The sequence below is a fragment of the Vombatus ursinus genome, unplaced genomic scaffold (assembly GCF_900497805.2).
Source record: "Vombatus ursinus unplaced genomic scaffold, bare-nosed wombat genome assembly UNPS02003292.1, whole genome shotgun sequence".
Taxonomy (NCBI): Eukaryota; Metazoa; Chordata; class Mammalia; order Diprotodontia; family Vombatidae; genus Vombatus; species Vombatus ursinus.
Window position 1 is genome coordinate 12,259,475 of NW_020943070.1, and position 69,182 is coordinate 12,328,656.

The following is a 69,182-nucleotide window of genomic DNA, read 5'->3' on the forward strand; positions in this document are numbered from 1 at the left end:
CTGTTCACATGAGCCTTTCCAGGTGTTTTTCTGAATCCATCCCCTGGAACATTTCTTATAGCACAACAAAATTCCATCACATTCATCTACAATAACTTATTTATTCCCCCAAATGATGGCTGTCCTCTCAGTTTCTAATTTTTTGCTACCATTGAAAAGAGCTGCTCTAAATATTTTTGTACCTTTTCCTCTTTCTTTGATCTTTTTGGTATCTCTGGGTCAAACAGGTATGTACAGTTCAGTAGCTCTTGGGGCATAATTCCAAATTGCTTTCCAGAACGGCTGGATTAGTTCATAGCTCCACCAATAGTGTATACATCTATCTAGTTTTCCATGTTTGCTCATTGTTGGTAATACACAATATTGCTGATGATTTGTGTGGATTTATTTTATGTTCTAGTGAAATTGTTCATCATTTTGATTAGTTTTATATTTTTAATGAATATCCATCCATTTCATTAAACTTGTCAGTTTTATTGGTATACAGTTGAGGAAAATAGCTCCTACTAATTGCTTTTATTTCTTCATCATGGGTTGTGCATTCATCTTTTTCACCTTTGATGCTGGTAATTTGGCTTTCTTTTCTAATCAAATTAGCTAGTGCTTTATCCACAGACACCCCTCAAAAATTAGCTTTGGGTTTTGGTTTTATTAATTGAGTATTCACTTTCAATTTTGTTCATCTTTCATTAGATTTTTCAGGATTTATATTTCGGTGTTTAATTGGGGATTTTTTTTCAATATTTTTAGTTGCTTTCCAATTTGTGGATCTGCTCTCTCTTCTCTCTCTTTCTCCCTGTCTCTCTCTGTCTCCCTCTCTCTCCCTCTCTCTCTGTCTCACTCTAATCTAACCTTTTAGAAATATAAACTGTCCCCTAAATATTGCCTTCGTAGTACCTCATAAATGTTAGTATGTTGTCTCATTGTTGTCATTATCATTAATGAAATTATTGTTTCTCTGATTTATTCTTTGACCTACCCGTTCTTTAAGACTGAGGCATTTAGTTTACAATTCAGTTTTAATTTTTGCTTCAAATGTCCTCTATTGAATGTGATTTTATTGCATTACACTCACAAAAAGATGCATTTACCATTCTTTTCTGAATTTTTTCTGAGATTTTAATGTCCCAATATAGTCAATTTTTTGACTTTGCCAAACAGAGCCAAGGAGAAGATATACTCATTTTTATTCCCAATATATATATGTATATATATAATATGTATGTATTTAGGTATGTATGTATGTATCTTTTCTAACTTTAATATCTTTTTATTTATTTTATAGAGGTATTTATCTAATTCTGAGAGGGATTAAACTGATATCCCTTATTATTATATTTTTATATCTATTTCTTCCTGTAGGTCATTTAAATTTTCCATAACAAATTTAGATACTGTACCATTCAGTGCATATATGTTCAATATTGATATAAATTCATTACCTATAGCACACTTTAACAAAATGTACTTTCCTGTTTATTTCTTTTGATTTGGTCTATTTTTCCTGTCCCTTTGTCTGAGATCATGATTGCTACTTGTATCTACTTTTGTAAACTTCACTTGAAATGTAATAGATTCTGCTCCAGCCCTGTTCTAACTTTATTTTATCTTTCTGTTTCAAACTATGTTTGTCAGGTATGTTTCTTATCAACGACATATTATTGGATTCTGGTTTCTAATCCAGTCTCCTGTCCTCTTCCATTTTATGGGTTCATTCATACCATTCACACTCACAGTTAAGATTTCTAACTGTTTATTTCCCTCAATGCTATTCTATTGTACTTATTCTTCTCTTTTTTACCCTGTGCCCTCTTTGAGAGTGTATTTTGCTTTTGATCACTACCTCCCTTAATCTCAATCTCTCATTCTCTTACCCCCTTTCTCTTAATCCTTTTCCCTCTTATTTCTCTCTTGGGTAATATGAATTTCAATACACACTTATGTGGCTATGAGTGTTCTTTCCTCTTTGTATCAGTTGAGATTAGAGTAAAGTTTCAGTTTTGCCTGCTCTTCCTCTTCCCTACTATTCCCTATATTGTATAAACTCTTTCTTGCATGTCCCACTTATGGGAGAGAATTTTCCCCATTTTCCCTTTCCCTTTGCCCCTCTCCCCACTCCTTCCATACTTGTTATGAGATTATCAAATCATAATACAACCACACTCAAGTTCCCTGTATAATTAAACTCCCTTTAAGACCCCTGGTGATGATAAAGTTCTGAGGAATTATGTGACTTATCTAACTTAAGATTAAGGTAAATAGTTTACATTTTGCTAGTCCTTTTTGATTTTTCACTCATGCATACCTTTTTATGCTTCTCTTGAGTCCTGCGTTTTCATGTCAAATGTTCAGGAATGTTTTCATCAGGAATGTTTAAAAGTCCTCTATCTTGATAAACAGCCATTTCCTTTCCCCACTCCCATAGGAATATACTATTGTGCAGGGAAGGTTATTCTCAATTGCAATACTCTATCCTTTGTCCCCTAGACTGTCATATTCTAAACCCTCTATTCCTTTAGAGTAGTGATTGTTAAATCTTGCATAAGTGTTGTGGCTTCACATTACTTGAATTCTTTCTTTCTGGATGCTTGCATTTGTTTCCTTGACCTGGGAGTTCTGGAGATTGGCTACAAAATTCCTGGGAGTTTTCACTGTGGGGTTTCTTTCAGGAGGTGACTGGCGAATTCTTTCCATTTGTTCTTTTCTGGGTAATTTAATCATTTTATTAATAATGCCAGCATGTTTATGAATAAAAAAATGGTCATTTTCCCATCTCTCTTAGGCCAAAGATACTTCATGGTGTTGGGCTCACAGTTTATGTGCCCTTGAAAGAGTAGATGTTCCTCAGCATGGCAATCAACTCTGATTGGTTAAAAATGAATGAAAAATGAATATTACATTGAGAGGCTGGGCTATATTACAATGAAGGTCTTTGTGTACGTGACTTGGATCACCTAAATCTTGGTCAAAGAGACATATCAAGTTCCATATCACCTGTCTAACAAAAGGGAGGATTCATATTTTCCCATTCCTGAGTAAACACAATGAGCAAGAATGAATCTATTAGCCTAAACTTAGAAATTCTTTTACTGTCCTTGATTAGATCTCAGTCATGCTGGCTAGGTAAGCCTTTTTATTTTTATTTAGTGTTTTATTTTCCCCCTGTTACATGCAAAAAAAAATTTTTTTATCATTTGTGTTTAAAACTTTGAGTTCTAAATCCTTTCTCTTCCTCCCTCCTGAACCCCTGCATTGAGAAGGCAACTAATTCAATATAGATTATAAATGTGTAGTCAGTTATGCAAAACATTTCCATAAGAGTCATATTGTGAAAGAAAACATAGACAAAAAAATAACCTCAAGAAAATAAAGAAAACATGGTTGAATCTATATTGAGATAACATCAGCTGTTTCTCTGAGGATGGATAGTATTTTTCATCATAAATCCTTCAGTTACTTTGGATTGTTGTATTGCTGAGAATAGCTAAGTCATTTACAGCTGATCATCTTATACTATTGTTGTTACTTTGTACACAGTACATTTCATTTTGCTTCAGATCACACAAGTCTCTCCAGATTTTTCCTAGACCATCTCACTCATCGTTTCCCATAGCACAATAGTATTCTGTCACAATCACATACCACAACTTGTTTAGCCATTCCCCACTTAATGGGCATCCTCTCAATTTCTAAGTCTTTGCCACCAAAAAAAAAAAAAAAACTGCTATAAATACCTTTATACATATAAGCCCTTTTCCTTTTCCTTTTTGGGTTTTTTTTTTGGTATCTTTTTTGGTTACAGACCTAGTAGTGGTATTGTTAGGTTACACAGTATGCATGGTTTTATAGGCCTTTGGGCCTAGTTCCATTTCTCTACAAAATGGTTGAATCAATTCACAACTCCACCATCAGTGCATTAATGCCACATTTTCCCCACATCTCCTCCACCATTTGTCATTTTCCTTTTCTGTCCTATTAGCCAATCTATTAGGTATGAGGTCATACCTCAGAATTATTTTAATTTGCATTTTTCCAATCAATAGTGAGTTCAAGTATTTTTACAAATGGTTATAGATAGTTTTGATTACTTCATCTGAAAACTGTTGATATATTTTGATCATTTATCAGTTGGGGAATGGCTCTTACTCTTAGAAATTTGACTCAGTTCTCTATATGTTTGAGAAATGGAGCCTTTATCAAAGAAATTGGCTTCAGATGTTTTTCAGAGTTACTATTGCTAACTATACTTCCCTCCATCCAATCCCCACCTTGTTTATTCTCTTCTCTCTCTTCTTTCACCCTGTCCCTCCTCAAAATGTGTTTTGCTTCTGTCTACTCCCTCCACCAATCTGCTCTCCTTTCTATCACACCTCTCTCCTCTTATCCCCTTTGCCTTCTACTTTTCTGCAGGGTAAAATAGATTTCTATACACAAATGAGTGTGTATGTTATTCCATCTTTGAAATGAAAAGGTTGGACTGAACCTTGCAGAAATGTTTTCCAGCTCGAATCTATTTTGTGTTGCCTCTACTTTCCCACCACTTTTCTACTCTTTTCCACCTCATACAATCTGCTTTCTGATCCTGGCACTCCCTCTGCTGAAGCTGTTCCTGCAAGGATTATTGGCTTCTTAGACACCAAAACTAGTGACCCAGTGGCTGTTTCTCAGTGTGTGTCCTCACAGAGCTTGCTGGGGCCTCTGACATGGAGAGTGATGTGATGAATGAATTCAAAAAAGATATTCTGACCTTGCCTGCAACCTGACCCTGACTCTTTTTTTCCCTATTAATCTTAGTCCTAGCTAGACATTGAAGGACTGTTTATGGTATTTGCTCCCCGGAAGGGCTGGCCACCCATCCTGGAAACAGACATTCATAAACAGGAATACACCTAAGGATAGTTTTGAGAGCAGCTCCTTTCTTTTTTTCGGCTAGGCAATGGTGTTAAGTGACTTGCCCATGGTCACACAGCTAGTAAGTGTTATCTGTCTGAGGCCAGATTTGAACTCAGGTCTCCCGAATCCAGGGCCAGTGCTCTATCCACTATGCCACCTAGTTGACCTAAGAGAGCAGCTCCTTTCCCCCAGATCCCCCAAATTGTCTTCTTTGATAGAAGGAACTACTAAAAACAGGTTGCCCCAACTTTATCTTTGGAGTCTTCCCCAAGGTGCAGATGTGTAGCAAATGATTTTCCCATTGGGACTCTGGAGGTTGAAAACTGGCACTCCCCAGCCCATGTGATCCAGATGTAGATGGTTGCCCTGATGATGATGGTTGATTGTGACAAGATTTGATACCTGTTGAGACTTAAGTATGTTATTGTTACCTGTTGGGATTTACTAACTCTAATTCTATTCTATTTACTAATCTTAATCTTATTTTACTATCTTAATAATAAATATTTTTACTATATACTTATATGTAAATCAAACTTGAGACTCTGTCATTTCTAAACCAATCTGAACCAAACCTAATTTAAGCTGCAGTAAATAAGGCTGCTTGGCAAAACATTTTTTTGGCATCATGAACAGGATTGGTTTTGAGATGCCCTTTGTTCTCAAGTAAAACAGCCACTGTTGACTGCCAACATTCCAGGGTGGGAGGATATGTTTTATGCCTTCTTAGATAAGGAATGGGCTGTGGGAACAGGCTCTTGTGAATATTGGGAAGACAAATTGAAGAAAGCATAACCTCTGGATGTTTTACACTGTTTAGTGAGTATCCCTTTATAAAAGGGGGCAGGGGAATCATTTGACTGTTTGCCAGAGAGGCTGGGCTCTCCTGGCTGCCCATCAGCTCATGCACTAGCAAAAGGACAAACTGATGGAAGAAAAAAGTTCGAGCAGAAAAAAAAAATGTCTGATCTGTGTAAGGGATTTCTGACAAGTCTCTCTGAGCTTTTGGATTCTTCCTGTCATATATGTGTGTGTGTGTGTTACCCTGTCTGTATTTGTTCTGTGTTTATGTGTCTGTGTGGTGTGAGTGTCTGTGTGTAATCTGATACCCTGTAAGATTTAAAACGCAACTTTCTCTTTTTTTCCCACTCTCCCTCCCTCCCTGATTACAGCAGCCTCAGAGGAGTGGGTGGATGAGAGACAGAGAGAGAGAAAGGGAGAGGGACAGACAGACAGAGAGACAGAGAGACAGAGAGAGAGAGACAGACAGAGACAGAGACAGAGAGGCAGAAATACTTTATTATTTAGGTTATATGATTGGTAAAAGGGGACTTTATTCAAAGTCCACCAGAGGGATAAGTAGATGGAAGGAAAGGGAGAAAAGTTTAAGCATGTAGAAATGAGAGGAGTATGGGTAAAAAGAAAGGCATAATCTATTTTCCCAAACTGTGTGGACAGAAGGTTTGAGAGTAATGGTTTGGAAACTTTTGGAAAACTGTAAAAATTGTAAAGTTGTAAATTGTAAAAAAAAAAATTTTAATTCAATTGTAAATTTAAAAAAAATTCTCTCTCTACCTTTACATTCTAATTCTGGCCAAGTTTTGAATGTGGAGGAAAAGACAAGAAAAAAAGGGGGAGAACCTTTTCCCCTCAGATCAAGGAGAGGCAGGTTGACTAGTACTTAATCTTTCCTGCCTCACATAAAAGAGAAAAGTTCTTGTGTACCAGAACACAACCAAAAGGTAATGAATTCATTCCAGTTGTATTTTAAAAATGAAATGTGTCGCTTCTAATTTGATGCTTAAAATAAGGTAGAATTTATTATACTGTTTGACACTAAGGCAAATTAGGAAAAATGTATGGACCTGAAATTTGCTAACTGGGTGACATTAAGCAAGTTACCTCAGTTTACTTCACATGATTGGAAGGTACCTAACACAATGCCTGGCAGAGGGCAGGTGCTATAAATGTTAATTATTATTATTATTATTATTATCATTAGTTCTTTAATCAGATGTGACCAGTATACTATGCCAATGCTGATGAGATACCCAATTTTCTATGTAAGGTAATTTGGAAATGCATTCAATAGTATTGGAGTCACCTGATTGGTAATGTGCTTCTTTCAAGTTTTAAACATCTAATATTGTTTCAAATTGGTAAGCTTTTGTATCAGTTATGTCAAGCAACTTTTGATAACTTGGTTGTTATTAAAGTATGAACTGAAAGAAACTAAATGATGATTAAAAAATTGTGTAAAACCAAATATGTTATTTTATCAGTCCTGCTAACCCTGTCTTATAATGTTTTATAATTGCTATTTAGCAAACCAGGTATTTTCACCTTTGCCTGTAGTTAAAAGAGAAGGTTATAACTAAAACAATTTAGCCATCACTTATGAAATCCGTAAGATTATTAACAAAGTTATTTGGAGTTACTGTTTTAATGCTAAAACCTAACATTGTTAATTGATTACTGTGTGTGTAAAGGAGGGGATTGAGTGAAAGCCTTATCCGGATTGTTTTTGCCCTTTCACTGGGGAATGGGGATTGGTGGGTAGGGGCCCCAGGATCAGACCATCCCTGGGGTCCGTGTCAATTTCCCTTATTTTGTAAGCTTGCCAAGGACCCTGGAAAGCAACTCTGTAGGCAAGGTCATCAGCCCTGGGAAAATAACTTGTTTGAGTTATGAAGTTCCTAAACAATGAACCTGGCTTGCTGAGAATTTGCAAGTGCATGTACAATAGATAGAAAGGAATTCTAATGATTAGCTTTTACACCAAGACAAGTTTAAATTTGTAAAGGAAAGATGTTAAATGGAATCTTTTATGTATATGAGTCCTGATAAATTTTTATTGCTTATTGCAACTTCATGAGAGTAAAAATAACTATATCTGGCTCTAAGCTATGATTAGTGAAACTTGCTGTTTGAAGTAAAAGGCTCTTGGAACCCTAATTTTGTTTTGAGTTTGAATTGGGGTATAGTTGTGAGCGCTAAATCAGTATCTGAGAGAAATGCCACAAACTACTCAGAGAGAACCTGTACTGTTAACAGGTGGAGGTCTGCATCTGGGAAAAAGCCAGGAGGACAATCTTAGCTTCAATCTAGGATGGGATCCTCCTGGCTCAGATTCCCCATTGTGTTCCTTTGAAAAAGAATGTTTCTCACCTGACTATTCCTGAGTCTGACTATCAGGTGGAATTGATACTGCATGGTTGGAGAACTGTGACTCCTATCTGAACTCAAACAGAGCTAAGGATGTTCTATCCTGTCATATTTGGTATGTCACATATCTCTGCTTTTTTTCTTTTATAGCAAATTTCTATGATCAGAGCAAGTGGTCAGTAAGAGAAATGAGCACAATGTAAGTATGTGAGATCTTGCTCTTTTGATCTGAATTTGTAGTCATTCCATGGCCTAAACAAGAGTTAAAATTAGTATTTAAACTTGTGCTATGTAAAAGATTCCATTTCTAAAGTATCTCTTTCTTTCAGAGTGAATATTACTAGAAAAGGATAAATATGCTTGTGAAACAAAGATGTGTATCTATTTAGTTGTGAGGTTAAAGTTAGGAACCTCTTTTGCTTAAAGCAATGCTGTTATGTTAATGAAGAGTGACAACTTACAAGTTATCTTGTCTTATGGTTGAAACATAAAGGAAAGTTAAGTTGTCTGCATAATGGGTTCAACAGATTTGGAAAGATAAATAAAGGTTTTATTGAAACTATGGAAGGCAGACAAGAAGGTTTGGAGACGAACTGGGAACATCCAAGCCCTTCCTGCCCCTAGAAAGTTGCTTTGCATACCTTTGTGCCAGTTTCAGATGGTTTAAGTATGCTGAGTGTGAGGAAGTTTCACAGGATTTTAAAAAGAAAGGAAAATTATGTAGCTTGATTTGAAAAATAATAGCTCAGTCATGTTTGAGATGGCCCTATCAGGAAGGACTCCAGTCTGTATTTTCCCCGCTTCTGGATATTTTCCTCATACTCCTTTTTGGTCTTTGTTTGCTTAACCTCCTTGCCAGATTTGTGTCCTCTAGGCTCAGTGCCTTCCACTTGCAAATGACCACTCAGGCTGGACATCACCCTCTGTCTGAGACCATGACCCATCACGCTCTGGACTTAAAGTCAGCTAAGTTCTGAACACTGGCTGAAGAACCAACCACATGAACAGGACCTCAAGAGGCAGGGACAGCTCTCCATCCATTCTAGGCAGGAAGCAGTTTCAGAAGCCAAGACCTACATCTCTTACCCTAAAAGATTTTGGGTCCCATTTATTTAAGGGGGGAATGATGGGGTACTGGTGCTCACACCCCAGCCCTAGGATCATGTCTCTCTTCAACCTTTATATGATATTATTATTCTTTATTGTTTTATTATTCTTCAATTGTTATGTATTTTGTCATCTAAAACAAGCATACTCTCACGTTACATTTTGTTCCTCATGAACTTTGGGTAAAATGACACCCTAGTGACAGGCTGCCGAAATTATTGCACAAGGCACCAATAACACTGTTTCCCTTATGTATTACAGCTTCATGTGTGCTACCTTGCCATTATTAGTGGAACTCATATGGGATGCTATCATAGATACCCCTTATTTTCTTTCTGGAGCTTCTTGTTACAATATTACACATAATCTTAGTAAGCATTATCATCCTGTACCTATAAGTATAGATGTGCAAGCAATGGTAGGTCCCTTTACTTATACGTGTGTTACTTTTGATAATCTTACTGCTTTCCCAAAAAGTGTCCCTCATATTGCATGTAACTATTTTACTACTAATAGAGTAGCCTTTAACAAGATGAGTGTTTGTATGTATCTACCTAATAATTGCTCCTATAGGTTTCCCAATGTTACTCTTTTGTATCAAGGAGAAAGTCATAACAATGTTTCTTATATACCAAAGCCATCTAAACCTCTTCCCTCTTAGAAGACTTTAAATCATCTGTTGAAAACACCCCTTCACCCTTATTATATATCCCAAAGTAGCTATAGTACTGCTTGGTCTCAGCATGTGGTCTCTATGCTAAAGAACAGCCTTCATTCACATTATTCGGTTTGTGCCCCTAAAGGATATACTTTTTTGTGTGGACATCATACTACCCCTATCTTTGTGTATGAAACAGCCCAACCCTCAGACTATCAAAGAATTATGCTGTCCTATACTTGTCTTAGTTCCTACGTTAATTATGGAACATACACTCTGGACTTGGTGAATCCAAGGATTGATGTATTTCTACCACTTGTTTACTGTAAACTCAACATGGTTAAGAAAAGTCTTATGTCTGGAATTGAGAAGTAAAGAATAACAGATTTAATTACACAAGATAAATTGTGACATAAATGAGTAATGGAGATGACATTCCATTACAATAAATGACAAGACCACGTGACAAGATTGTCAGCAAATGCCCCACTTATTTCAAGCAATGTTCAATAAAACTGAATTTCTGTAAGAAAATAATTTGTTCTAAGATTTTATCTACACTCCAGACAACAACCTGGAGTGACTGAAAGTTTAAAAACTCAAAACATAGAATGCTTCCATGAAAAATTAATGATTGGTACGCTACAACATAGTTTTTTCTTATCATGTGAATGTCTTGAGGAAGGCATTAAAGTCACTGATGATGAGCATATCTGATCAAATTGAGATATTGGCACATTAGATCAGATCAGAAGGTAGAGGCATTATATACATTAAGGAAGGACCATGTCCTTTCCCATGCTGCCCTTTGGGCAAGACCTATGTTGATGCTGGTTAACAGGAGCTTCACCAGCCAGCAACACATTCAGTTATGGAAGAGCCAACTTCTATACTCTGAAAATTCTACTGAGAGAAGTCTAAAAAGTTGGTGAGAACTACTAGGTAGGGCCTGACCACTTACAGCACACATCCTAAGATAAACATTGTCTTAGTACAGCAAATCCAACCCAATTGGTCACATTATGAAGAAATTGTCCCCAGCTGCAAAAATCCAATTGAAATAATATTAAAAAACAGAAACAAAAAACAGCAAACTAAAACTCTTACAATGAAAAAGGAAGACAAGTAAACAATAGTATACATAATCAAAATGTGCTTTATATTTAATTCCCTAAAAATGCATTAATACTCCATTTATATAGCATGACAAAACTATATTAAAAATACTACAATAAGTTGTTAGTAGGCATTTACGGTAACTGTTTTCTTAAAGTTTTATAAGCCTTTAAAATATTTCTGAAGTAACTTTTAAAAGAAGTGGTAAGCTGTCATTGTTGGCAAAAAGAAAGTGATCTTAAGGGAAGAATCATATCAGTAGAGTTTCCTTCTTCTTCTGACTGTCGTTCTAGTGGGAGAGGAGGTTCCCTAAGGGTCTCCAGGTCCAGGAAGGGAAATTGAGGAGAAGACACTATTATCGGTTCTGCCTACATCTACAAGAGGTAAATTCAGTGAAGTATTGTTGGAATAAAAGGAGGTTCTGCTGCACTCTCCTGTTGTTTGGTAGACAACAGTGGCATCTCCGTCTTTCAATTTGTCAGAGAAATTGCACTCATTAGAATCAAATCTAGACAGACCATTTGTTGCTCCAGGTGGAAGAGGCATATAGCTATGGTGCAGTCCTTTCGGGTGCTCAAGTTTGACCATCTTTAGCTTTAGCGCTTCATCTGTGATCTTCTCTCTCGGGAAGCTCTGTGTTTTCTCTCGTCGAATAGATTCAACCAGAGTGTCAAGTGCTTAGGGATTTCCTGTAAGTAGTCCAACAGCTTACCAGCTCTTTTTTCAATTTCTTCAGCGTCCTCTCTAGTGAGTGTTTTCTTTGCACGTAGGTGATCAACATGTCTCTCAGCTATGATTTTTTTCACATAAATACACCCTCAGATTTTCTAAAGCATCTTTCTTTGCTTCGGCCATGTCCTCCTCGGTCAGCGCTGGCGTGGCGGGTCCCGTGGCGGAGGCTCCAGAACTCAGGCCTCGCCGCCCCCAGACTGAAGGACTCGAGACATCTCCTCCGCCCCACGCTGGTGATCCAAGGGGTGAGCGGAGCCCAGAGAACGGAGGGGCTCGGGGCCCAAGAGCGGAGCTGGAGCTTCCGGTTAAGGACTGATGTATTTCAAACACGAAGCTACTAGCTGTTGAAGGAGGAGTATGTATGCTACTAAACACTTCATGTTGTGTGTATGTAAATCACTCTAGGCAAGTTGATACTGGGATTCACCACGTCCACAAGATTGCTCAATGGATTATATCTTATTCGACTGGTTTAATCCCTATTGGTATATTAATTCTTATATTTTGGATGTTTTGGTCCACGCATTTTTAATTTGTTGTTACTTGGTTCCGAGCAATCTCTTCTTACAAATGAGCTCAGTAGAATGTAGGGCCAAATGTGATGAATGAATTCAGAAAAGACATTCTGACCTCACTCAGTATGCCTGTTGGTCATTTAAAGTCTTTTACAAGCTGGACCAAACCCGCCTTTCCAGTCTTGTTACATCTTACACTCCTATGTACTCTACCATCCAGTGACATGGGTCTCCTAACTGTGCCTTGAACATGACATTCCACTGCTCAGCTGCACACATTTTCTCTGGCTCTCCCCCATGCCGGGAACTCTCTCCCTCCTCATTTTGCCTCCTAGCTTCTTTGACTTCCTTCAAGTCTCAGCTAAATCCCAACTTTCTGAATACATTAAGATAAATTGCATCTAAGATCTAGGTTGCACGAATCTAAACAATTCTTGTTGTATTAGACTATTGACATGAGTCTCATAATGAGTACTTATTGCCTATCAAATACCCATTCAAACTCAGCCTGGCTCAATATCAGGGCATGGAATTTATAGCACAAATGAAGGCCAGCACAGCCAGGAGAGTTCTCCATCAGAGAACAGAGATAGGGATCTGAAGCAATCAGCAGAAATGATCCTATGTTAATGAAACTTGCACTGATCATAAACCCTGTTGTGCTAGTTAGGGAGAATGTAGATTTTTCTTTGGATCATGAGTCTCAGGTGGAGAGGGTATGCCCCTACCCTTGTTCCTTTCCCATGAGTGTGAGTGGGATTCTCCCCAGCTGCACACAAACAAGTGGCAAGGCAATCAATGGGAAAGGATTAGAGATGAATACATTGGGCTAAGTATTGTTTTTGCTTCATTATGTACAAAATAAATTCCATAATCATTTGATTTTAAGTCTCTGAATGAAGGAGTCCAATGGGCAGTGAACTGGATTAACAAAACTCAAAAAGTTTATGGGCTTATGAAGTTGTATAGGCCAAAAACATCATATTTTAATATTTTGAACAATATTTCATTTCAGACCTTGTTTTGAACCCTGCCAGCATGACCTTAACACTAGCTGCTTTGTGCTGTGAACACGGCCAGAGCATGACTGGAGGCTGGCCAGTGTAGCCTCAACATCTTCTCCTTGATCCCTCCCTGGTGACCAGAATGCATATTGCAGCCTCTTAGGAAAGAGCTATCTCCAGTAGAGCCCAGAAAAAGGAATGACAACGTCGCTTGATTGGTGGTTCAAGGACAGAGTCTCTTAGTGGGCAATTCCAACATTGTACTTCCTTGCTCAATAATTATTACAGTGATATATTGTCCTTCTGTAGAAGTAGGAAAACAGCAAGACAAAACCCTAGGATTTTTATTGGGAGAGGTATTGCTATAGAGTATTGTTTAAAAAAAGTGTTAAAAGAATTGGAAATTGAGAGGATGCCCATCAATTGGGAAATGACTGGACAAGTTGTGGTATATGAATGTAATGGAATACTATTGTGCTATAAGAAATGATGAACAGGTTGACTTCAGAAAAACCTGGAAAGATTTGTATGGTCTGATGCTGAGTGATGTGAGCAAAACCAGGTGAACGTTGTACATAATAACAGCCATGTTATGCAATGACTAATATTGATAGACTTAACCCTCCTCAGCAATACAAGGATCTAAGACATCTCCAAAGGTCTCATGATGGAAAATGCTATCCACATTCAAAGAAAGAATGATGGAATTGGAATGCAAATGGGAGCATACTATTTGCTATTTTTTTTTCTTCTGTTGTGTTTTGTTTCCTCTTTCTGGTGGTTCCTCCTATTGGTTATAATTCTTACTTACATTACTAATGTGAAAATGTGTTTAATAGGAAGGTATATGTATAGCCTATATCAGATGCATGCCATCTTGGAGAGGGGGGTGAGGAGGGAGGGGGAGGAAAATGTAAAACTCAAAAGTTTATGGATGTGATTGTTGATAAATCAAAATAAATTAATTTAAAAAATGATCATTAATATGAATACACTCTACCAGCCTAGTTGATGCCATGTAAGACACAAAAGTATTTACTTTATTTTGTCTTTGAACACCTTCTCACACTGAACATTCCCATCACTGAAAGGTATGCATTATTATTTACAGCTAAGGGAAACATGCCATGTCCGAAAATCTTTTTGACTTGCAATCTTTGCTGCACAGTTCATCGCTTTAATGATATTATCTTCCAGAAGTTCTGAAAGAGAAATGTTTCAAGTTCTTATTCTCTAAAAGAACTAATCTGATTTGTTCAAGCAGGAAAAAAATATTGTAAGATTATTGTACTAAATGTCAGATAAATGGAACTGCAGTAGAGAAAGACCTGTTCTCTCATTCGTCTCCTTGCAGACTTAAGTGGAACACAGCACTTCAATCAAACTGACTAAAATTTTTATATCTCATCAAGGCTTAAATAGTGCTTTTCTCTCCATAACCATAGGAAGCAGGCAGTCATTTCCATTTTTAAGATATGAAAAATGAGAGAAGATGTAAATCATCCATAGGCAAACACATAGTCAATGTTAATGTAAGAACTTAAAGCCAAGAGTCTTGACTCCAGGCCCAGGGGGCAGAATCCATGACAGCATGTTGAGGGTCATCCATTAAAAAATCAGAAACAAAGTCAGGCAGGACTGGAAATCCTTTTTCGTTATTTTTTCTTTCAAACTAAAATGGGCCATGAATTATTATTATTGTTATTATTATGTGGTTAAGTCATCCTTGAAACAGGCTAAGAGGAAATAAAGAGTAGGGAATTGTCAGAATGAAGTGACTTGTTCAAGATCACTCAGCTGTAAGCTAGTGACAGATGAAGGATTAAACCCAGGTCTTCCTGCCAGGGATTGGTGAATCCCTGGCTTCTAGCCAGTGCACTGAAATAACCTACCACACAGAACAATAGCTTGGAAAAACATTGCTTGGCTCACTGGTCACAGAAAACAGGGCTAGAAGCAGCATAGCTACATGTCTTAGTCAGAGATTCTGGAGCTGAAAGACCCAAGTTCAAACCTCACATTGGATACTTCCTCCTCCCTGTGTGACCTTGGACAAATCGCTTGGCTTCACTGGACCTCACTTTACCCATCTCTGAAGTATGGGTGATGAAGTAGATGGCTTCTGAGACCTCCTCTACATCCATGATTCTATAATGTGGACTAATGGGATCTGCCTCAATGGATGAAAATTTCCATTACAGGCATTTGCTAGCCTAAGGGCATGTATGGTGGAAACTCCTTTAGGTAGCTACCTAAAATGAAAAGAGAATTTGAAGGATTGTGTCCATTCCTTCTGATTGATTACATTCCAGTCAAAAGGACTAAGGAATGATGCTCTCCTAAGAAAAGATAGCTTATTTTGGCTTGGGAATGATGAGGCAGGGACTGGAAAGTTAATTAGAAACTGGGACTTTCTTATTAGCCTTCTGAAGCTTCTTCCTTTCTGTAAGTTTTTAATATGCATAGCTACTTACTTTTTGAGCCCTGTCATTGTTCCCTAAACCCATAAGGTTGCTCTTATCTGAGCACTTGACTCCACATCTGTTCAATGCATTTGGTGTCTTGCCATCATCGCACCAGTAGCCACTGTTGGTCTGAAATACCCCAAATTAGTGCTTTGATCTTCAGGGTGGTAGTGTGTAGCTGTGGTGTTCAAATTGCTCAATGCTTCTGCCAAGCACGCCCCCGTGAATGATTTATTTTAATAGTGATTATTTCATATCCAATCATATTTGTCTAGTAAAATCCATTCACCTGAATTGATGTAATCCTCTTTATCACTGATATCCTCTCAGCCCCCTACCTTATATTCTTCCATTCCTTGACATTGAAATCTTTGCTCTTCTTTGAACAAGTTGTTCTGTGTCCTGACTGATCATGTTCACTATCTGTTGCTCATGCCAGCAAGGAGATTACAGCAATATATCAGAAAGGTCATACAATATGATCATGTGAGATTCATACCAGAAATGTAAGTCTGGCTCAATATGAGGAAAACTATCTGTATAATTCTGGTGAACAATTTGGAACTTTACCCCAAAAGCTGTTAGACAGAGATGGGAACCATCATCTCCAGCTTTTGTCCCTCAACACTGGAGGGCAGGAGCACTCCTGATGTGTTGTACACAGAGGCAGAAGGATCTTTTTGGCCAGAATATCTGGCTCTTGTTTAAAAAAAAAAAACCTTGAACTCTCTTCTAAGAGATACCACCTTCTCTGAGTGACTACATGAACAACAGGTAAAGCCCTCCAATTCATCAATCTTGTAAGGCTTCAGTGAGTATTGGTGATGCATGTAAGCTAGTGACAGATGAATGATTAAACCCAGGTCTTCCTGCCACCAATCCCTGGCTTCTAGCCAGTGCACTGAAATGACCTACCACACAGAACAATAGCTTGGAAAAACACTACTTGGCTCACTGGTCACAGAAAACAGTCAGGGGTAGAAGTAGCATAGCTACGTGTCTTAGAGATTCTGGAGCTGAAAGACCCAAGTTCAAACCTCACATTGGACACTTCCTCCTCCCTGTAGGACCTTGGACAAATCACTTGACTTCACCGGACCTCACTTTAACCATCTCTGATGGTTAGTGTTTGAAGTGAGTGTTCAGGTATTTAGATGTTCAGGTATTTAGAACATAAAGGCCAGAACTCAGTGGAAAATTCAATATAAAAGATCCAGAAGAAACGTAATAAAAACATTAAAGACTAATTGTAAGGGAATCAATAAGGTCAAACTGTTTATTTTTCATATATATGAATATATTAACAGTGTTCCTAAAGCTGTCATCATTATTAAGGTAGTCTGAACAAAAGGTTGGGGATGAGTTGTGTGTGATTGGGGTGATTCTAAATACAAAATTGGGTGGTAAAATGTAAAAGGGAGCAATTACATTATAAAAATGGGGCTTAAAAGGAAGAACTAACACAGAGGAAGCAGGTGGGGTTGAAGGGCTAGTCATGTTGGAAACTTACTCTCATCTATGTAGAAGAGGAAACAATGTCCACATCTGGAAGGGTGTAGAAGACTTCTGAACATGTAGAGAGATGAGAGAGCCGGGGGACAGTGTTGGGGAGAGACTTTTAGAGTAGTCGATGGATAGTGATTTGGGAGGGTGGGGGGAGAAGATCAGAGAGGGACTTTTGGAGGGCTGTGTACATTGGGACTGGAAGGGTGGGAAGAGAGTGTAGGGGGCACTCTTGAGGTTGTGGGTGGCATAGGGAATGAGAGGATGAGGGGAAAGATGAGGTAACAGGGATAGGGTAAAAAGAGAGAAAGAAAACTGAGTAAAAATAAGAGGGATAGAAATTAATGAATAGTTATTATAATTTTGAATGTGAATGGGATTTTTATAGTATCTCTCTTTCTCGGGGCAAAGAATTGGAAATTGCAAGAATGCAATTTAAAACCATCAGCAAGCATTATCTGTAATGAGGATAAGCTTCAAGCTTTCCCAATAAAATCAGACATGGAGCACATGGCCTAACAGGACCAGATCTCTAACTATATGCTACAATGCAGCAATCATTAAAACTAATTGCTACTGGCTAAGAAATAGAGTGGTGGCTCAGTGAAATAGATGAGATACACAAAACACTGTAGTCAATGGCCATAGTAACCTAGTGTTTGATAAACCCAAAGACCCCAGTTTTGGGGATAAGGACTCACTATTTGATAAAACCTTCTGGAAAAACTGGAAAACAATAAGACACAAACTAGGCTTTCACATTTTTAAAAAGGACATTGGGCTATTGGATGTCAAAAGTTTCTACCAGGATCGAAATTTCCATGATTCTTAGTGTTGAGGCAACTGGTAAATGAATCCATTATTCTATCTTTTGACCAAATGAGACTCTTCAGTATCTCTTGTTCTTTTCCCAATGTCTACCATCTCTTTGCTTTTGCAAATGGTGTCTCCCATGCATAGAACAATCATTCACTTCTGCCCTGTCATTTTCACCACATAAAATACCCCCTCTCCTTCAAAGTTTATCCCCTGTCACCTCTTTCCTGAAGCTCCTCAAGATCTATCCAAGTGAAAGTGATCTCTCTCTCTTCAATTTTCAACTAATATTTTTTCTGCATGTCTCCTTTATATCTGGCACAGTTTGCTTTGTTTCCTAACCATTTAAATACTTGTCTTTTCCTTCCTGTTTGGTTGTGAATTTCTTGGAGGCAGAGTTTATCTCAACATCTTTTCGCCTCTTGTTACTGAAATGAATTTTATAAACTGTATCGACCAAACACAGTACCCAATACTGAAGAGTTCAATTCAAAACATCTTAATGCACTTTAAGGAGCTTTCCTCCACCCTACCCAACACCAGCCCTTATTATTATAGAGGATATCACAATCCTCCCCAAGCTTTCAACCCAAAAGTGATTGCTGACCCCTCACTCCTTCTCATTCCCAAATCAAATCAGGTTCCAAGTCATCTCTTTTTCATCCTTGTAATACCACCTGCATATGTCCTCTTCTTTATTCTGATACTTCCATTATCTGGTTGCAGGTACTTATCACCTCACACCTGGATTATAACAACAACCTTTTGGTTGGTCTCCCTCCCATAAGTGTCTCCCCTTTACAATCCATCCTCTATTCAATTGTCAAAAAGATCTTCCTAAAACACAAGTTTCACAATGTTACCCCCTGTCCAATCAACAATTCCAGTGATTCCAAAATACCTCCAGGATCAAATCCAAAATCCTCTCTTGAGCATTGAAAGCATTTTATAACCTAGACTAAACCCAACTAGCCAATCGTCTTACACCTTGCACTGCTTGCTGTATTCTACCATAGGATGACACCGGCCTCCCAACTGTGCCTTGAACAAGGCACTCCATCTCTAAACAACATAGCATTTTCTCTGGCTCTCTCCCCTGTCAGGAAGTCTCTCCCTCCTCATTTCTGCCTCCTCAATTCTCTGACTTCCTTCAAGTCTCAGTCAAAGCCTTACTTTCTGAATACATTAAGAGAAATTGCATCTAAGCTCTAGATTGTCATGAATCTAAATAATTCTTCTTGTATAGGACTATTGGTGTGAGTCCCATAATGATTACTTATTGCTGACCAAATAACATTCAAATGCAGACTGGCTCTCTATTCCCTCCCAACTGGTACCTCCCAATGCTTTCAGTCTTATCATATCATAGCCAACTTACCTCACATAGTACACTTCAATCCCTAACTTTTTCCTGTATATATCCTGTTGCTGTCCTGCTCACATTCTACTCAGATGATTCCTGATGAGAGAATGGTGCATTTCACACCATTTGATCCCACCTATCCTTTCCTTAAGGTCCAGCTGCACCACCAGTGGCCATCTCCAGTTACTGTGATTTATATCTCACCACTGGATCCAGATGGCTTCAGAAGAGAAAGTGAGGCTGGTGACTTTGCATAAAATCTCCCTCACTTAAATCCAGTTCATTGCAAGTCATGGCATCATCTTCCTGATGCCATGGTCGTCTTCAAGAACAAAGGACAAACAACAACCTGCGAGTAGTAGGTGCTGTCCCACTGGATACCCAACCAGTCAATTCTTGTTTTGCAACACAGCTCCTCCCTTGCTCCCTTCTTTCTTCCTCTTTTTGTTTCCTCTCTGCTCTCCTCTCCTCTCCTCTCCTCTTCTTACTTCTCCTCTCCTCTCCTCTCCTCTCCTCTCCTCTCCTCTCCTCTCCTCTCCTCTCCTGTCCTTTGTTTCCTTTCCTCCTTCCTCTCCATCTGGCCACAAAGGATCTCATACCCTGGCCTGCAGGTGCTGTGCCCAAAGCAAAATAAATTTTGATGACTGAAACCTCACAAGATATCTTGGGGTTTACATGCTAGATTTTTTTAAGGACCATGCCTTAAACCAATTCACTCTGGCTTTCATTGATTGGCCAACAATAGGTCCAAGCCCAAGTCTCACTGCTAGGTCATTGCTGGGGCCCTGATTGGCTCAGAGTAAATGTAAATAGCACTTGTTTCTGTTTTGGCCAGAAACCCTGAGGTTCTTCTCCTCTCAAAATGAATTTTTTGATCAGGTATAAAAGGCTATTCATTGTTTCATTTCTTACCTAACTTTAGTTGATGGAAAGGACATTGCCTGAGTCAAGCTGGGCCTTGGGAAACATCTGAGATTAAAAAGACCAAGCCCCGCCCCCCTGCATCCAGGGCAATCTCCAGTTGTCCTGATCTATACCTTGGTGCTGAACCCAGATGGCTCTGAGGGAGAAAGTGAGGATGGTGACTTTGCACAGCCCTCCCTCACTTAAATCCAATTCACTTGCAAGTCAGGGCATCACTTTCCTGATGCCGTTGTCCTCTTGGAGAAAGAAAGACAAACAGCAACAACAAGAACAACAGCTGAATCATCATTTCTTTTTTTCAGTGAACTCCAGAATCAGCAATGATTTCTCCACTTTGTACTTTGTTTGCATCTCACTTCTGCTCTTTGCTATCATTTTGAATTATACCTAACTGGGTTGATGGCAAATTCACCTCTTAAATCCTAAGCTCCATGAACTCAGAGGGACTGTGCATTATTTAATCTTTTTTCTCTCTCAACCCTTAACACTGTGCTCTGTTCACAGTAGGTATATAATAAGTGCTCTTTTTTTCTAAAAGTTTGAAGACCCATATAGTTATGTTGTAAAATGTTTTGATTAAATTTTTGTGCAATCTGTGCTCCTGTCTGCTATTTCGTCTCTAAGTTAATGATTTCCTTTGGGGCTTGGAGAGATGATTCCTTGCCACAAAAACAGATTGGCATGTGATTTTTCCCCAAGAGGATTTTGAAATATTGCTTTCACGGGGAAAATTGATTGCTCAATAATTCATGGGGTGAGAGGGGGTGGTCACAGAAACCATAAAATAGCATAAATGGTGCTATTCACACACCAAGAAGTCAATTTTTCATTTTCTTTGTTCCTTCTGTTGCCTTGATATTTGGACTTCCAGGAAAGGAGGGAAACAGGAAGGAAGAAGAAGGTGGCAGTCAGATGGACAGGTAGGGAAATCAGGAGCTGCCCTGGAAAAAAGTTGGGGCTCCAAAGGAGACTCTCTGAGCATGGGATTTATGGAGGCAAGCACTGAAAAGAAAGGTCTCCATTGGAGAGCAGAGATAGAGATCTGAAGCAATCAGGAGAAATGATCCTATGTTCATGAGATTTCCATCTATCATAAATGCTGTAGTACTAGTGAGGGAAAAAGTAGACCTCTTTTGATCACGATTGTCAGATGGAGAAGGAATGCCTCTTACCATTGTTCCTTTCTCACGTGTGTGAGTGAGATTCTCCCCAGCTGCACCCGTAAAGGTGGCAGGGATATCAATTGGAATTGATTAGAGAAGAATAAATCAAGTTCAATGTTTTTTGCTTTGTTTTATACAAAATAAACTCCATAATCATTTGATTCTAAATCTCTGAATTAAGGGATGCAGTAGACAGTGAACTGGGAGAACAAAACTCAAAAGGTCTAAGGGAGCATGAAGTGGTATAGGCCACAGACCTCATATTTTAACATTTTGAACAATATCTCATTTCAGGCCACTTTTTGGAACCCTGCCAGCATGAGCTTATTACTAGCTGCTTTGTGCTGAGAACACTCCAGAGCTTGACTGGAGAGAGGGCAGAGTAGCCTCAACATCTTCTGCCTGAGCCCCTTCTGGTGACCAGGATGCATATTACACCCTCTTAGGAAAATGTTATCTCCAGTAGAGCCCAGAAGAAAAGGATTTACAAGATCATGTTTCAAGTACTGAGATTCCTTGTGGGCAATTCCAACTTTGTACTTCATTGCAGGATAATGATTACCAAAATATATTGTCCTTCTGTAGAATTAGGAAAGCAGCAGTACACAATCTTAGGATTCTTATCAGGAGAGCTTAATGAGTAGGTTGTAATGAATGACCTCCAAGGTCTCTTTCAGTTATAGATCTATAACCCTAGGAATATTCTGTACTCTCCAGGGAATTAAGCCAGTGACCAAATTCATACTGCATACTGTCTACCCTCTCTTTGGAGGGAATATTTCTCACCAAGATCAAAGGATTCATTCCTTTTTTTTTTCTTTTTTTTTATATGAAGCAACTGGGGTTAAGTGATTTGCCAGGGTCACACAGCTAATAAGTATCAAGTGTCTGGTCTGAGACTGGATATGAACTCAGGTCCTCTGGACTCCAGGGCCAGTGAGAGATCCACTGTGCCACCTAGCTGCCCTGAAAGGGTTCATTCTTAGCGAGGGGTTTAATGGTCCCCTTAACTTGGTACTGTTTCAGTTTCATGTTAGTTTCAGCCATTAGTCCAAAGGTTCTTTTCTCACATGCTGAAGTTTAAAAATATGGGGGGAAAGGGGATTCCTGAAGTTCACTCTCTATTTATACATAAATACTATGGGTGACCATGCAATGACAGTATTAGACAGGGATGGAGGAAATTACCTCTAGTTTCAACCCTTCTACATTGAAATATAGGAGCATTTTCTGATCAGCTGTAGAAAGTGGCAGAAGAGTCTTTTGGGCCAGAATTTTTCAGTTCTGTGAAAAAAAAAACTTGAACTTTTGTAAGAGATACAACCTTCTCAAAGCCAACACTTTTTCATCAGAAATTGTAAAAAAATCTGAGATTAGAAGGAAAGAAGAAAATTAGGGCCCAGGGGGAATTTCATAGACAGTATCTCAGATATAGTACTTACTTCTCAAATATGTAAAGAAACTTGTCAAATGTATAAGCATATGAGTCATTCCCCAATGGATAAATAGTAAAAAAAAAGAAAGAAAGAAAGAAAGAAAGAAAGAAAAGAAAAGACAAGAAAGAAAGAAATAGGAACAGTTTTTCAAAGAATAAACCCAAACTTTATATATGGTCCTATGGAAAAATAATCTGTTTTTAATTAATTTATTTTGATTTATCAAATCACTTCCATATGCTTTTGAGTTGAAAATTTTTCTCCCCCTTCCTCCCCACCACCCTCCCCAAGACGGTGCACAATCTGATATAGGCTGTACATTTGCATTCCTATTAAACATATTTTCACATTAGTGATGTTGTAAGTAAAAGTTAAAACCAATAGGAGGAACCATCAGAAAGAGGAAACAAAACTCAACAGAAGAGAAAAAAAAATAGCAATTCGACTTCCATAGTTCTTTCTTTGGATGTGGATAGCATTTTCCATCACAAGGCCTCTAGAGATGTCTTAGATCTTTGTATTGCCAGGAAGGGTTAAGTTTATCAATATTAGTCATCACACAACGTGGCTATTATTGTGTACAACGTTCTCTTGATTCTGCTCACTTCACTCAGCAGCAGACCATACAAGCCTTTCCAGGTTTTTCTGAAGTCAGGCTGTTCATCATTTCTTATAGCACAATAGTATTCCATCACATTCATATGCCACAACTTGCTCAGCCAATCCCCAATTGATGGGCATCCTCTCAATTTACAATTCTTTGCCACTACAAAAAGAGCTGCTATGAATATTTTTGTACATGTAGGTCCTTTTCTCATTTGTGTGATCTCTTTGGGGTATAGCCCTAGAAGTGCTACTGCTGGGTCAAAGGGTATGCACATTTTTATAGTCCTTTGGGCATAGTTCCACATTGCTCTCCAAAATGGTTGGATCATTTCACAACTCCATCAACAATGCATTAGTGTTCCAATTTTCCCACATCTTCTCCAACATTTATCATTTTCCAATTTTGTCATGTTGGCCATTCTGATAGGTGTGATGTGGTACCTCAGAGTTGTTTTGATTTGCATTTCTCTAATCCATAGTGATTTAGTGCATCTTTTCATATGACTATAGATGGCTTTAATTAGAAAAATGCTCTTAATCATCCCTAAATTAAACAACTTTGAGGTATCATCGTATACCTATCAGATTGGCTACAATGATAGATGCCCTTCAATTGGGGAAAGGCTAAACAACTTGTGGTATATGATTTTGATGGAATACCACTGTGCTATAAGAAATCATGAGCTGGTTCATTTTAGAAAAACATGAAAGGTCTTGCAAGAAAAAATAAGAAGTGAAATAAGCAGTATAAAGAGAAAGATGCACAAAGTAACAGAAATACTGTCCTAGGGACAACTTTGAATGATTAATTCATCTTGAGTATCATAAACACTCAAACCAATTACAATGGACCTATGAAGGAAGATACCTGAAGAGAAGGAACTGACAAATAGAATTATGTATAGTATAGTTTCATATGTATATGTGTGTATAGCTATGTCTACGTGTGTGTGTGTGTGTGTGTGTGTGTGTGTGTGTGTAATGTATAGTCTTCTCTAGGGGCAGAGTGGGGAGGGAGGGAGAAAAATGGTACATAAGAGAACAAAAGAACACTTAGAAGGAAGCACAGAAAAGCTGGGTAGCTTCAACAACCATCTGTCATGTTTATTACACCATTTTTTCATGACAAAATAATCAGTTTGAAATGGATTGATGGTTTTTCTACTGAATCTTCTCTTAATGTTTTGTTGTATACATGGAAATGTTATCTGTATTTTCTCTTTTCTATATAAGTTTAAAAATGTGGAAGTATCCCTGAGATTAATATGTCTACTTTCTATGTTACCTTACCAGGCAGGTACACTGGAGACAGGGGAAGACTGTCTGCTGAAAGGCGCCGATCAGAAGCTTTCAGTTTGCCAAAGTCTTGCTCAATCCCAGACAAGCATGTTTGCTTGTGTCCTCTGGTTGACCTTGATGAGCTGTGGCCCCACAACCTGGCCCAAACCAACCTTGAGGTCAATGGTTTCTACAAAATATCCTGCCTCTGGGTCCCACCTGGTCCTGGGAAAGACTCTCCATTCTTTTCCCCAAACACTCCCCAAAACTTCCCTTTGTGGTATTCAAGCATAAATCTCCCCTGCCTCTACTGGGCTGTGGCCTCCTTTATACAGGCGTGCCTCTGCATTGCTGTCTGATTTTCTTCCTAATAAAACTTTTCTGCTTTCAACTCAGCGTGGACTGCTCTGCAATTTTGAAGGGTGACCTTTCCCTGGGTAATATAATGAATAAAAAAAATTTTAAAAAAGAAATTGGAATTAAGGAGAAAGTGAGGAAAGGTGACATGGAATAAGGAGACGTGGAAAAAGGGAGAAGAAAGAGTTTGGGTGATTGACTTCTATTTTCTCATTAAGGTATAAGACAAGGTACTTTATAGAAATAGAGGGAGGAGGAGGTGGTGTGGCAGGCTTGAGCAGAGAAGAGAAGGTTGAGAATAGCTGCTCTGGGGAATGTAAAAGAGAATTAATTTGAGAAGAGTAAAAGGGTTGCTTTACTGTATTGAACACCCAGTTGAGATTCACATACATTTGAATTGGACCCAGTCACCCTGGTCATGTAACCTCCTCTAGCAATAGCAAGTCAGTGGGAGTGAAGAAAAGAGAAGGGAGGCTGAGGGCAGGGCAGTGACCAAGGGTTGGGATTTCATAAGGCATGAATACTGATAAAATAAGGGATCAAGGTATCAGAAGGTACAGTTGAACTGGCAGGGTTGAGATTAGGAAAGGAGGAAAATGAAGTCAGAGCAAGCATGAGAGCCTGCAGAACACTGAGAGGAGAGACTGGAGATTCCCATGGAGACAAAGAATGTTTGCCTGTCCCATATTCTCCTCTTTCCAAATCAAGACATTTGTTCTTCCTCAGTACTGTGGTCACTTTTTTTTTGTTCTGCACAATCTTTCAAAGATCAATGGTATAGTAATCCCATCTAATTCAACAATTTAACAAGAATTTATTAGACATCTCCCCAGGAGAATAAAGTACAGAGAAGGGTGGAATAATAATTGGTTATAGGTAGACATATTTTAGATTTTTTCAAAGAATGTTGTATTGATATTATTTCTTGTATTAGCATTATTTCTTAATCTGTTTCCTCTTCATTCTCCCATCCAGATAGCCATAGGGTTGATAGATAACTTGGAGCAGAATCTGCTTTGAGGGATCAGTGAGGATAGAGTAACCTTTAAAGGAGGAGGGTTTGTGGAGTGATGGCAGTGGTAGGGTCTGAAATTTGCAATGTTGAACAAAGAGGATAACTCCTTCTGGTCCAGTGTGGGGAGTATATGAGGAGGTCCATCCAGTAGGAGAGAGGGAGGCCAGGGATACAGTGTCTTCTGGAAATGTTCTGTGATTCCTAGAACATGGAAGGAATATGAGAGGTGAAGGTGTAAGATGAAGGGAAGTTTGTAAATGATCAAATGAAAGAAAATTCCAGAAGAAATTTTCTAGGAAAACAGTAGACAGAGTTGAATTTTGGGTTGAGAGGGGCCATCCTGGGGCAGGTGAGAATGAGAGAGTGGGGACAGGTAGCAGGGGAGAGAGATGTTTTTATTTAGGCAGTTACTATTTCTGTGTAACTGGGCTTGGGAGAGGAGGTGGTAGGAGTTGGCAGGTCATACAAGGTGGGTTTGTATTTACTGGAGCTCTTTCCTTTAAGAGTTTGGATATGACTAAGAGTAAAGTCTGTTGTCTTTCAAGTGCTAGGAAAGAAGTGATATTGAGCTGAGTGCTAACAGTCCATAGATGAGATACTAAAAGTAAGAAATCGGGCATCTGAGTCTTTCGCCCTGATCCCTCAAGTAGAGGTCTGTTGTTGAAGGCCATGATCCTGGAATCAAGAAGAATAGGGCCTAAGCCTATCAGATTTTAAGAGTATATAAAGCTGAGAAGAATAGATATACTCTTGCATCATTAAATCAGAATCAAAAGGTCTTAAGATCTTAGAACATGAGTTGTTGAATTCACTTATTTCTGATTCTTTTTGTCTCATCTGTTGCACTGATATACTTTTAAGGTTTGCAATGTGTATATACCTATAGGTATATCAGTGTCTATATCTAACTATCTGTTTGTCTCTCTAACTGTCTGTTTCTCTCTATCTACTCATTCAAACCTCACATCATTTACTTTTCTACTATGTAACCAGTACCAAATAACTTTGATAATTCCTATTTCATAATACAGTTGGAGGTCTGAAAATGCTATTCTTACTTCATTTTTTACCATTTAAAAAATATTTCCCTTGACATTCTAGATTATTTCCTTTCTCCAAGTTGTTTTTTCTTATTTTGTCTAGATCTGTAAATCATTACTTTGCTATTTTGATTGGTATTTGACCCTATCTATATAGCAAGATTCATAATATTTTCAGTTTTATTAAATATGCAAGGCCTGGATATGGGCACTGAATATTTCTCCAGAATAACATTTCTAAGATTAAATTTCAGCAAAAGATCATAATTTTGAGAAAAATGCATATAAACATATCAATATGTATGTCTGTATCAATTGAATTCAGATGTGATTCTTGAATGTAATCAGTCTCTTTTCACAATTTACATTACATGGTTGCCTAATGAAGGTACACATATGTCTCCTTTTTAGTAGTTTCCACTGATTTCTGAAGAGAGACCATTGAAAGACCCTACCTGGTCAGGATTTCACCTTACACACATTTACTTTGAGATGTGGTCTCTGTACTTGTTTTTTCAGGAACTAAAGATTTTCTGTAGTCATGATATTAAATTGTCTCTCCACATCCAAACCTGAATATTATGGAGGATGATGTTATAAGTAGACAAGTTTCCTTTTAGTTTGAGTGTTCCTGGAAAACTAAAAAATGTAGCCAGAATCTAAACTATTATTAAACATTGTCTTTTAAAAATTAGTTTCTTCACTCTGTACCCAATTTATTTTAGAAAATGATTTTTAAAAGAAAAAATACAATATTAGATTTGATAAAGTTCCTTTAAAGAAAGAGGAATCATGATGAGTTGAAGGACCTAAATGTGCAGGTTATAGATGGCAACCTTTGAGATATTTGGAAACATCTCTTATTCTACAATTTGGTATGCAGCTTGACCTGCAGAGAAAGGAGATAAAGCAATGAAAAAGTGAGGAACACTATCCTTGGATAAAAGTTCATTTTTGACATTCATGAATATGTAGACATGGGGTAATATTTATGAATACCAATTATCTATTTCAAAACAGAAAAAGAGCATAAAAATTGTCCTAATAGAAGTCTTGACTTTGTAATTTTTAAAAAGAGGATTGGGCTGTTGGATTTCAAAAGTTTCTACCAAGTCTGAAACTTCTTTGATTCTTAGTGTTGAGGCAACCAACAAATGAATCCATTATTCTATGTTCCGACCAAATCATACTCTTTGGTGTCTCCCATTCTTGTCTGAATATCTACCATCTCTGTGCTTCAAAAAGTGATGTCAGGAGCAGCTAGGTGGTGCAGTGGATAGAGCACTGGCCCTAGAGTCTAGAGAACCTGATTTCAAATCCTACCTCAGAAACATAACACTCACTAGCTGTGTGACTCTGGGCAAGTCACTTAACCCCAATTGTCTTACTAAAAAAAATGGTGTCCCCCAGACACAGAATGGTCACTCACCTCTTTCCTGCTATTTACACCAAATAAAATCCCCCCTCTCCATCAAGGCTCATCCCATGTCACCTCCTCCCTGAAGTATCTCACTATCCACCCAAGTAATCTCTCTCTTCAAGTTTCAACTAACATTTTTCTCTGTATGGCTCCTTTATATCTAGCACATTTTGCCTTCTTTCATAAACATTTGAATACCTGTCTTTTCCTTCCTATTTTGTTGTAAGCTTCTTGAAGGTAGAGTTTATCTCAAGCATCTAGTACAGTACCATTGGTTACTAAAATGAATTTTATGAATTGTACCTACCAAACACATTACCCAATGTTGAAGAAATCTATTCAAAACATATTAGTAGCACCTGAAGGAGCTCCATCCTATGCAACACCAGTCCTTTTTATTGTAGAAGATACCAGAATCCTATTTACTCATGCTTTCAACCTAGGAGTGAATTTTAACTCCTCAATCCATCTCATTCCCCGTATCTAATCAACTGCCAAAACATCCATTTTCCACCCTGGTAATATCTCTCCTGTGTGTTCCTCAATCTATTCTGACATTTCCATCATCCAGGTACAGGTTCTAATCACCTCACATCTGTATTACAACAATAGCCTTTTGGATGTTCTCTCTACCAGAAGTGTCTCCCCATTCCAGTCCATCCTCCATTCAACTCTAAAAAGATCTTCCTAAGACACAAATCTTATCGGGTCACTCCCTATCCAGTCAACAACTCCAGTGTTTCCAAATTACCTCCAGGATTAAAAATAAAATTATCTTTTGGTTATTTAAAGCCTTTTACAAACTGGATCAAACACACCTTTCCAGTCTTGTTACATCTTACACTCCTACTGTACTCTACCATCTAGTAATATGGGTCACCTAACTGTGCCTTGAACGTGACACTCCATTTCTCAGCTGCATATATTTTCTCTGACTCTCCTCCATGCCAGGAACTCTCTTTCTCTCCTCGTTTCTGACTCCTGGCTTCTATGACTTCCTTCAAGTCTCAGCTAAAATCTAACTTTTTAAATACATTAAGATAATTTGCATCTAAGATCTAGGTTGCATGAATCTAAATAATTCTTGCTGTGTGGGACTATTGACATGAGTCCCATAATGATTACTTATTGCCTATCAAATACCATTCAAATTCAATCAACCTGGCTCACTATTGCACCCAACTGGTGCCTCCCAATTCTTTCAGCCTTATCTCATCATAGACAACTTGCCACAAGTAATATATTTCCATTCTTTCCTGTTCCCTGGACATATCCTGTTTCTCTCCTGCCCTGACTCTACTCTGGCTATTCCTAATACATAGAAGGTTGCATTTCTAACCAGCTGGCACCATCAATCCTTCTCTTAATGTCCAGCTCAACCACTATTTCTTTCTTTCAGTGAACTTCAGAATCAACAATGATTTCTCCCTTTTGTACTTGGTTCGCATCTCACTTATGGACTTAAGGATAATTTTGAATTATAGCTGTATTATACATATAGCACAAATATAGCTATATTTATGCAAAATCCAGCCCTTAGATACTAAGCTCTATTAGGTTAGGGACTATATCTTATTAAATCTTTTTTTCTCTCTCTCACCACCTAGTACAGTACTCTATGCACAGTAGGTACATAATAAGCACTTTTTAAAAAAAACTTCTAAGATCCTTGTAGTAATATCACATACCCTTTTGATTGAAATTTTATGTCACTTGTGCTTCTGCTCATTATTCCATTCATGAATTATTGTTTTCCTTCAAGTCATGAAGATGACTCCCGGCCACAAAAACAGATTGGCAGAGGATTTTTAACCCAGAAGATTTGCAGATATTACTTTCTCAAGCAAAATTCATGTCCTGCTACACTTCATAGTGGGAGGGGGGAAGTAACAGAAATTGTAAAATAGAGTAAGGGGTGCTATTCACACATCAATAAGTCTAGTTTTGCATTTTCTTTGTTCCTTCTGTTGACTTGATATTTTGGCTTCCAGGAGAGGAATGAAATAGAAAAGGAAGGCAAGGGAGTGGCCATGTGGACAGGTAGAGAAATTAGGAGCTGCCTGGAAAAAAAAAGTTGGGGGTCCATAAAGAAACTACATGGGCATGGGATATACAGCACAACAAGTAGAGGCCAGCACAGCCAAGAGAGGTCTCCATCAGAGAACAGAGTTAGAGATCTGAAACAATCAGGAGAAATGATTCCATGTTAATGAAACTTCCATTGATCATAAACCCTGTTGTGATAGTGAGGGAGAAAGTAAATTTTTCTTTGGATAATGATTCTCAGATGGAGAGGGAATGTCCCTACCCTTGTTCCTTTCCCATGAGTGTGAGTGGGATTCCCCTAAGCTTCACACATATAGGTGACAAGACAATCAATTGGAAAGGATTGGAGATGAATAAATTGGGCTAGGTATTTTTTGCTTAATTCTGCATGAAATAAACTACATAATCATTTGATTTTAAGTCTCTGAATGAGGGAGTGTAATGAGCAGTGAACTGGGTTAACAAAACTCAAAAGGTTTAGGGGCTTATGAAGTTGTATAGGCCAAAATATCATATTTTAATATTTTGAACAATATTTCATTTCAGACCTTGTTTTGAACCCTGCCAGCATAACTTAATACTAGCTGCTTTCTGCTATGAATACAGCTAGAGCATGACTGGAGTGTGGGCAGGGTAGCCTCAACATCCTCTGCTTGAGGCCCCTCTGGTGAGCACAATGCATATTGCAGCCTCTTAGCAAAGGGCTATCTCCAGTAGAGCCCAGAAAAAAAGACTGAAAAGATCAAATGAATGATGGTTCATGTAGAGAGCCTCCTAGTGGACAATTCCAACATTGCACTTCCCTGCTCAAAAATTATTACAGTGATATAATGTTCTTCTGTGCAATTAGGAAAGCAGTACCACACAACCCTAGGATTCTTCTTAGGAGAGGTAGCGCTATAGAGTATTGGTTTTAAATGATTGTTAATATGAATATACTCTACCAGTCCAGTTGATGCTATGTAATACACAAAAGAATTGACTTTATTTTATCTTTGGACACCTTCTCACACTGAACATGCCCATTGCTGAAAGATATGAATCATTATTGATAATGAATTAAAACATATCATGCCCAAAAACCTTTTCAACCTGAAACCTTCACTGCACAGTTTACTCCTTTAATGAGATTATCTTCTAGAAGTTCTGAAAGAGAAATGAAAATAGTCATAAGCAAGTTTCAAGTTCTGATTCTCTAAAAGAACCAATCTGACTTGTTCAGGCAGGAAAAACAATATTGTAAGATTCTTCTACTAAATGTCAGATAAATGGGACTGCAGTAGAGAAAGACCTGTTCTCTCATTCATTTCCTTGCAGACTTAAGTGGAACACAGTACTTCAATCAAACTGATAGGAATTTCTATATCACATCAAGGCTTAGAAAGTGCTTTTCTCTCCATAAACAAATGAAGCAGGGAGTTTCCCCATTTTTCAGATGAGAAAAATGAGAGAAGATGTGAATCATCCATAGTCAAACATGTAGTCTATGTTAATGTCAGAACTTAAAGCCAAGTGTCTTGACTCCAGCCCCAGGGGGCAAGGTCCATGACAGCACATTAATGGTCATCCATTAAAAAATCAGAAACCAAGTCAGGCAGGAATGTAAATCCTTTTTCATTATTTTTTTCTTTCAAAAGAATTATTATTATTGTTATTATTATATGGTTAAGTCATCCTTAAAACAAACTAAGAGGAAATAAAGACTAGGGAATTGTCAGAATGAAGTGACTTGTGCACAATCACTCAACCGTCAGCTCATGACAGATGAAGGGTTTAAACCCAGGTCTCCCTGCCACCAATCCCTGACTTCTAGTCAGTGCACCAAAATGACATAGAATAACAGCTTAGAAAATCATAACAGTTCACTGGTCACAGAAAACAGTCAGGGCTAAAAGCAGCATAGCTACATGTCTTAGAGATTATGGAGCTGAAAGACCCAAGTTCAAACCTCATGTTGGACACTTCCTTCTCCTTGTATGACCTTGGACAAATCACTGGACTTCACTTGACCTCACTTTAACCATCTCTGATAGTTAGTGTTTGAAGTGAGTGTTCAGGTATTTAGTGATGAACTAGATGACTTCTGAGATCTCCTCTATATCCATGATTCTATAATGTGGACTAATGGGATCTGCCTCAATTGATGAAAATTTCCATTACAGGCATTCCCTAGCCTAAGGGCATTTATTAATGGAAGCTAGAATAGTTAGCTACGTAAAATGAAAAGAAAATTTGAAGGATTGCATCCATTCCTTCTGATTGATTACATTCCAGTCAAAAGGACTAAGAAATGATACCCTCCTAAGAAAAGATAGCCTATTTTATCTTAGGAATGATGAGGCAGGGACTGGAAAGTTAATTAGTAAGTATTTCATATTAGCCCCCCACCCTATATTCTTCCATTCCTTGACATTGAGATCTTTGCTCTTCCTTGAACAAGTTGTTCTGTGTCCTGACTGATCATGTTCACTATCTGTTGCTCATGCCAGCAAGGAGATTACAGCAATATATCAGAAAGGTCATACAATATGATCATGTGAGATTCATACCAGAAATGTAAGTCTGGCTCAATATTAGGAAAACTATCTGCATAATTCTGGTGAACAATTTGGAACAATTTGGAAAGCTATTGGACAGAGAAGAGAACAATCATCTCCAGCTTATGTCCCTTAACAGTGGATGGCAGGAGCATTCCTCACATGTTCTATGATGAGGCTGAAGGGTCTTTTTGACCAGAATTTCTGGTTCTTGTCCAAAAATCTTGAACTCTCTTCTAAGACATACCACCTACTCTAAGTGACTACATCAACAGCAAGGAAAGTCCTCCAATTCTTCAATATTGTAAGACTTCAGTGAGGGTTGAAGTGGGGCAAGTTGGAATGTTAGGAGCATGGCTAAGGGTCTAACCTAAAATTTGAGCTCAGATTATGCAAACCCATAGGAAAATAAATGTGCTGATTTAGTACAATGGTTTAGAAGGAGACAGTAGGTCAAGTTAAATAAGGCTTGAATTCCATATCCCCACCTCTAACATTTACCCATGAAAAATTGGCTTCTGGGTCATCCTGGTGATGTTTTTAAACTGAAAATTTTTGTTTCAAATTATATTAACACCCCAAAATTTAAAAATATGAGAAAAAATTGTGCATTCCTTTTAAACTGTCACCCCCATTCTTAGCCATCCTCTCCTAATGTCTGTGGAGATCCAAGGGAGATCAGACTTACAGTTAGCCAGGACAATATCATGCAATGTATCCAGATGTAGCTCATTTATTCTTTTGACAAATTCACTTCTTTCCATTTTCTTACCATGGACGGCCATGGTGAGGAAGATGAACCCCAGAAGAAGGATGACCTTCATGTTGACTGTGTAGTCAAATTGTTAAGCCTGAGATGTTCCTCAGTATTTAACTTCTCTCTTAAATTCCTCTTCCTTGCTGTTTGAGAGCTCCACACACTAGCTATGTGGAAATCAATATTGATTGATGGCTATATTTTCCCACTTCTCCTAAAGGCAGAACACCTAGTACATGGCATGGCATGGCAACTTTCCCTCTATCCTAAAGTCCAATTAGGGTGAGGAGAAGGGGGATAGCTTCTTTTTTCCTGGTGTTCTATCAGACTTACCCAACCTTAATGCAGCTGATTTCCCAGTGAAGAAAAGTGTAACATAAGAAAATTGGGCTCAGATAATAGGCTAAAATTCACCTTCAAGGTGAATGCCTTCAAGGTTAATGCCAATTCAAAGTCAGAGGATCACAGAAATCTTTAACAGGTGAAAGTTAAGGATAATCATGATCCACATATATAAAACACAAGAGTGTCAAGGAATCACAGAATTTCAGAGCTGAAATGAGTTCAACCTATTCCTAACCTATATTCAAGTACCATCTTCTCTGCAACACAAGTGATGAATAGTCATACAACCTTTGCTAGAATCCAAAATCTATTGACATTTTTAACAACTTTGATACTTTTATTTACTTCATCTGAGATAATGTCTGTGAAGCAATTAATAGTTTAAATCACTATATAAATACCAATTATAATAATTACACATGGAGAGGAACAGAAGCATGGATATTGCAAAATAGTAAATGAATTAATAAGTACTTTAGATTTGGTGTTGATGTTTTATAATTGATAATATCAGAATTAGAGTCATCAGGAAGGGACAGATTATGTTTTTCAGTCTCTGTGGTGATAGAAGAGCTAGGAGCAATGGGTGGAAATCACAAATGATAGATTTCAGTCAATATGAGATTATGGTAGCAACCTTTATACACATATATATATAATGCACTTTATACAATGCCTGGCCTTTAGCAGATACTTAATGAATACTTGTTGACTAATTGGCTAAGACATTGTCAGAAAGTAATGCTTTCTCAGGCAGGTAGGTATCTCAGTGCCAGGCCTAGAGTCAAGAAGGCTCATCTTCCTGAGTGCAAATCTGGCTGCAAACACTTACTGGATATGTGACTTTGGGCAAATCATATCACCCTGTTTGCCTCAGTTTCCTCATCCATAAAGTGAGCTAGAGAAGGAAATGGCAAATCGTTCCACTATCTTTGCCAAGAAAACCCCAAAGGAATTCATCAAGAGTCAGACACAATTGAAATGACTGAACATCAAAACGGAGTCCTAAGTAACTGATGGCCTTGCTAGAAGAGGCTACATGATCATTTCTCAAGAACATGGTTGAAGGAAAGGGAATGAGTTCAGGTACAGATCCTTCCTGAGGTTCATTCCAATTCTGAGGATTCCAATAGCTTTATCATCTAGTTCATATCTCTTCATGATGTTCATAGGATACCACGAAGCATTTGGTCAAATACATGGCCTAAATTCCGAAGCTCTATGGATGTGGCATTTCCTTGCCCAAAAAGAAAAGAACCAAAATCTGAGATTAATTAGTATGAATTATTCTTAATGAACCCATGATGAGTCCTAGCCATTACCTTCTCCTTTTCTGATTGCTCACAAACCATCATTTCAATGATCTGTCCTAGAATTTGGGAATGAGGATACAAGGTATAAGAAGACTGGAAAGGAGGGAAGAGGAGACCATGAAGGGTTCTGAACACCAAACAGAGGACAATTAAAATTTTGAAAAGATAGATGCATATAGGAAAAGAAAGTTCATCACTTGGGAAAAGAAATACAAAATCTTAAGGAAGAAGATAGCTCCTTGAAAACTCAAATTGGGCAAGAGGAACCAAATGATGTTAGAAGACACCAAGAATGAATAAAACTAGAAGAGAAGAGAATCTGAAACATCTCATGACAATAACAACTGATCTGGAGAACAAATCACAAAGAGACAATATAGAATTTTCAGACTTCCTGAAAGTTATGATGAAAAAAAAAAAGAATCTGGACACAATATAACAAGAAATTATTAAGGAAAATTGCCCTGAAGTTCAAGATCAAAAGGGCAAAGTAGAAATGGACAAAATCTGCCTTGCACCACCTGAAAGAGATCCTAGCAGGAAAAGTAACAGGAATGTCATAGCCAAGTTTCAAAACTCCCAGGTTAAGGAGAAAATAGTGCAAGCAACAAGAAAAAGAAACTATTTAAATACAGTGGAAATACATTCAGGAGTTCACAAGATCTGGCAGTATCTACAATAAAAGATCATAGCTCTTGGAACACTGTATTTCAAAAACAGAAAGAGCCGGTGTTGCATCCAAGAGTAACTTACCTAGCAAAGTTGAAAATAATTCTGAATTTTAAAAATGGACATTTGACAAACTGAAAGACTTTCAGGTATTTAGAACAAAAAAGCTAGAACTCAGTGGAAAATTCAATATAAAAGATCCAGAAGAAATACAAGAAAAACATTAAAGACTAATTGTAAGAGAGTCAATAAGTTCAAACTGTTCATTTTATACATATATATATATATATACATATATAATATGAAAATATTATCAGTGTTCCTAAAGCTATCATCATTATTAAGGTACTCTGAACAAAAGGTTGGGGATGAGTTGTGTGTGATTGGGGTGATTCTAAATACAAAATTGGGTAGTAAAATGTACAAGGGAGCAATTACATTATAAAAATGGGGCTTAAAAGGAAGAACTAACACAGAGGAAGTAGGTGGGGCTGAAGGGCTAGTCATGTTGGAAACTTACTCTCATCTACGTAGAAGAGGAAACAATGTCCACATCTGGAAGGGTGTAGAAGACTTCTGAACATGTAGAGAGGTGAGAGAGCTGAGGGTCAGTGTTGGGGAGGGACTTTTAGAGTAGTCGATGGATAGTGATTTGGGAGGGTGGGGGGAGAAGATCAGAGAGGGACTTTTGGAGGGCTGTGTACATTGGGATTGGAAGGGTGGGAAGAGAGTGTAGGGGACACTCTTGGAGGCATGGGTGGCATCAGGAATGAGAAAGTGAGAGGGAAAGATGAGGTAACAGGGATCGGGTAAAAAGAAAGACAGAAAGAAAACTGAGTAAAAATAAGATTGATGGAAATTAATGAATAAGTAGTATAATTTTGAATGTGAATGGGATGTTTATAGTATCTTTCATTCTAGGGGCAAAGAACTGGAAATTGCAAGGATGCCCATCAGTTGGTGAATGGCTATACAATTTGTGGTTTATGGTTTTGATGGAATACTACTGTGCCACAAGAAATGATGAGCTCAATGATCTTAGAAAGCATGGAAGGACTTGCATGAAATGGTAAAGAGCAAAAAGAGTAGATCCAAGAGAACATTGTATACAGTAACAGCAATATTGTTTCAAGAATAAAATAAAAGGATAAATGAAGAAAGATGTTATCTGCATGTAAAGAATCTATAAATAAAAGTATGTAAAGAAAAAATTTACATACATACAAACATATACATACACACACATACACCTATTTTTATCTAATGGCAGCCATCTCTAGGGTGAGGGTAGAGAAAGGAAAGAAAAAAAGGAAAATGAAACAAAAAGAAATGTATATGATAACTTTATCATATATTTAAAAGAAATAGCAAGCTGTACATAATAGATTGGCAGTTTCGTGGGCAATTATTTTATTATGCTGCATTTTAGAAATTTCTGTTTTATTCCATAATTTTTTTAAAGATAAGTATAAAAATCTGAAACAAGAGTAGGAATTGGGGGGTGGATATAATGCCATGGAATGGACTTGTAAGATTTATGTCAATAGTACATATCACTGAAGCTCAGAGGAAGTTAAGGAGGGGGTTAAAATGTAACTGCAACAAAAGGGGCTTTAAAAACAGTATACCACTTCTGTGCATGCAGGTGGGGCCATTCTCTGAAGGAAAGCCCTGTGACACTGAACACATTGGCCAAGAGACCTTGGAGCCTGTGACACAGAATATAGCATCCATGAGGGATGTGGGACTTCAATCTTCAGAGAGAGAAGCAGGAATCCTAGCCAAGATCCCACATGGAGCCTATATGGACCCACATCCATGCCTGATCTCCTAGTTGCCAACACCAAGTTGGCAAGAACAATGAGAGTGTCTAGTTCAACCATCTCTGAGAGGTTGGGGTTCCCTTTCTACAGCTTTCACCAAAGCCTCTATTCCAGTGGGTTACCCCTCCACCATTAATGTCTGGTAACAGTTACTTCCTCCTTATTGTAACCAAAACCTTGATTTGTTGTTGTTGCCGTTTAGTTGATTTGCCAAGACCCCATTTGGAGTTTTCTTGGCAAAGATACTGCAGCAGTTTGCCATTTCCTTCTCCAGCTCATTTTACAGATGCAGAAATGCAGGCAAATGGGGTTAAATGACTTGTTCAGGGTCACACAGATAACAAGTATCTGAGATCACATTTGAACTCAGGCCTTCCTGACTCCAGGTCTAGCACTCTATCCACTGCACCACCTGGATGCCCAGCACTGATTAGCATCCCACTATCAATTTCACCATTTAATAGTCCCTCAATACCCTTGATAATCAGTTAACATCAATTAGCTTTTACACAGGGATAGTTAATAAAAGAGAGTAGCAAAAAAACTTCGTGCAATTTACTGAAAAAATAACGTAAAAACAAATGTACAAAAGAGAAAGGATTAAGAGCTCCTTGTGAAGGATTATCTTTTGTTTAATTTTGTGTAGTCAAAGCTTAACACAGTGCCTGGCACCTAGTTAGTACTTAATAAAGGATTATTGACTGATTGATTGATTGATTGATTGGATGGCCTCCTTCTTTCTGTTGGTGCTGGTTTCATACTATGAGCAAGTTCGAATTGCCTCAAGGGGATTAGATAGGGTGGTAAGCTGTGGGCATGTAGCTAGGAAGAGATCTGCATATCCTCTATGTCCTTAAGAGGCATACGTAAAATGATAAATAGTACAGACTCTTCTTTGGTGAATTTCCATTAATGTTGTATTGGCAGTAACAATGATTGACATGTGCATCATCTGTGGTAGGCATGGGCATTCCTTAAAGCTAGATTTGTGGGCAAGTCTTAGAATTGTGTCCAAGGAATTGTTCAGAACATTTTATAAATTTGGGAGTCCACTGGATTTTGTGAGATTCCTTAGGGCAAGGCAATGAGGGAAGCATCTGAAGGGAAAATATTGGATCCTTCCCAGAAACCTAGAGATCTTTCTGGAATTGGGGTATGAACAATTGTGCCAAACACTCCCCAGTTGATTTGCTGAGAAAAGAAGCTACACCAATTTTCAAATTTTAAAAAAGAGTTTCTTATTCCTGTGAATTATAAATCTTTCTCTCTGGAATTTCTATTGAGGGATAAGTGGGGAGCCCCTCTGGGATGGTTCCCAGAACAGGCCTCAGAATAGCAGGATAGCAGTCTCTCCCATAGTTATGCTTAGCCTGGCAGAGGTGGGCAGTGCTCAGAATTCAGCAATGGTAGAAGCTGGAAGGATCCTAGACCTGGGAGAAGGGGACATTAGCAGCACTCAGACCTCCTTATTGGGTAGTTCTTAGGTCCCAACAGTGACATGGCCTAGCATTGATCAGGTCTTAGAACAGGGTCACTGTTGAGACTCCAACAGATTTCCAGTACTCGTCGCTTCACTCAAAAGAAAACAGGCACAGTGTTGTCAAACACAGAGGGGCAGTGTTTAAGACCTGGCAAAGGGAGGAGGTGCCAGGTCCCATTTCTGGCAGGGTCCATAGCAGTCTTGGCCAGGCAGAGTGAGGGAGGAGCATGATTATATCTCAGCAAGGAGAGATCCTTGTCATTACTGACACAGAGATAAAGATCTCAAGCCAAGGAAAGAAGGAAGGAGGGAAGAAAGAAGCATTCATTTCACACTTAATACTTGCCAGGCACTGTGCTAAGTGATTGACAAATATTATCTCATTTGATCTCCCCCAAAACTCACAGAAGCAGGTGCTATTATTATCCCATTTTATACCTGAGGAAACTGAGGCAGAGAGAGATTAGGTGACTTCTCCATGGTCAAACAGTTAGTAAGTGTCTGAGGCTGGATTTGATCTCATTTTTTTCTGACTCCAGGCCCTGAACTCTGTCTATCTCACCATGTAATGCCTCTGTGATTAGGGGACTTTGGTGGGTAGGCACAATGCAGGGAGTGGGGACATTACTTAGACTCAGCAAAATGAAAAGTGAGGAACCTAGTGGCAATTGAAAGTGGTGAGGGTCCAAGAGCAGCAGGCAGTGGGATGGCCCATGGCCCAGGCTCAGTGGCAGCGGAGTAAGCAGCCATGCAGGCCTCAAGGGAATGGACACTGCCTTGGACACTGGAAATGTCAAGACTAGTGTAGCCCTTTGCTTGCCATAATCTGCAACTGATGGAGCTTCTCCGTGCTGCTGCTATTACCTTATCCATTGGGCTAGCTCTTACCTAGAAAGGGTTTAGTGGATCAAGGAGTGACTTGGGAAGTAGTTTGCTTTCTGTTGATGGTAGGGAAGGGAGACTATTGATTCAGCCTACCCTGAATACTGGAGGCAGTCCCTCCCTCAGCTGAGGCCTCTAAAAGGGAAAAGAATTGGTCATTCACTTTCCATTCCTTATGGGGATGGTAAGGAAAGGGAGGTCCTGACTGGTGGGTTAGGAACTGCTGTAGGAGAAGTAGTATTTATGAGACTTTGGTAGCAAGTTTGACCCTTGGACAGCCAAGATGTTTTGACCTCTTAGCTCCCTTCCTCCTAACTTCCTGGTGGTCTAAAACAAAAGTTACCCCTAAAGCAAGGAAGCCAATGGATAGCTCTCTCTTAAGCTTGACCAATATACCAGCATGACTGACACAGAGGCAGGGAAACTGCGGTCAGTAGAATCAATGTAATATTTTTATTCAGGATACTTTTCTTTGATATGACTGTCAGGATCCTGATGCCAAGACCACCCCTCTCTTTTTACTCCACTCTTTATCTATTAGGAGACACTTGTTTTCCAAAGCTAAGGCCCAGCAAGCAAGTTGTACCCTCGGTTTGGCATAACAACAATACTTTGAGTTCACCCTCTGGATCAAATCTTCCACAGAAAAATCCCAGAACTGTTTCACACCAGACTGAGGTGGTCCCTGAGCTCAGACAGGCACCTTCAGAAAGCACATTCTGGTCATGAAGCCCTGTTATGAGTCAAACTTTTTTCTTTGTTGCTGTTACCCATCACTATCAGAAGTACATCCTACTGCACAGTCATTGCTATGTGTATTAAGATTTGGCCTCTCTAAAATGTGCCTCCTCTTAGAGCAGGCCCTAACACGTGTGTGTAGCTTCCTTCCTCCAATGGAATACAAAAAGCTTTTTACTTATGACCACTGTTGGCCTTATTTTTTGTTTTGTTTTTTATTTTATTTCTTAGAGTTAACTGTGGTTGTGATGACTTGTATGAGCTTTTGGGTATTTTTAGAGTTAACAGTGGTTGCATAATCCCTGTGACTTTTTGGTTATTCGGTTCCAGACTGGACATGACTGAGTAAACTTCTTTTAGTTCACTGTTGAGTGGAGTAGAAGTGCCCATTTCATTGACATTTTGGACCCCATCCATTAGGAGAGGCAAAAATCAGGCCTAGCCCACAGTATTTGTCCTGGCAACAGTTAAGTGGAGAAGGGGAAATTCAGAGAAGGAGAGACCTGGATGACGTTCCTGGTCATTGGTGCTGACTGCATCCCATGAGGAAGCTCCTATTGCCAAGAATGGATTGGGTAGAAAACTGTTTTGGGGCCTTCAGCAAGACTGCCCATAGAAAGGGCCCGATGTAAAAGTACTCTGTGACCTTAAAAACAATTCCCTGAAGATGATAAATGGTGTAAGTTGCGGTTTGTTGTAAATTTTTGCATCAAATGGTGATAGTGTTCTCCAGACCCAGTAGCTGTACTAGGCCTGGATCCTCTCTAAAAGCCTGAACTTTGGAGCTTGCCTGAAAACTGTGCTGAAAGAACCATTTGGGACTTTTCAAATAGAATTTGGGAGTTTATTGGGAGCTCTGTCTATGGACTTTGCAGGATTCTCTAGAGCAAGGCATTGGGTTAAGCACCTGAAAGGAAAATCCTTCAGCCTACCCAGAATCTCAGAGAAGGGCTGAGTCCCTGAGGTTAACAATCTGGTCTATGAGGTGGGTGATGCCAAAATATGCCATTCACAGTGAATCTCCCAATGTAAAGCAGTAAGGATGAGTAGGGGCAGCACCAGAATGATTGAGCTTCCAAGAGAGATGAAGACCTTCATTGCAGGGTCACCAGGCTTCATCACATAGAGCAGTCTTCTGGAAGAAGGGAACTAAGAGGTCATTACCCTCTTTCAGGAAGCCTATCCCAGGAGTAATTACCTGTCAAGGATCTACAAGTACTTCTGCTCACTCAGTGGTCCCTCCCTAGCTCAGCAGTTATGACTTCCCCTTCTGTAGGAGCCCAATATGGAGACAGAGGGTGAAACACTACATCTTTGCCCCTTTGAAGGCCTCAGATGAGGGATGGCCTCCATTGTTCAGAGTGGACTGAGTCTCTCTTCCCTGCTCTCGTTAGAAAGCAAGCCACTGGAGGATTCTGGGAAGATGGAGAAGTAGGTCAGAAAATGCCAAGCTCTCTAGACTTCCCCCATGAACAAGATAATAATAACAACTCATGGTGAACATAGAGCAGTAAAAACAAATAAGAGTATGAGCAGAACAGTGGTCCTCCTGGGACAATTGGAGAAGATCTGAAGAAAAATCCCAGGATGACGTTTGTTCCCTGCAAAAAGTAAACTCCTCCAGGCTAGTTCCACTGAAACAGCAAGTGGGAAACCCTAGAGCTAATTGGGTTGGAGGTTAGTCTCCTCACACTGACCAGGAAGTGAAAGTTGAGACTATCCTCCAGTCCAGAGGCTAGAGGTGATTACAAAAAAATAAGCTGCTACAAATTTTAAAAATGAACAGGTAAAGGGGAAAGAATCCAACCATAGACAACTACTATGAGAATAGAGACCAGTATTTGTCTTCAGAAGAGGATACTCAAGCAAAAAGAGCCTCTCCTACCCCAAAGAGTAATGTCAAATGTCCACCTGCCCAAAAAGAATTTGAAGAAGAACTAAGAAAGACTTTAAAAATCAAATGAGAGAGATTGAGGAAAAACTAAAATATTAAGAAGAAGAAAAATCCAAGAAAAACAAGATTATGAAAAGTCAAACAATTAGAAAAGGAGATTCAGAATCTTAAGGAAGAAAATGACTCCTTGAAAATCAGAATTGGGCAAGGAGAAGATAGCGAAGTTATAAGAGATCAAGAAGTAATAAAACAAAATGTAAATAATGAAAAAATAGAAGAGAATGTGAAATATCTCATAAGAGATAACAGATCAAGAAAAGAAAACATAAGAATAATTGGAGTATCTGAAAGCTACAATTAAAAAAGAATCTTGGATGGGGCCAAGATGGTGGAGGTAAAGCAGTGACTTCCTTGAGCTCTCCCCCAAACCCCTACAAATACCTGTAAAAAATGGCTCTAAACAAATTCTAGAGCAGCAGAACCCTCAAAAAGACAGAGTGAAACAAATTTCCAGCCCAAGACAACCTGAATGGTTGATTGGAAAAGTCTATCATGCCTGCTAAGATTGAAACACAGTTCAGCATGGGCATGCAGGAAAAACAGGCCTCAGTGAACCTGGATCAGGCCTCAGAAGACTTAATCACAGGCAGCTGTGGTGGTTTCCAGGCTTCTCAATCCAGAAACGCCAAAGACAACATAGAAAGTCAGTAGGAAAAGTCTGTGACTTCAGTGAGGGAGAACTTGGTTCCAGCCCCAGTCCCAGCTATAGCCCCAGGGCAGTGGCTGCTTCCAGAGCTTCTGAGCCACAGATTGAGGGGGAATTGAGTGGCACTCAGAGGGGAATTGCAGGGATTTCTTTGTTGGTGCTGAGGAAGGATTCTCTTGCTTTGCCCATGCTTGGATCTGGGTCACAGTTCTGGGGCAAGGAGGAGCATTAGCATGGTGGAACTTATAGTGGTGGTAGAAAGGGAATCCTCCTCACAGTTCCAAGACAGAAAAGAGTGCTTGTGGTCACTCATAGACCACAGCACAGGCCAGGAAAGGAGCCTCACCCTTCATCATAACACCTTGGAAGAACTGAAAATTTACAGGTTCCTAGAAGTCTCTCTGAAAACAGCTGCACAAAACTTCTGAAGCTTGGAACAGTACATGCTCCACACTGGAAGCAGACCCCTACCTTAACAAAGAGTTTATAGCTCAAGTAATTGACTGGGATCATGAGCAAATGGTGCCAAAAAAAAAAAAAAGTCAGACCATAGAATCTTTCTTTTGTGACAAAGAATATCAAAACATACAACCAGAAGAAGACCTCAAAGTCAAAGTTCCTATATCCAAAACCTCCAAGAAAAATATGAATTGACCCCAGGCTATGGAAGAGCTCAAAAAGGATTTTGAGAAGCAGGTAAGAGAAGTAGAGGAAAAATTGGGAAAAGAAATAAGAGTGATGCAAGAAAATCATGAAAAACAAGTCAACAACTTGCTAAAAGCAACTCAAAAAATACTGAAGAAAATAACACCTTAAAAATAGTCTAACTCAAATGGCAAAAGAGGTTCAAAAAGTCAACGAGGAGAAGAATGCCTTAAAAAGCAGAATTGACCAAGTGGAAAAGGAAGTCCAAAAGCTCACTGAAGAAAACACTTACTTAAAAATTAGAATGGAACAAATGGAAGCTAGTGACTTTATGAAAAATCAAGACACTGTAAAACAAAACCAAAAGAATGAAAAACTAGAAAACAATGTGAAAGATCTCATTGGAAAAACAACTGACCTGGAAAATAGATCCAGGAGAGATAATTTAATAATTATTGGACTATCTGAAAGCCATGATCAAAAAAAGAGCCTAGACATCATCTTTCAAGAAATTATCAAGGAAAACTGCCCTGATATTCTAGAACCAGAGGGTAAGATAGACATTGAAAGAATTCACTGATCACCTCCTGAAAGAGATTCCCAAAGGAAAACTCCTAGGAATATTGTAGCTAAATTCCAGAGTTCCCAGGTCAAGGAGAAAATATTGCAAGAAGCCAGAAAGAAACAATTCAAGTACTGTGGAAACACAATCAGGATAACACAAAATTTAGCAGTTTCTACATTAAAGGACCAGAAGGCTTGGAATATAATATTCTGGAGGGCAAAGGAGATAGGATTACCACCAAGAATCACCTGCCCAGCAAAACTGAGTATAATCCTTCAGGGGAAAACATGGTCATTCAGTGAAATAGGGCACTTTCAAGCATTCTTGATGAAAAGACCAGAGCTGAACAGAAAATTTGACTTCCAGATACAAGACTCAAGAGAAACATGAAGAGGTAAACAGGAAAGAGAAATCATAAGAGACTTATTAAGGTTGAACTGTTTACATTCTGCATGGAAAGATAATATTTGTAACTCATGAGTCCTTTGTCAGTATTAGAGAAGTTGGAGGGAAAAAATTATATGTATGTAGATAGATAGATACATAGACAGACAGATAAATAGAGGGCACAAGATGAGTTGAAGATGAAGAGGTGATTATCTGGAGAATAAAATTAAGGGGTGAGAGAGGATTATACAGACATAAAACAGAAAAGAAAAGGCTTTTACAGAGGAGGGGAAATGGGGGGAAGGTGAGAGGGAATGCTGAATCTTATTCTCATCGGATTTGGCTTAAGGAGAGAATAACATAGCCACTCAATTGGGTATGGAAATCTATCTTACTCTACAGAAAATAGGAGGGAAAGGGGACAAGAGAACATGAGGATGATAGAGGGGAGTGCAGATTAGGGGAGGGGGTAATCAGAAGCAAATACTTCTAAGGAGGGACAGGGTCAAAAGAGAGAATAGAATAAATGGGGGAAGGGATAGGATGAAGGGAAATATACTTGGTTTTTCACATGACTACTATGGAAGTATTTTGCATGACTACACAAGTATAACCTGTATCGAGTTGCTTGCCTTCTCAATGAGGGTGGGTGGGGAGGGATGATGGGAGAAAATTTGAAACCCCAAATTTTAAAAACAAAAGTAAAAAAAAAATTGTTTTCACATGCAACTGGGAAATAAGATATACAGGAAATGGGGTATAGAAATCTATCCTGCCCTACAGGAAAATTGAAGGGGAAAGGAATAAGAGAAGGGGGGGAGACATAGAAGGGAGGGCAGATTAGGGGTATTCAGAATGCATGCCATCTTGGGGTGGGGGGAGGGATGAGATGGGGAAAAATTTGGAACTCAAAATCTTGTGGAAGTGAATGTTGAAAACTAAAAACAAATAAATTAACAATTTAAAAAAAGAAAAGAAAAATGTAGGATACTACTGTGCTCTTCTATTTGTCACGTGACCTGTGGTAACCAACTATTGCCAGGCTGTCTCCAGTCTAACCTATCTGTGGCCTGAAGAAGTTTAGCCTATTTTAATTTTGGCCCTTATTTACTGCCCAGTGGTACAGGTCTGAGGTAGTGTCTTCTTCAAGGAAGAGTAGAGACAAAGGTAAGTGGGTCACAGAATGTGTAGGGATTGAAAATTAGGAGGGAACCAGATTGTGAAAGACTTAGAAAACCACACAGAGGTTTTTATATTTGATTCTAGAAGTAATAGGGAGCCAGTGGGCTTATAGAATGGGGTTGGAGTGAGATGACATGGTCAGACCTATGTGTTAAGAAAGATTAATTTGAAAGATGAGTGGAGGGTGGACTGGACTGGGGAAACACTCGGAGAAGGGACATAAACATTTTACAATAGTTCAGGTGTGGGCTGATGAGGGCCTATACCAGGGGGGTGACAGTATCAGAAGAGAGGAGGAGGTGTATACCATTGAAAGTTATGTTGACTCAGTGACCTATTGTTCCCAGCCCAACTTGTCAATCAGGGTTGACTCCCAGGGTTGGGAGAGGTTCTGTTAGGAAAGGCAACAGAAAATCAAGTCTGCAGTTTTTTGCATTACCTGTGATGCAAGGACGCAACCTCTTTTGCTGACATTGACCCATCTGAATTGTCTTTACTCATATGAAAGTTCCCAATAAAAACTGGCCTAACCTTGAAGCCATCACTGATCTCCAGTGATGTGTTTCTACCTTGACTTGTAATAAACTCCTTTAATCCTCTTTGTCCTTAGTTTTGCCTCTAATCAGAGTGAAAGCCCAGATGAAGAATTTCCCTTTCAACAATTCCAAAGACCTTGCTGTAATGAATGGGATAGTGACTTAATTGGAGTTACTCATTCTACTTTTGGACAACTCTAAATATTCACAACCTTTTCCTCCTATGGGTTGAAATTTATCATTTTGTGATTTCCATGCATTGTTCCTAGATCTGCTATCACCATAGAGGTTTAAAAACCTGATATATCCCTTCCTTATGACCTTCATTCTAATATTTGCAGAATATAAATCATTTCAAAGTCAAATAAAGTAATTAATAGCTGATTTAGCATTTTGCAATATCTATTATTCTGTTCCATGAGTAATTATAATAACTGATATTTATTCAGTAACATGTACAGTTTATGAAATGTTTCACATGTATTAGCTCGGATGAAGGAAATAAAAGTTTCAAATTCTTAGAAATGTAAATAGATTTTGGATTCTAGCAGAGATTGTATGACTATTCATCACTTGTGTTGCTGAAAAGATTCCACATGGTTTGGGAATGCACTGGACTCCATTCCAGCTCTGAAGTTCTGTGATTCTCTGACTGTCTTGTCTTGTATATATGGAGATCTTGATTAACCTTGGCTTTCACCTGTTAGAGATTTCCGTGACCCTCTGATTTTGAATTGACATTAGACTTGAGGAAGGTACATTTTAGCCCATCGTCCGAACTGTTTCTTCCTTCGTTACATTTTGATTCACTAGTAAATCAGTTCAATTAAGGTTTGGTAAGTCTGGTCTAACATCAGGAAAGCAGAATCTGTCCCCTTCCCCTCACCCTCATTGGTCTTTGGGATAGAGGGAGAGTTACCATGCCATACCACGTGATAGGTCTTCTGCCCTCAGGGGAAGTAAAGAAATGTAAAGGAAATGTAAATGTAAAGGAAGTAAAGAAATCCTCCACAAACATGAGGAGAGGAGGGCTAAAGAATAAGGGTAACAGTTTCAAAGGAATTCATGATTCGCTGTTCTTATTTTTTCAGTTTCTATCGGTGATAATATAATTTGAAACAAAAATTCTCCTTTTAAAAACATCAACTGTATCATTCAGAAGTCATATTTTCATGAGTAAGCTGTTAGAGTGGCAATAGGGAATTCAAGCCTTATTCAACTTAAAACTTGACCTACAGTCTTCTTCAAAATACATTATACTAAATTAGCAAGTTTACTTCTCTATGGGTTTGCATAAGCTGAGTACCAGATTTTCTATTAGATCCTTAGCCATGCCCCTATCCCCTGCCCATACCCATTGCCTCCACTTCAACATTCACTGAAGCCTTACAGGATGGCACAATATAAAAGCATTCCCTGTCATAAAGTAGTCACTTAGAGAAGGTGGTCTCTCTTAGAAGAGAGTTCAAGACTTTTGTGCAAGAATCAGAAATTCTGACTAAAAAGACCCTTCTGCCTCAGTATATAGTTCATCAAAAGTGCTTCTGCACTCTAGTATTGAGGTACCCAAGGTAGAGATAACAATTCCTATCTCTGTCTAGTAAAGTTCCAAATTGTTCTCCAGAATTATGGTGATAGTTTTCCTAATACAGCAATGCCTTTGCATTCATGGTATAAATCCCACCTGGTCATAGTGCATGATCTTTCTGATATGTTCCTGTAATCTCCTTACTGGACACAGCAACAGTCAGTGAAAACAATCAGAATCAAAAGACAGAATTTTTCATTCAAGGAAGACCGAAGAAGTCAATGTCAATGAATAGAAGAAACTGGAAAAGTAAAAGTAGAGCCAGCTTATCAAGGACTTTGAAAGCAATCTAAGGATATACATTAACAACAACAGAAAAATAAGAACTACCATCTAAATAATGCTTTAAATTTATACAGGACACACTTTAAAGTTTAATCTGTACCATTAATATTTCCTCCATCAATTTCTTTAGTCTAGACAATGGAAAAAAAGAGTAGGCTAAGCCCTGATTTGCCTATTTCCAAAGTATAAAAGCTCACCCTGAAAACTTAACCGTCAGCTCACTCCAGCAAAAGTAATACTTCATTCCTGTTGAGTGGTTTCAATCATGTCTGACTCTCAGCTACCTTATTTGGAGATTTCTTGAAAAAGATACTGGAGTGGTCTGCCATATAGATATAGACATACATATACATATAGTGTATCTATGTGTATGTATATATGTGTATACGAGTATGTATGTATGTATGTGTATATAGACATATTTATATATATGTACATCTATTTATGTATGTGAATGTATACGTGCACACACACACACACACACACACAACTGAGGCAGAGTGAAGTGGTTTGCCCAAGGTCACAGCTAGAAAGTGTCTAAAATTGAATTTGAGGTCAGGTCCTCTTTATTTCGGGGCCAGTGCTCCATTAACTGCACCAGCTGTAGACTATATCAGTGATCAAGGAGGATTACATCGACAAAAATGATTGGAAATGATGTAATCACTACTAAAATAAATTGTTTGCGGGGAGGCACTTGGCAGAGGTGGAGAGAAATTTGAACACCAAAGCTACACTCTACAACCCTGGAGATAAAAGTACTTATTAAAGGATATTTCGGATCAACAGTCACTAGTGATGCAACAATGGCAAGACCCGAAATGCATCAAATGAGTGTAAAGTTAAGGGCCTCAGGTAAGAGCAAGCTCATGGATTTAGGGCACAATGACACTGCTCAACAAGGTAGATAGCTATGCAAGTGAAAATCTTACAAAAGGGAAGAAGCTTAAGAAACTGCTAGCTTCTAATTCACTTTCCAGTCCCTGTCCCATCATTCCCAAACCCAAAAATGCAGTCTCTTCTTAGAGATAGAGTATCTATCATTTCTTAGTCCTTTGACTGGAATGTAATCAGTCAATCAGAAGGAAGGGACACGATCCTTCAAATTCTCTTTTCAAATAATGCCACCATGAAAAGCCCTTAGTCTAGGGAATGCCTGTAATGGAAACTTTCATCAATTCAGGCTGATCCTATTAGGCAACACTAAAGAATCATAGACGTAGAGGAGATCTTAGAAGTCTTCTAGTTCATCACCCTAGTTTCACAGATGGTTAAAGTGAAGTCCAAGGAAGTAAAGTGATTTGTCCAAGGTCGTACAAGGAGGTGAAAGTTCCCAAGGTGAGATTTGAACCTGGGTCTCTTAGCTCCAGAATCTGTGCCTCAGAGGTATAGCTATGCTACTTCCAGCCCTATTTTCTGTGACCAGTGAACCAAGAGATGTTTTTTTTTCCTCCAAATTTCTGTTCTGAGTGGCCATTCAACTTGGGGCAGTGGCTAGAAAGCTAGCATTGGTGACAGGAAGCCATGGGTTCAGATCCTTCACCTGTCGCAAGTGATCATGCACAAGTCACTTCAACTTAGCTCCCTAGTATTCATCTCCTCTTAATTTGTTTTAAGCATGAGTTAACCAAATAATAATAATAATAGTAATGGTAATAATAATTCTTTGCCCTTGTTAAATTTGAATTTCATTCATTCATGCCTGACTTTGTTCCTGACTTTTTATATGGATGACCCTCTACCTGCTATCATGCACCCAGACCCTGGGCCTCGAGTCAAGATGCCTGGCTTTATGTTCTGACATTAACATTGACTATGTGTTTGATCATGGACAATTCACACCTCTTCTGTGAGTCTCAATTATCTCACCTGAAAAATGAGCATAAATGCCTGCTTCACAGGGTTATGGAGAGAACAGCATTTTGTAAGCCTTAAAGTCATATAGAAATTCCAGTCAGTTTGATTGAAGTACTGTGTTCCACTTAGGTCTGGAAGGAGATGAATGAAAGAACAGGCCTTTCTCTACTGCAGTCCCATTAATCTGAAATTTAGGAGAACAATATTACAATATTGTTTCTACTGCCTTAGTGAGTAAAATTATTTCTTTTAGATAAAATGAACTTGAGATTTGCCTATGCCTGCTTTCATTTCTCTTTCAGAACTTCGGTCAGATAACCTCATTAAAGCAGTAAACTCTATGAAGAAGATCGTAGCTCGATAAGGCATGCAGGCATTATGTGTTTTCATTCATTAAAAATAATAATTCATGTCTTTCAATAATGAGCATGTTCAGTGAAAGAAGGTGTTCAAAGCTAAAATAAAGTCCATTCTTTTCTGTATTGTATAGCATCAATTAAGGTGGTAGAGTATATTCATATTAGCAATCATTTTTTAATAATAATCTGTAGCACAACCCCTCCTAATAAGAATCCTAGGGTTGGGTGGTGCTGCTTTCCTAATTGTACAGAAAGACAATATTATCACTGTACTAATTATCCAGCAAGGAAGTACAATGTTGGAATTGCCCACTAGGAGGCTCTCTACTTGAACCACCAATCAAGTGATCTTGAAAGTCCTTCTTCTGGGCTCCACTAGAGATAACCCTTTTTTAAGAGGCTGCAATATGCATGCTGGTCACCAGAGGGTACTCAGGCAGAAGATGTTAAGGCTAGTCTGCTCACCCTCCAGTCATGCTCTGGCTGTGTTTTTAGCACAAAGCAGCTAGTATTAAAGTCATGCTGCCAGGGTTCAAAAAAGGGTCTGAAATGAAATGTTGTTCAAAATATTAAAATATGAGGTCTTTGGTATCCTCATCCTCTATAATAATAAGAGCTGGTGTTGGGTAGGGTAGAGGCATACTTCTTCAGGTGCTGTTAATATATTTTGAATAGATTTCTTCAGCATTGGGTAATGTGTTCAGTAGGTACAGTTTATAAAATTCATTTCAGTAACATAAAGACAATGTATTACATACTTAAGATAAACTCTAACTCCAAGAAGCTTACAACCAAAGAGGAAGAAAAAGAGAAAATATTCAAATGGTTTTGTTAGGAAGTAGAATGTGTTAGATGTAAAACAGACATGCAGAAAAAATATCAGTTGAAATTTGAAGAGAGAGATCACTTTCACTTGGATGGATCTTGAGAAAGTTTAGCAAGGAGGTAACATGGAATGAGTGAACCTTGAAGGAAAGAGGGGATTTTATATGGTAAAAATGGTAGGGCAGGGGTGGGTGACCATTCTATGCATGAGGAGTACCACGATCAAAAGCACAGAGATGGTAGGAATTGGGACAAGAACAGGAAATACTAAAGAGTCTAGTTTGGTCAGAATATAGAATAGTGGATTCATTTATCGGTTGCCTCAACACTAAGAATCACTTAAGTTTGAGACTCAGTAGAAACTTTGGAAATCCAATAGCCCAATCCTCTTTTTAAAAATGAGAGGGCCAAGCCTAATTAGTGACTTCTTCTAGGACTTTCTGTTTTTTTTTATTTTTTTTTTCATTTTGAAATACATAGTTGCCATTCATAAATGTTACCGCATGTCTCCATATGCGTGCATATCAAAATGAATATTTATTCAAGGGTAGTTTTGCTAATTTTATCATTGCTTCATCTACCTTTCTCTGTAGGATGAGCTGGCAAAACAATTACCAAGGAAATGATGTTTCCAAATATTTCACAGATTGTCATCTGTAACCACCATCTTTAGTTCCTACAACTCATCATGATTCTTCTGCCTATAAAGAAGATTTTGCAAATCAAATATTGTATTTTTTATCTTACACATCATTTTCTCAAATAAAGTTGACACAGAATGAAGCAACTAGTTTTCAAAAGACAATGTTTAATAATGGTTTAATGCCTGGCTACTTTTTTTAGATTTCCAGGAACACTCAAACTGAAAGCAAAGTTGTCTGGTTATCACACAAACCTCCATGTTGTTCAAGTTTGGGTGTGAAGAGACAATTTAGTATCATGAATATAGAAATTCTTCAGTTCTTGAAAAAACTTGTTTCCAGAGGCCACATCTTAAAGTGAATGTGTGCAAGGTGAAATCCTGACCTGGCAGTGCCTGTCACCGCTATCTCTTCAGACATCAGTGGAAACTACTAAAAAGAAGAAGTGGGTGTATCTTGATTAGGCAACTACACAATGCAAAGTATGAAAAGAAGAGACTGATTATATTCAAGAATCACATCTGAATTAATAAATAGAGATATACACACGTTTATATGCATTTAGCTCAAAATTATGACATTTTGCTCAAATTTTTTCTTCAAAATGTTGATATTCAGGAGAAATAGTCAGTGCCCATGTCTGGGCCATGCTTATTTAATAAAAATGAAAATACTACCAAACTTAATATACAGATATGTTCAAATACCAATCAAAATACCAAAGGGATGATTTAGAGATCCAGACAAAACAATAAGAAAATTAATTTGGAGAAAGAAAATAATCTAGAATGCCAAAGGAAATGATTTTTAAACATTAGGAATGATGCAATAATAACACTTCCAGACCTCCAACTGTATTATAAAATAAGAACAGTATTTGGTACTGGTCACAAAGTAGAAAAGTAAATGTCGTGAGGTTCAAACAATGAATAGATAGATAGATAGATAGATAGATAGAGACATAGATATAGATTTAGATATAGATATAAACATTGCAAACCTTAAAAGTATATGGATGGGGGTGCTGCTAGGTGGCACAGTGGATAGAGCACTGGCCCTGGAGTCAGGAGGACTTGAGTTCAAATCCAACCTCAGACATATAACACTTACTAGCTGTGTGACTCTGGGCACGTCACATAACCCCAACTGCCTCAACAACAACAACAAAAAAAAAAATAATAATAATAATAAGTATATAGATGGAACAGACAGGTCAAGGAAGAATAAGAAATAATTTAACTCAAAAACTCACTTTCCAGGCTCTTAAGACCTTTTGTACCTCATTCAACCATTTAAGATTATAGCTATTCTTCTCAGCTTTGTATACTCTAAAATATGATGGGTTTAGAGCCTAAACTCATTACTTCCATGATCAATACTTACTTCAACAAAAGGCCTCTACTAAAGAGATTAGGATGAAAGACTCAGATATCAGATTTCTCGCTGTCAGTACCTCACCTATGTGCTGCTAACACTAAGATTTATATAATTTCTTTCTTAGCCTTGAAAGACAACAGAATTTACTCTTAGCCATTCACAAACTCTTAAGGTAAAAGCGCCAGTAAATACATCTCCACATCAGATGGCCTGCCAGCTCCTACCACCTCCCCTCCCAGTCCTAGTTACACAGAATCCCTAGCTGCCTACATAAAAATCACCCTCTCCCCTGCTACTTGTCCCCATTCTCTCATTCCCACTTACCCCAGGATGTCCCCTCTCAACCCCCAATCCAGCTCTGTCAGCTATTTCCTTGCTCATTCTTGAATTTTCTTGTATTTGATCATTAACAAACTTCCCTTCATCTTACACTTTTACCTCTCCCACTCCTTCCATGTTCTAGGAATCACAGAACACTTCCAGAAGACACTGCATCCCTGGCCTCCCTCCCTCCTACTGGATGCACCTTCTCATATACTCCCCACAGTTGTTCAACATTGCCAATTACAGACCCTCCTCTGCCATCACTCCACAAACCCTCCTCCATTAAAGGTTACTCAGTGCTCATTGATCCCTTTGTGTAGCTACTGCTCCATGTAATCTGTCAGCACCATGGTTATCTGGATAGGGGAATGAGGAGGAGATATATTGAGAAATAATGCAAAAACAAAAGATATCAATACAAAATTCTTTGAAAATGAAAAACCTCTAAAATATGTCTATCTCAACATGACTAATTATCATTCCATCTTTCCCTGTACTTTATTAACATAGGAGATGTCTGATAAACGCTTGTCAAATTGTTGAATTAGTTGGGATTACTACACCATTGACCTTTGAAAGATTGTGCAGAACAGAAGAGTGGCCACAGTACTGAGGAAGAGCAATGTCCTGATTTTGAAAGAGGACGATATGCAAGAGGCAAATATTCTTTATCTTCACAGAGATCTCCAGTCCCTCCTTCAGTCAGTGTTTCCTCCTTTCCCAATTTCAACCTTGCCATTCAACTATAGCTTCTAATACCTTAATCCCTTATTTTATTACTATTCATGCCTGGTGAAATCCCAACCCTGGGTTACCGCCCTGCCCTCAGCCTCCCATCTGTTTTCTTCACTCCCACAGACATGCTATTGCTAGAGGAAGTTACATGACCCAGTTGATTGGGTCCAATTCAAATATATGTGATTGAATCTCAACTGGGTGTTTAATACAGTAAAGCAGTCTTTTTATCTTCTAAAATTAATTCTCTTTTACATTCCCTAGAGAACCTGTTCTAAACCTCTCCTCAAGCCTGCCACACCACCTCCTCCTCCTTCTATTTCAGTAAAGTACCTTGTCTCAAACTTCACCGAGAAAATGGAAGTCAATCACCACAAACTCTCTCCTACCCTTTTCCATGTCTCAAAACTCCATGTCATCTTCCCTTGCTTTCTCATTTATTACAATTTCTTTTTGTTTCATTATGTCAAGTGGGCAAAGCCCACCCCTCCAAATTGCAGAGAAGTTCAAGCTGAGTTGAAAGCAGAAAAGTTTTATTAGGAAGAAAATCAGACACTAGTGCAGAGGCACCACAGTGCAAAGTACAAAGGAGCCCACAGCCCAGTAGAGCCAGGGAAGATTTACACATGAAAACCAGAAAGGGGAGGTTTGGGGAGGAATTGGGGAAAAGAATGGACAGTTTTCGTCAGGAACAAATGGGACACAGAAGCAAGATGTTTTGCAAGACTGCATGACTGCAAGACTGGTTTGGGGCAGGGTAGGGTTTGGGTACAGCTCCACAAGGTCAGAAAGGGAACACCAATAAAGGCATCTGGGAGTGAGCGAGACTGTGGCACAGTACAGACTCCTGCTTGGCTCCTTGCAGCAAACAGGCTTACTCTGTGTCCAGTGCTCCTGCCTGGTAAGGTAACTTATAGAAAACAGACATATTAATCTCAAAGGTACTTTCATAACTTTAAACTTAAATACAAAAAGAGAAAATAGATAACATTTAGATGTACACAGCAGAACATAAAGAGAGGATTCAATAAAAAATTCTGAATTTCCATTTCAGATTATTTTTGTTTGAAAATGTAATAAACACTACACATTGTTTTCAAAGTTATCCAGCTTTTCTGTACTTCCCTGTAAGTGTTCGTTTATTCTCTGTGTACTTTTTTTGCCCCTCCTTCCCCATTCTGCCTAGAGAAGACTACAATTAAACAGATATACAGATATATACATAAGCGTGCACTTACACACACACACACACACACACATATATTTGTGTGTATATGTGTGTGTGTAAAACTATACTATACATACTTCTGTTTATCAACTCTTTCTCCAGAGGTGATAGCATCTTCCTTCATAGGTCCTTTGTAGTTGACTTGAGTATTTATGATACTCAAGGTAAATTAGTCATTCGAAGTTATTGCTAGGACAGTATTTCTGTTACTTTGTACATCTTTCCCTTTATACTGCTTATTTCGCTCGTTACTTTTTCACGCAAGCCTTTCCATGTTTTTCTAAAATAAACCAGCTCATGATTTCTTATAGCACAGTGGTATTCCATCACAATCATACACCACAAGTTGTTTAGCCTTTCCCCAATTGAAGGGCATCTATCAGTTGAGCCAATCTGATAGGTGTGAGATGATATCTCAAAGTTGTCTTAATTTTCATTTCTCTAATCAATAATGATTTAGAACATTTTTCCATAGGAGTATCTACAGTTTTCATTTCTACATCAAAAAACTGCTTACTCATACTAAATCATGAATTCCACTGAGCAGAGTTTCTCTGCCTCGGTGATGGCCGTGCTGATGTTCTAGTCAAACATGTGGAAGAGCCACCCCAGGCATCCTTGTTTTAGGGGTGATTTTTATTCTTAGGCCACCAGGAAACTAAGCCAACAACTATGACCTGAACCTTAGTGGCATGAGAAATCAAACCTGGAAGATGGCTTGATGCTATTTAAAAAAAAAAACAACTAGCATAACCTATATAGCTGTTATGCTTCTACTAAACCACACCCTTTCATGGTAAGTTCTTACAAGTCTCCCACAGAATCTGTCATCACTTAAAATAGCTTGAGGTCCAATACTGGGCACATCTGGGGGTGTGAGTCACCTGGTGTAGGTAGCACCAGGGTAGGTAAAGAAATGTTAAAACAGAGAGATAACAATAACACCCAAAGGAAAAACACGACAAAGGGAAGCAATACACCAGACAGCATATAGAGCAGAAAAAAGAGCAGAAACCCCAGGCTTCATCTTCCTCTTGAGAAGGGCTGAGTCCCTGAGGTTAATAATCTGGGCTATGAGGTGGGTGATGCCAACCCTGTGCCATTCATGGAGGGTCTCCCAATGGAAGCAGTGAGGACAAACTGAAGCAGCATCAGAATCACTGGGCTTCCTATTGGGTTTCACTTGGTCATCAGCTGCCATGGATCCAATTATTATCTCTTATATAGATGATTTCCAAGCCCTAATCTCTCTGCTGACCTCCGGAGTCTCACATTTCTGATTTTTTCAGACATCTCAAACCAGATGTCCCACAGACATCTTAAACTCAATATGTCCAAAACTGAGCTTATTATCTTTCTACCTAAAAGTATTCCCCTTCCAAACTTCCCTAAGACCTTTGAAGGCAGCGATATCCTTCCAGTCCCATAGACTTCCAAACTAGATGTCATCCTTGAGTTCTCACTTTCTCTCATCACCACCAACATCCAATCTCTTGCCAAGGTCTGATAATTTCACCCTTTGCAACATCTCCCAAATACTCCCCGTTCTCTCCTATGATAAAACCATCAACCTGGTGCAGCCCCTCGATTACTTTACATGTGGACCATCATGAGAGCCTATTGGTGAGACTGCCTGCCTCCATTCTCTCCTCACTCTAATCAATCCTCCATTGGTCCACCAAAGTAGTTTTCTGAAAGCTGAGGTTCAACCATATTCCCCTCCTACCCCCAACTCAGTAAGCTCCAGGGTTTCCTTATCACCTCTAGGATCACATACAAAAGCCTCTTTTGGGGGCATTCACTGCCCTCCATAACTTAACCCCACCCCAATCATTCTAGTCCTCTTACTTCTTAAATGCCCCCACTTCCTCTTCCATCCAGTAATAGTAGCCTTATTGCTATTCCAAGTGAAACACACTCCATCTCTCGACTCTGGGCATTTTCTATAGCTGCCCCCCAGGGTTGGAATCTTCTCCCTCCTCATCTCCTCCAAGCTCCCCTGACTGCTTTCAAGTCCCAGCTAGAAGGCAGCAAGCCTTCCCCAATCCCTCTGAATTCTTGTGCCACCTCTCTTAATTATTTCCTATTTATCCTGTACATAGAGTCTTACTGCTCTTTCTTGTGGCCTTTCTTTGAATCCCCAACACTTACCACAGTGCCTGGGACAGAAAGTGGTTTAGAAATGCTTATTGCCTGACTGACCTCAAATACAAGAACTGAAAATTTAACAAACCACAATTTACATAAGTTACGATATTCAGGGCATGAGTGTTAAAGACACAGAGTACATTTGCACCTGTTCTTAGTTGCTCAATACCCACAGACAGTTTATTATACAATCAACTCCCCTTGAGGCAATAGGAGCTTCCTCAAGGGATGCAGCCAGCACAAACAGAAGCAGGAAGGCCTCCTAGGGCTCTTTTTCTCTGAATTTCCCCTTCTCCACTCAGCTGTTTCCAATTAGCTGTAACCAGGTCAAATATTGTTCCATGAGAAATGATGAGCAGGTGGACTTCAGAAAAAAAAAATGGAAAGGCTTACATGAACTGATGCTGAATGAAGTGAGCAGAACCAGGAGAACATCGTAAACAGCAGCACCAGCAGCAACACTGCAATGACCAATTTTGATAGACTTAACTCTTCTCAGCGATACTAGGATCTAAGACAATTCCAAAAGACTCATGATGGAAAATGCTCCCCACAACCAGTGAAAGAACTACGGTGTCTGAATGCCGATCAAAGAATACTACTATCTCTCTCTCTCTCTCTCTCCCTCTCTCTTTCTCTCCCTTTAATTTCTTCTTTTTAATTTGGGATTAATTTTAATTTTCTTCTTTCTTGTAGTTTTCCCCTTTGGTTCTAATTCTTTACATAATGACAAATGTGAAAATATGTTTAATATCATTGTGCAAGTATTATATATAGCATATATAATTAATATATATTTATAAATTCATATATGTAATATATGAATATATTAAATCCCAGTTTCTATTAAATCCCAGTTGGACTTCTTTTTTCCTTTGGATTAAAGTGGAAATGCCTTGGTTCAACTCCTTTTTTTTAAATTTTATTAAGTTTATTTATTTATTTTTAGTTTTCAACTTTTGCTTCCATAAGATATTCATTCCAAATTTTCTTCCCATCTCTTCCCTACTCCCACCCCAAGACAGCACACAATATAATATAGGCTCTACATATACATTCATATCGAACTTATTTTCACATTAGTCATATTGTAAAGAAGAATTAGAACCAATGGGAGAAACTATGAGAAAGAAGAAATAAACAAAAAAAAAGAAAGAAAGAAAGAGAGACAGAGCAAATAATATGCTTTGATCTGCATTCAGACACCATAGTTCTTTTTCTGGATGTGGACAGTATTTTCCATCATGAGTTCTTTGGAGTTGTCTTGGATCCTTGCATTGCTAAGAAGAGATAAGTCCATCGAAGTTGATCATCTCACATTGTGACTGTTACTGTGAACAATGTTCTTTTGGTTCTGCTCATTTCACTCAGTGTCAGTTCATATAAATCTTTCCAATTTTTTCTGAAGTCCGCCTGCTCATCATTCCTTATAGCACAATAGTATTCCATTATATTCATGTACCACACCTTTTTCAGTCATTCCCCAACTGATAGGCATTCCCTCAATTCCTAATTCTTGGCCACCACAAAAAGAGCTGCTATAAAAATTTTTGTACATGTGGGTCCTCTCCACATTTTTATGATCCCTTTGGGGTATGGAACTAGAAGTGGTATTGCTGGGTCAAAGGGTATGGACAGTTTTATAGCCCTTTGGGCATATGAAAAACCAAATCTTTACCCTTTTAGAGACCTCAGCTGAGGGAGAGACTGCCTACATTATTCAAGGCAGGCTGAATCAATATCCCCCCTTCCCTGCCATCACCAGAAAGCAAGCTACCTCCCAACAGCCACCCCTTGATCCTCTAAGCCTTTCCTAGGGAAGAGTTGTCCAATGCATACTGTAATAGCAGCAGCATGGAGGGGTCCCATCAGTTCTAGATTACAATAAGCAAAGGGTTACATTAGGTTTGCCTTTTCCAATGTCTATTGCAAGGGCCATTCCCCTGAGACCTGCATGGCTGCTTACTCTGCTGCCATTGGTGCCTGGGACATGGGCCATTCCACTGTGGGCTGCCCTGGGAACCCCCACCTTTCCCAGTTGCCACTAGGTTCCTCATAATATGACAGATGCTGCTGTCCGCCTATTCTAATCCCACAGCGGTCCTCATTCATCCCTCAATAGAAATTCAAGAGAGAAAGAATTATAATTCACAGGAAAAAGAAAAACTATTTTAAAAATTGAAAATTGATGTAGCTTCTCCTTTTCTCAGCAAATCAACTGGGGTGTCACTGGCACTTTTATCCATAGCCCAATTCCAAAAAGATTTCTAGTGTTCTGGGAAGGATCAGGCATTTTCCCATCAGATGCATTCCCCATTACCTTGCACCAAGAAATCCCACAAAATCCAATGGATCCCCAAATTCCATATAAAATGTCCTAAGCAGTTCCTTGGGCACAATTCTTAGACAAGTCCCCAAATCCAGGCTTTAGGGAGTGCCCATGGCTACCATAGCAGATGGACATGTCAATCATTATCACTGCCAATAAGAAAGTTATGAAAATTTGACAAAAAAGGATTTTTATCATTTATCATCTTTAGATATGGCTTTTATCGACATAGAGTCAACAGAAAGAGGGAGGCCATCCAATCACTCAATCAATCAATCAATCAATGAATAAACATTTATTAAGTGCCTATAAGGTGCCAGGCACTGTGTTAAGCCTCAAGTTTACAAAAAAAAAAGCAGAAGTCAATCCCCCTCAAGGAGCTCATAATCCTTTCTCTTCTGTATTTGGTTTCTGTGTAATTTTTTCAGGAAACAGTTCACAGTTTTTTGCTATTATCTTTTCAGTAAATATGACTTTGTAAATGCTAATTGATGCTAACTGGTTATCAATGATGTTGAGGAAATAAGATAGTGGGATGCTAATCAGTGATGGACAGCTAGGTAGTGCAATGGATAGAGTCCTAGTCCTAGAGTCAGGAAGGTCTGAGTTCAAATCTGGCTGTAGACACTTACTAGTTGTGTGACCCAGGACAAGTCATTTAACTCCATTTGCCTCAGTTTCCTCATCTGCAAAATGAGCTGGAGAAAGAAATGGCAAACCACTCCAGTACCTTTGCCAATAAAACCCCCAAATGAGGTCATGGTAAATTGACTCATCAACAGCAACAACAAATCAATGGTAGTGGTGACAATAAGGAGGAAATAACTGTTAATGGAGATTGATAGTGGAGGGGCAACCCACTAGAAAAGGGCTTCTGCTGAAAACAGAAGCAAGACTCTCCCTAGCCCTCAAAGAAGGCAGAGCTTTGGTCCTAACAACTTGGTGTTGGCAAATAGGAGTTGGGATAAGGATCTGGGTCTATATAGGTTACATGGGGGATCTTGGCTAGGATTCCTGCTTCACTCTCTGAAAGCTGAAGTCCCATGTCCCTCATGGATGCTTATATTCAACGTCACAGGCTCAAAGGTCTCTTGGCCAATGTACTCAGCATCACAAGGCTGTCCTTCAGAGAAATGCCCACCTGCCTGGGTAGAAGTGGTATACTGTTTTGAAAGCCCATTTTGTTGTGCTTATATTTCAACTCCCACCTCAGCTCCCTCTGATCTTCAGTGATCTGTACTCTTGACACCATTCTTACAAGTCATTCCATGGCATTATATTCATCCCCCAACTCCTCCTCTTGCTTCTGGCTTTAATATCTATCTTTTTCAAATTTTTAATCACTCTCTGTTTGGTGATTAAACCCCTCAAATCCCTTCATGGTCTCCTCTTCCCCCCTTTCCAGTCCTCTTATACCTTATACATTCATCCCCAAATTCTGGAACAGATCATTGAAATGATGGTTTGTGAGTACTCAGAAAAGGAAATGATAATGGCTACGATTCATCATGGGTTCATTAAGAGCAATCCATACCAAATTAACCATATATTTTGGTACATCTGTTTTTGCTCAAGAGAATGCCACACACATAGAGTTTAGGAATTTAGACAATGCATTTGACAAAGTGCTTCATGGTATCCTTTTGGACACAATGAAGAGATATAGACAAGATAATAAAGTTAGTAGGAACTGGAAGGGATTTCAGAAGGGATCTATACCTGAACAGATTCCCTTCCCTTCAACAATATTCCTGAGAAGTGGTCATGCAGCCTCTGCCTTCTGTTAATGAGGTCTCATTTTTATTATTCAGACATTTCAGTCATTTCTGACTGTTCCTGAGCACATTTTGGGGTTTTCTTGGCAAAGATACTGGAATGGTTTGCCATTTCCTCCTCCAGCTCACATTGCACATGAGGAAACTGAAGTAAATGGGATTAAATGACTTGCCTAGCATCACCGAGCTGGTAAGTCTCTGAGGCCAGATTCGAATTCAGGAAAATGGGTCTTCCTGACTCCAGGCCTGGCACTCTATCGTCTCTGAGACCTCACTGCCTGAAAAGCTAGTTACTTCTTGACAATGTCTTAGCCAATTGGTCAACCAGCATTTATTAAGTACCTACTAAAGGTCAGGCATTGTGCAAAGTACTGAGCAAAAGAGTGTTTGTTCTCAAGGATCTCAAAGTCTAAAAGGGTAGACAGCATGCAAACACTTGTGTACAAAGAAGCTATACACAGGATAAATTGGAGATAACCCGGAGAGGAAAGCAATGGCTTTCAGAAAGGTCAAGAAAAGCATCCTGTAGAAGGTGGAATGTTATCTGCAGCTTGAAGGAAGCCAGAAGGTAGCGATAAGCATGGAGAGCATTGCAGATGTGGGGGACAGCCATGGAAAATGCCCAGAGTCAAGAGATCGGGTGTCTTGTTGAAGGAAGAGGCAAATGGAAGTGGATCACAGAATAGTAGTAAAGTGTAAAAAAACTGGAAAATTAGGAAGGAGCCAGGTTGTGGAAGGGCTTTGAATACTGAGCAGAGGATTTTATATTTGATGCTCGAAGTTACAGGGAGCCACTGGGTTTATTGAATGGGGTTAGAGTGAGGTGACATAGTCAGACCTGTGCTTTAAGAAGATTAATTTGAAAGATGAGTAGAGGGTGGACTGGAGTAGGGAGGGACAAGAGGCAGGGACACAAACATTTTAGAGTAGTTCAGGTGTGAAGTGATGAGGGTCTATGCCACGAGGGTGACAGTATTAGAAGACAGAATGAGGTATATAGCATTGAAGATTATGTTGACTCAGTGACTCATTGTTCCCAGCCCAACTTGTTAATCAGGGTTGAGGGAGGCTCTGTTGGGAAAGACAAAGAGAAGTCAAGTCTGCAGTTTTTTGCATTACCTGTGATGCAAGGACACAACCTCTTTTGATGACATTGACCTATCTGAATTGCCTTTACTCATTATGAAAGCTCCCAATAAAAACTGGCCTAACCTTGAAGCCATCACTGATCTCCAGTGATGTGTTGCTACCTTGACCTACTTGTAACAAACTTTAATTCTCTTTGCCCTTAATCAGGATGAAAGTGCAAATGAAGAATTTCTCTTTCAATAATACAAGCTATAATGAATAGCATAGTGAGTTTATTGGAGTTACTCGTTCTCCTTTTGGACAGCTCTAATTATTAGCAACCTTTTTTCCTCATATGAACTGAAATCTATCATTTTGTGATTTCCATGCATTGCTCCTAGCTCTGCAGTTTCCACAGTGACTGAAAAATTGAATCTATTCCTTCCTGATGACCCTCATTTGAATATTTAAAACATTTTAAAGCCAAATATAAAGTAATTATTAAATAATTTTCCATTTTGCAATATCCATGCTTCAGTTCTTTCCCATTTAGTAATAATAATTACTGATATTTATATAGGGATTATAGTCTTAAGAATTGGTTTGCATATATTATCTCCAATGAAGTAAATAAAAGTTTCAAAGTTGTTAAAATGGAAATCGATTTTGGACTCCAGCTGAGGTTGTATGACTATTCATCACTTGTGTTGCAGAGAAGATTGTACTTGAATATAGGTTGGGAATGGGTTGGACTCTATTCCAGCTCTGAAATTCTGTGATCTCTGACTCCTTTGTCTTGTGTATATGGGGAACATGATTATCCTTGGCTTTCACCTATTAAAGCTTTCTATGATGCTCTGACTCTGATTTGGCATTAGCCTTGAGAAAAGTGGATTTTAGCCTGTCATCTGAACCCTATCTTCCTATGTTACACTCTGATTCACTAGTAAATCAGTTCAATTAAGGTTTGATAAGTCTGGTGTAACACCAGGAAAACAGAATCTGTCCCCTTCTCCTCACCCTCATTGGCCTTTGGGGTAGAGGAAGAATTACCATGTCATGCCATGTGCTAATTCTTGTGCCTTCAGAGGAAGTGGTGAAATGTAGCAATAAATAGATCTCGATTTCTGCCTAGGTTGCAGAGCCCTTAAACAACAAGGAAGAGGAACTTAAGAGAGAAGTTAAATACTGGGGCTCATCTCAGCCTGGGCACTTTGAGCAGTTTGACTACTCAGGCGACATGAAGGTACTCCTTCTTCTGGGGCTCATCTCCCTCTCCGTGACAGTCCATGGCGTGACGCTAGAAAGATGTGACTTTGCCAGAAGAATAAAGCAACAACTGGATGGGTACCGTGGTATCAGCCTGGCTAACTGTAAGTCTGATTTCCTATGGTTCTCCGCAATGAATAGGAAAGGAGGGTTAAGAATGTGGGTGACACTTTCAAAGAAGTGTAGGATTTGTTCTTGTTCTTTCCATTTCTTTGGGTGCTTGCCTATTTATGAACTATAAAAGCTCATACTGAAAACTTAACCGTTAGCTCATTCCAGCAAAAGTAATGCTTCATTCCTATTGAGTGGTATCAATCACATCTGACTCTCAGCTACCCCATTTGGGGATTTGTTGACGAAGACACTTGAGTGGTTTGCCATTTCCTTCTCCAGCTCATTATTTTTTACAGGTGAGGTGAGGCAAACAGGATTTAGTGACTTGCCCAGGGTCACACATCTAGAAAGAGTCTGAGGTCAGTTTCGGACTTACGTCCTCCTGACTCCAGTACCTACGATTTATCCACTGCACCACCTATAGACTATATCAGTGATAAAGGAAGATTATCAATTCAAGAGTATTGGTTTTCTTGGATAATTGATTGGATATGAAGTAATCATTATTAAAATAAGTTCTTCACAGGGGTGTGCTTGGCACAGTGGGAGAGTGGTTTTAACACCAAAGCTACAAACTACAACCCTGGAGATCGAAGCACTGATTATGGGATATTTCAGATCAACAGTCACTATTGGTGCAATGATGGCAAGACACCACACGCAGTGAATGGCTGTGGAGTCCGTTGTTCAGGTAAGAGCAACCTCATGGACTTAGGGTACAATGACACTGCTCAACGAGGTCGATAGCCAAGCAACCTAAAAAGTTATACCAGGGAAGAAGCTTTAGAAGGCCAATAAGAAATTCCTAGTTTCTAATTAGCATTCCAGTCCTTATCTCATTATTACAAAGCAAAAAAAAAAAAAGGCTATCTCTTCTTAGGACAGTGTGATATCTCGGTCCTGTTGACTGGTACATGATCAATCAAGAGGACTGGCCACAATTTTTCAAATTTTCCTTCCATTTTAGGTAGCCACCTAAATGAACTTCTCCCAATAGATGGACTTAGACTAGAAAATGCCTGTAATGGAAATTTTCACTAAGTCAGGCTGATCCTATTAGGCCACATCATAGGATCATAGATGTAGAGGAGATCCCAGAAGCCATCTAATCCATCACCCTCATCTCACAGAAGGTTAAAGCAAGATCCAGGGAAGTAAAATCATTTGTCCTAGGTCATAGAGGGAGGAGGAAGTATCCAAACCGAGATTTGAACCTGGGTAATTTAGCTCCAGAATATGCGCCTGGGAGGTGCAGGTATGCTATACCAGTTTTCTGTGACCAGTGACCCAAGTGAGTTTTTTCCAAGCTGGTGTTCTCTGTGGTCAGTGAACTTGATGCAATGGCTAAAGGGTTGGAATTGGTGACAAGAAGACCTGCATTTAAATCCTTAAATCCTCAGCTAACAAGTCATTTCACCTTAGACAACTCCCTAGTATTCACCTCTTCTTAGCTTGTTTTAAGGATGAGTTACCAAAAAAAGAAAAAGAAAAAAAGACAAGAACCATGGCCCTTTTTAATTTGAAAGAAAAAAATAATGAAAAAGTATTTCCATTCATGCCTGACTTTGTTCCTGATTTATTTAAATAACTTTCAACCTTCTGTCATGCACCCTGTACCCTGCACCCTGCACCCTGGGTTTGGAGTCAAAAAATGTGATTTTAAGTTCTGACATTGACATTAACTATTTGTGTTACCATGGACAAATCACATCTCCTGAATTTCAATTTTCTCCTCTGAAAAATAAGGATAACTGTGTGCTTCATAGGGTAATGGAGAGAAAAGCACTTTGTGAGCTTTAAAGCGATATAGAAATTTGAGTCAAGTTGGTTAAAGTGGTGTGCTCCATTTAAGTCTAGAAGAAGATGAATAAGAGAACAGGCCTCTCTACTGCAGTCCCATTTATCTAAAATTTGGAAGAATAATCTTACGATATTGTTTCTTCTACCTTAACAAGGAGGATTGGTTCTTTTAGATTAAATGAACTTGAAACTTGCTTATGTCTTCTATCATTTCTGTTTCAGAACTTCAGGAAGACAACCTTGTTAAAGCAATACAGTGTGCAAAGAAGATCGTGGCTCAACAAGGCATTGGTGCATGGTAAGTTTTCCTTCACTATAAAGAATAATTAATTTCTTTCCATGATGGGCATGTTCAGTGAGAGAGAGTGTTCAAAGACAAAATTAAGTCCATTCTGTTGTATGTTGTATAGCAGCAACTTAGGCTGGTAGGTCATATTTATATTAGCAATCATTTTTTAACAATAATCTATAAGACAACTTCTCCTAATAAGAAACCTAGGGTTGTGTGGTGCTGCTTTCTTAATTCTACAGAAGGACAATATATCACTGTAATAGTTATCTAGCAACAAAGTACAATGTTGGAATTGCCCATTAGGCAGCTCTCTACTTGAACCACCAATCAAGTGATCTTGTAAATTCTTTTCTGGGCTCTACTGGATATAACCCTTTCCTAAGAGATTGCAATATGCATTCTGGTCACCAGAGGGTGCTCAGCCAGAAGACGTTGAGGCTACTCTCTTCCCCCACTCTGTGCTCTCATCACAAAGCAGTTAGTATTAAGCTCAAGTTGGCAGGGTTCAAAACAGGTTCTGAAATGAAATACTGTTTAAATTATTAAAACATGAGGTCTGTGGCCTTCATGAGCCCCTAAAGTTTTGAGTTTTGTCATCCCAGTTCACTGACCACAGCATTCATTGATTCAGAGATTTAGAATCTTATGATTATGGACATTATTTTTTATAGAATAAAGCAACTAAGACTTAACCCTATTTATTTGTCTCTAATCATTTCCTAATGGTTGCCCTGTCATATTTGTGGGTGTGCAGCTGGGGAGAATCCCAATCACACTCATAGGAAAGGAACAATGGTAGAAGCATTCCCTCTCCATCTAAGGATCATGATCAAAAGAGAATCTACTTTCTCTCTCTCTCACAGGTTCCCCAAGTAGGTTATATCCCCCCCTGAAGGGTGCTGGAATGATCCAAGCAAGGGGGATGGTAGTAGTCTCAGGTGCATTGAGGGGCACTGAATAAAGGAGTGGTAGTAACATAAGGAAAGAAGAGAAGATAAGAAAATTTTGAAAAAACATTTATACATGTTTCACCTGTCGTGTAATGTAGTGATTACACTGTTTTCCAAATAAACATACAAAATGCAAGTTATAACTGATCACTGGTCAAGTCTGCCAACAGGTCTTAACAAGCAAATGTTGGCAGGCAAGAATGTCTGCATTGTTGAGAAGTCTAGCATGCATCAGCAGGAATATTTGCATATAATGATTTGTTTACAGTACAATAATATACAGTTACATGACTACAATATTGCATCATCAAAATGTCAATGCAGAAAAAACACAAATTTACAATAAATTATTAAATTAAGATGTATAATTTTTTTAAAAATTTATATTTTTTAAAGGATGCAAATTTCAAAAAACGAAACTATTAAAAGGTTAAAGAAAGTAGATTTCCAAGGGGGCACTGAGTAATTTTTTTTTTAAAAGAGGCTGGTGGGCCAAATAAGTTCAGGAACCTCTGCACTAGCATGAAAGTATTTATGATAGGTGGAAGTCTCATTAGCACAGGAACATTTCTCCTGATTCCTTTGCATCTCTATCAATGCTCTCTGATGGAGACCTCTTCTGGCTGTGCTGGCTTCCACTTGTTTTCCTATATATCCCATGCTCAGAGAATCTCCTTATAAAGCCCAAACTTTTTTTCCAGTTCAGCTCCTAATTTCCTACCTAATTTCTCTAATTTCTGTCCATGAGATTTTTCCCTTGCCCTTCCTTGCTGATTTCCTCCTTTCCTGGAAGCCCAAATATCAAGTCAACAGAAGGAAGAAAGAAAATGAAAAATTGACTTCTTGGTGTGTGAATAGCACCCCTTATTCTGTTTTATAATTTCTGTGACCACTCATTCCCCCATAAAGGGTGAGGGCAATGAATTTCCCTTGTGAAAGTATTGTCTGGAGGCAGCTAGTTGGCACGGTGGATAGAGCACCAGCCCTGAAGTCAGGAGGGTCGGAGTTTAAATTTGGCCTCAGACCAAACACTTGACACTTACTAGCTGTGTGATCCTGGGCAAATCACTTAACCCCAATTGCCTTAAAAAAAGAAAGAAAGAAAGAAAGAAAGAAAGAAAGAAAGAAAGAAAGAAA

General features: G+C 38.8%; 1 protein-coding gene, 1 long non-coding RNA gene and 2 pseudogenes across 3 annotated transcripts in view; 1 reads left to right on the forward strand and 3 right to left on the reverse strand.

Moving 5' to 3' along the window:
• Positions 1–11,151: 11,151 nt before the first annotated feature.
• On the reverse strand, positions 11,152–11,827 carry LOC114050392 (annotated as a pseudogene).
• A 2,464-nt stretch (positions 11,828–14,291) lies between these two features.
• LOC114050402 lies at positions 14,292–33,983 on the reverse strand (annotated as a pseudogene).
• Positions 33,984–50,628: 16,645 nt separating this feature from the next.
• LOC114049807 lies at positions 50,629–58,487 on the reverse strand. Of its 2 annotated transcripts, none has more exons than XR_003569908.1 (3): positions 58,452–58,487; positions 52,891–53,068; positions 50,629–50,995 (listed from the first exon to the last, which is right to left on the reverse strand). It is a non-coding gene; the product is annotated as an uncharacterized LOC114049807 (long non-coding RNA). The 2 variants fall into 2 exon arrangements; XR_003569909.1 differs by lacking the exon at positions 58,452–58,487 and adding an exon at positions 54,452–54,501.
• A 5,393-nt stretch (positions 58,488–63,880) lies between these two features.
• LOC114051709 (lysozyme C-like) overlaps positions 63,881–69,182 on the forward strand; it is a 7,755-nt gene continuing 2,453 nt past the window's right edge. Inside the window, exons 1-4 of the mRNA XM_027874147.1 lie at positions 63,881–63,907; positions 64,756–64,993; positions 65,530–65,694; positions 67,026–67,101. Of these exons, the coding sequence (XP_027729948.1) occupies positions 63,896–63,907; positions 64,756–64,993; positions 65,530–65,694; positions 67,026–67,101 (491 nt within the window). The 5' untranslated portion in view covers positions 63,881–63,895. The remainder of the gene's footprint in view (positions 63,908–64,755; positions 64,994–65,529; positions 65,695–67,025; positions 67,102–69,182) is intronic.